This window comes from Erythrolamprus reginae, chromosome 9 (genome assembly GCF_031021105.1).
Source record: "Erythrolamprus reginae isolate rEryReg1 chromosome 9, rEryReg1.hap1, whole genome shotgun sequence".
In the NCBI taxonomy this organism is placed as follows: domain Eukaryota; kingdom Metazoa; phylum Chordata; class Lepidosauria; order Squamata; family Dipsadidae; genus Erythrolamprus; species Erythrolamprus reginae.
The window spans coordinates 43,307,606-43,379,096 of NC_091958.1; the positions used below are offsets into that span (position 1 = coordinate 43,307,606).

The 71,491-nt window shown below is 43.0% G+C and overlaps 2 protein-coding genes across 2 annotated transcripts in view; one reads left to right on the forward strand and one right to left on the reverse strand.

The window, feature by feature from the left end:
- The first annotated feature begins 1,594 nt into the window (after positions 1-1,594).
- On the forward strand, positions 1,595-42,365 carry LOC139172624 (glucagon receptor-like). The gene is made up of 13 exons (XM_070761825.1): positions 1,595-1,672; positions 7,230-7,326; positions 10,238-10,345; positions 12,805-12,926; positions 22,019-22,125; positions 25,984-26,140; positions 28,158-28,317; positions 30,886-30,946; positions 31,039-31,108; positions 32,638-32,726; positions 36,419-36,557; positions 39,965-40,006; positions 42,294-42,365. The coding sequence occupies exons 1-13, from the start codon at positions 1,595-1,597 to the stop codon at positions 42,363-42,365; spliced, it is 1,302 nt and encodes a 433-aa protein (XP_070617926.1).
- A 7,604-nt stretch (positions 42,366-49,969) lies between these two features.
- The window catches only part of ANKS3 (ankyrin repeat and sterile alpha motif domain containing 3), a 35,406-nt gene continuing 13,884 nt past the window's right edge, over positions 49,970-71,491 (reverse strand). The window contains exons 7-16 of the mRNA XM_070761002.1: positions 68,930-69,058; positions 65,817-65,929; positions 63,825-63,992; positions 62,653-62,777; positions 60,616-60,757; positions 58,058-58,230; positions 55,075-55,160; positions 53,540-53,623; positions 52,522-52,616; positions 49,970-50,052 (exon numbers count right to left, since the gene is read on the reverse strand). Of these exons, the coding sequence (XP_070617103.1) occupies positions 52,534-52,616; positions 53,540-53,623; positions 55,075-55,160; positions 58,058-58,230; positions 60,616-60,757; positions 62,653-62,777; positions 63,825-63,992; positions 65,817-65,929; positions 68,930-69,058 (1,103 nt within the window). The 3' untranslated portion in view covers positions 49,970-50,052; positions 52,522-52,533. The remainder of the gene's footprint in view (positions 50,053-52,521; positions 52,617-53,539; positions 53,624-55,074; positions 55,161-58,057; positions 58,231-60,615; positions 60,758-62,652; positions 62,778-63,824; positions 63,993-65,816; positions 65,930-68,929; positions 69,059-71,491) is intronic.

Sequence of the window (71,491 nt, forward strand, 5' to 3'; positions counted from 1 at the left end):
GTTTTACTTCAAACAGAAAAGCCTTTCCCCATTATGCTGGCAGCTTTATTGGTGGCTTCCAACATGCAAATCAGTCCTGGGCAACCTTTTCATAAAATGCTAATGTGATGTTTCCAGGAATCGGGAACAAAGTCGCTTTCTTTCGATGCCACTTTGGGTTTGTTCTCGGATTGCTGTTTGTTGGCAGGTCGGGGTGACTTTGAGTCACAAGGAAGCTGAGTTGTGGCTATGCGGAGCAGCAACAGTGGCAATTCCCTTGCTGTTGTGCCAGGCGCCTCGTGCAGGTTGACGTTATTTTTAAAAAGGTTTCTCTCCGTCCCCTATTTGTATCTATCATCAATTCCATCATCTATAATTGATCTCTCTATGTATCTGCTATCTGTATCTATCTACATCTAATTGCTATCTGCCCATCTGCCTGCTATCTCTATCATCTGTCATGTCTGTTTCTATCATCTATCTATATCATTTCTATCATCTAGTATCTTCTGTGTCTATCATTTATCCACCCATCCATTCATCTATCTACCTACCTACCATATGTTATACCGTCTGTCTGTCTGTCTGTCTATCTATCATCTATCTATCTATCCATCCATCCCTCCCTCTCTCCCTCCCTCCCTGCCTCTCTACATCCATCCATCTCACTCTCTATCATCTGTCTGTCTGTCTGTCTATTATCTGTCATCCATCTATCTATCCATCTATCACCTATCTACCTAGTGTACAGTCTATCATCTGTCTGTCTGTTTGTCTGTCTACTGTATGTTCTATCATAGTCTATCATCTAACTGTCTCTGTCTGTCCGTCTGACTCTGTCTGTGTACTTAATTTTCTACCGTCTGTTTCTCAACCTATCTATCCTATCTACTGTATGTCCTTCCTTCCTTCCCTCCTTCCTTCCTTCCTTCCTTCCTTTCTTTTTTTTCTCTCTCTCTCTATCTCTTTTTCTTCTGTCTGCTTGTCTGTCTGTCTGTCTGTCTGTCTATCTATCTATCTATCTATCATATGTTCTATTGTCTGTCTATCATCTGTCTGTCTGTCTCTACCTACCTACCTACCCCTTCCTTCCTACATACGTACCTACTATATGTTCTATCTACAGTATCTATCTATCTATCTATCTATCTATCTATCTATCTATCTATCTATCTATCTATCTATCTATCTATGCTTCTATCTATCTATCTATCTATCTATCTATCTATCTATCTATCTATGCATCTATCTATCTATCTAATCTATCTATCTATCTATCTATCTATCTATCTATCTATCTATCTATCTATCTATCTATCTATCTATCTATTCTATCACCAGCTGAGGAATTCTGGGAGTTGAAGTCCACAAGTCTTAAAGTTGCCAAGATTGGAGCCTGCTGTTCTAGGGGGAATTAAGCTGGCTGGAGAATTCTGGGAGTTAAGGTCCACAAGTCCCCAAACTTGGATACCCCAGCAGGTCCAGTGAGACACCTTTGAAACTTTTTAAAGCCAGCATGACCTTTTAAAAATGTTTTCCTTCTATTTGTTTTCATTTTAGAGAGCGCTCGGGAGCATTAGTTGGGCGAGTGATTCATGTGCCAAGACTGTGGCTCATGATGAAGGATGTGCTTTTCTGCCCTCGCATAGCCAAACGGATTGGTTTCCTTTTGATGAGCTCTATCTTTATGGAGGTAAGAAAGTCCGATTAGTAAATAGTAAGAATTTGCCTTGTTCCCTGTGAATGTGTCAAACACAAAGAATCAGGGTCCCCGGTTAGGTTGCAACCTAGAAGATTTATTCAAGCCTGCACACAAGAATCTGGTTGATTAAAGTTCAACACCAAATTGGCACCAGGTAAGACTCGAAGGAATAGCAATAGCATTTTGACTTATATGCTGCTTCATAGTGCTTTTATTTATTTATTTATTTATTTATTTATTTTTTATTTATTTATTTATTTTTTATTTATCTATTTATCTATCTATTTATTTTTTTAATTTTTTTATTTTTTTATTTATTTATTTATTTATTGATTGATTGATTGATTGATTGGATTTGTATGCCGCCCCTCTCCGAAGACTCGGGGTGGCTAACAGCAACAATAAAGCAGTGTACAATAATAGTCTGATGTTAGAAACAATTAAAAACCCATTAATATAAAAAACCAAACATACATACATACATACCATGCATAGAATTGTAAGGGCCTAGGGGGAAGAGGGTCTCAATTCCCCCATGCCTGATGGCAGAGGTGGGTTTTAAGCAGCTTACGAAAGGCAAGGAGGGTGGGGGCAATTCTAATCTTTGGGGGGGGAGTTGGTTCCAGAGGGCCGGGGCCGCCACAGAGAAGGCTCTTCCCCTGGGTCCCGCCAAGCGACATTCTTTAGTTGACGGGACCCGGAGAAGATCCACTCTGTGGGACCTAACTGGTTGCTGGGATTCGTGTAGCAGAAGGCGGTCCCTGAGATAATGATAATTACCGCCCTCTCTAAGCGATTTAAAGGATCAGTCTCTTTCCCCCAACAATCTGGGTCCTCATTTTACCCATCTTGGAAGGATGGAAGGCTGAGTCAACCTTTAGCCGGTGGTGAAATTTGAACTGCTGAACTACAACCAGCAGTTAGCTGAAGTAGCCTGCAGTGCTGCACTCTAACCACTGCGCCATCCTTGCTCTGCATCAAATCCAGGAAAGGTTGGACGACTCCAAACTGATGACACATTTCACTCTGCCCTCCCCACTCTGCGTGCTCTTCTCCTATAGAATTCTCCTGGATGTACCAGGACTTCCTGCCCATAACTGACCGAGCTCTTAAGCCTCCTGGAATATGAGCCTCAGTGGTACAATGGTTAGAGTACAGTCCTGCAAGCAACTTCTGCTGATCACCAGCTGCCAGCAGTTTGGCAGATCGAATCTCAGTAGGCTCAAGGTTGACTCAGCCTTCCATCCTTCCGAGGTGGGTAAAATGAGGGCCCAGATTGTTGGGGGCAAGAGGCTGATTCTGTAAACCACTTAGAGAGGGCTGTAAAAGCACTGTGAAGTGGTATATAAATCTAAATGCTATTGCTATGCTGTGAAACGAGGTAGAATTCAGTCCAAATTCAATCCTACTAACTCAACCTTAATCTCAACTCTTAAATACTTTACTGCTCTCATTTCCTACTTCTCACCGCCCAATAAGAACGACAAGTCACTAACTTCAAGGTCACTAACTTTCCCTACCCACTTCCTCTTTACATTTGTTAAGTTATATATGGTAAAGATGATAAATACGGTCAACGGAATATAAACTATGATTGAAATATGAATAGAAATATTGTAACAATATATATACTAAGGAGTACAACTGACCTCTTTAAATCTTTGTAAATTCACCTTAAACTTATTATATTTGTACTCTTCCCTCCCCTCCCCCCCCTTTTTCGATTTTGTACTCATTTCTCCCCCTTCCCCTTTTATAAAACTAATAAATTATATATATATATTTTTAAAAAAGAAATGTAATGGTATCTATTGTGCAGAAAATGTACTTGGTGGGTTGTGAGGAGCTTCTTGGATGACTTTTCCAGGTGAACTGTTTTCCACTGAAGACAAATAAGTTGCTCAATAGTAGGTCTTTAATAGAAGACAGTAAATGTCTAGACTTCATCAGGGCTAGCAGGATCTTAGTCAGTGGATTAGTCAGTTGGTCTGTGTGCACTGCCATCTTTTTATCCTAATTTTTGGCAGTTTTTCGGCTCTCTGAGCATGCGCAGAAGTAAAACCATCCCTCTGCGCATGCGTGGAAGCAAAATTGCGCTAGGGGACGTGCACGAAGCATCACGATGCTCACGTAGTGTACCAGAATGAAAAGGTAAGAGGAACCCGCCCTGATAGGTACGCTTGGCGGGACCCAGCCCTCTGGAACCGACTCCCCCCAAAGATTAGAATTGCCCCCAACCTCCTTGCCTTTCGTAAGCTACTTAAAACCCACCTCTGCCGCCAGGCATGGGGGAATTAAGATTCCTTTTCCCCCTAGGCCTTTACAATTTTATGCATGGTATGTTTGTATGTATGTTTGGTTTTTTATATTAAGGGTTTTTTAATTCGTTTGTAGTACAGTGGAACCCCGACATAAGAGCTGCTCTACTTAAGAGCAACTCGAGATAAGAGCTGGGAGGGGAGAGATATTTTTGTTCTACTTACAAGCCCAAATTCGAGATACAAGCGCCAAGGAGCTGTCTCCTGAAGCCAAACGCTAACTTCCGCGTTCGGCTTCAGGAGACAGCTGCGAAGCGGCGCACGTGTTTTAAAAGGTTGCAGCCGGCCTGGGGGGCTCGGGGGGGTGCTTGCAGCTTTCTTTCTTGCTCTTTTTCTTTCTCTCTTTTACCTTCCCTTCCTCTATTTCTTCTTTTCTTTCTCCTTCCCACCTTCTTCCCTCCCTCCCTCCCTTCACTCATTCCTCTCTTACTCTCCCCTTTCATAAGTTTCCTTCCTTCCTTCCTCTGTTCCTGTCCCTTCCCTCTTTCCTTCCTTCCTTCCCACCCTCCGTCCATTCATTCACCCATTCCTCTCTTGATCGCTTAAAGCCGGTCCCTGGTGCAAAAAGGGTTGGGGACCTCTGTCCTACAGGATTGGGTGGCAGAGAAGTTGAACATATGTAAATTTAAAAGTTTAAGAAAGTTTACAAGTTAAGTGAAAGAAACTTCATTATTCATTTATATGTACATGTACATTTCTTCATTAAAAACATGTCTTTCTGCATAATTTAGACTAACTTTGTGAGTTTTTTGAGGGCTGGAACCAATTAAAATTATTTACATTAATTCCTATGGGGAAAAGTCGTTCGAGATAAGAGCTGCTCGACTTAAGAGCCCAGGTCCGGAACGAATTAAACTCGTATCTCGAGGTACCACTGTATTGGATTACTATTGTACACTGTTTTATGATTGCTGTTAGCTGCCCCGAGTCTTCGGAGAGGGGCGGCATATAAATCCAATAAATAATAAATAAATAAATTTTTGGAAGCAAGTGGAGATCTTCCTCCTTAATTTCAAATCCCAGCTGAGGATTTTAGTCCTTCTCCAAAAAGGAGAAAAAAGTTGGTCTCCATTCACACATGGTCCAATTGGAGCGTTGAGTGGGCTTCTCCATCCCCTTGTCCAAGAAAGAAACTGTCTTATTTATCAGTACAGAACTCAGGCTGCTGGCAGATGGTCGGTTTGAATAGAATGAACACAGTACTGTACATTATTTAGTGTGACCTACTTTATAGAATAGATTTTGAGTGATGGGGGAATTCTGGCAGTTGAAGCCCACAGGTCTTAAAGTTGCCAAGAGTTGGACAACCCCGCTTTGGAGCAAAGAGGCCAGTTTCTAGACCTTACAATGTTCTTTTTAAAATAATAATAATAATAATTTCTCTCCACCTTAAAAGCATACAGTACATACCCTGTTTCCCCGAAAATAAGTCACCCCCAAAAGTAAGACATAGGAGAGGTTTCATAGCCCTCATCACCTTGAGGTTCGACTTCTGTAATGCTCTCTACATGGGGCTACCTTTGAAAAGTCTTCGGAAACTTCAGATCGTGCAGAATGCAGCTGCGAGAGCGATCATGGGCATTCCTAAATATGCCCATATAACACCAATACTCTGCAGTCTGCATTGGTTGCTGATCAGTTTCCGGTCACAATTCAAAGTGTTGATTATGACCTATAAAGCCCTTCATGGCACCAGACCAGATTATCTCAGGGACCACCTTCTGCTGCATGAATCCCAGCGACCAGTTAGGTCCCACAGAGTTGGCCTTCTCCGGGTCCCGTCAACTAAACAATGTCGTTTGGCGGGGCCCAGGGGAAGAGCCTTCTCTGTGGTGGCCCCGGCCCTCTGGAACCAACTCCCCCCGGAGATTAGAATTGCCCCCCCCCTCCTCACCTTTCGTAAGCTCCTTAAAACCCACCTCTGCCGTCAGGCATGGGGGAACTGAGATACTCTTTCCCCCTAGGCCTTTACAATTTATGCATGGTATGTTTGCTTGTATGTATGCTTAGTTTGACAATAAGGGTTTTTTAGTTGTTTTAGTATTGGATTTACATGCTGTTTTTTATTGTTGTTGTTAGCCGCCCCGAGTCTACGGAGAGGGACGGCATACAAATCCAATAAATAAATAAATAAATAAATAAATAAATAAATAAATAAATAAATAAATAAATAAATAAATAAATAAATAAATAAATAAATAAATAAATAAATAAATAAATAAATAAATAAATAAATAAACAAACAAACAAACAAACAAACAAATAACATACATACATACATACATACATACATACACCCCCCGAAAGTAAGATGTAGGAGACGTTTCATTTTGCATCGTAGCATTCCCGAAAAGAACATATATAACATATATTTGAAGAAAGTATAATTGTTGTGCATGGAAATAATGGTACGGTAGTAGTAAGAAATTCTTGATAGGATTCACAGTTTGTTTGGTTATGCTGTATTGTGATGACAACCACTGTACAGGACATAATAAATATTCATTTTTTTGTTCAGCAATAAATGTGAGTCCTTCTTCATTGAAAAAAAAGTAAGACGTAGCACATCTTTGGGAGCAAAAATTAATATAAGACACTGTCTTATTTTCGGGAAAATTGGGTACATAATAACACATATACCTTCAATGAATAAGAATATGCTTATAAAATCTCTTATATGAAAAAATAGTAAAGTATCCTAAATCACATTTCACAAATAATCACAAATTATTTCGTCTAAGAAAAAAGGAAGAAAAAACCTTAAAAAATGAAATATAATTTCAATGGCTAATTTTAATTTAATGAGCGACAAACTAAGCAATTTTTCTTCAGTTTTTGATGCAAATAATCATATTCTTAAATCTTAAATTCCATTTCCAAACGATTCTAGTTTAATTTTAAGTATATGTTACATATTTATTTGATGCTACCTCCTTTCCTCTTTTCATCAACCAGGTTCTCTCAATCATTTCTTTTATCTCTTTTACATTAAATTTGTATTAACTATTTTATCCGTTTTTATTTTCAATCCATTCACAAATTTCCCCCTGAATTTTTGTAAAACTCTGAATTGTCTTTGTCATACTCAGTAATACGATGTTCTTCTAGAACACCAGAACCACGTGGACTTCACACCAGGGAAACAGAGTGGATGAAATCCAGATAGTGATGTCGTATGCTCTAAATGTTGTGCTTCTGACAAGTCTAATAAAGGTTTTGCTTTTATGCAGAGTTGCAGTGCAAAGATTCTAGAGAAGACATTTGACCAGTGGTTGAGATATAAAGATGAATGTATGAAGAATATGACAAATGACCCTTATCCTTCAGGTGAGAGTCTGCGTCTTTGGTGAACTGTCAGTCATAGTAACAATGATGTCTTGGGAGTAAAAAGAATTACAGAATAACAGAGTTATAACGAGAAGACCTCCATGTTCTTCTAGTTCAACCTTCCACTCAAATAGGAGACCCTTTATGGTCAAAGCAATGGAAACTGCAGTTTAATGTTTCCAAATGTAAAATAATGCACTTGGGGAAAAGGGATCCTCAATCTGAGTATTGTATTGGCAGTTCTGTGTTAGCAAAAACTTCAGAAGAGAAGGATTTAGGGGTAGTGATTTCAGGCAGTCTCAAAATGGGTGAACAGTGCAGTCAGGCGGTAGGGAAAGCAAGTAGGATGCTTGGCTGCATAGCTAGAGGTATAACAAGCAGGAAGAAGGAGATTATGATCCCGCTATATAGAGTGCTGGTGAGACCACATTTGGAATACTGTGTTCAGTTCTGGAGACCTCACCTACAAAAAGATATTGACAAAATTGAACGGGTCCAAAGACGGGCTACAAGAATGGTGGAAGGTTTTAAGCATAAAACGTATCAAGAAAGACTTAATGAACTCAATCTGTATAGTCTGGAGGACAGAAGGAAAAGGGGGGACATGATCAAAACATTTAAATATGTTAAAGGGTTAAATAAGGTCCAGGAGGGAAGTGTTTTTAATAGGAAAGTGAACACAAGAACAAGGGGACACAATGTGAAGTTAGTTGGGGGAAAGATCAAAAGCAACATGAGAAAATATTATTTTACTGAAAGAGTAATAGATCCTTGGAACAAACTTCCAGCAGACGTGGTTGGTCAATCCACAGGAACTGAATTTAAACATGCCTGGGATAAACATATATCCATCCTAAGATAAAATACAGAAAATAGTATAAGGGCAGACAAGATGGATCATGAGGTCTTTTTCTGCCGTCAGTCTTCTATGTTTCTATGTTTATTTTAGAAAAATGGCTGTCCAATTACTTCCTGAAAACCTCCAGTGATGGACACCCATAGAGGCCCTTTGGAGGCTGGAAACGGCCTGTTTACCAACTTCTGGTGGGCCCAGTAGGCTCATGTTTCACCTTCCCCAGGCTCTAAAGGCTTCCTGTGGAAGGGTAAAAATGCCCTCTCAGAGCCTCTCTCCAAGCCAAAAATCAGCTGGCCAGCACACAATTGCATATTGGAGCTGAGTAGGGCAACAGCTCATGTGCCAGCAGGTATGGCTCCAAGTACCACCTGTGGCACCTGTGCCAGAGGTTCACCATCACTGCACTAGGGCTTATTTTCTGATTAGGTCTTATTTTCAGGGAAATAAGGTACCAAACGCATCCGTCTGGCTGATTTATTTTGGGGGTAGGGCTTATCCTGAAAAATCACATTAGGGCTTATTTTCTGTTAAGTCTTATTTTCAATGTGATGTGTCCGGTTTTATATAATTCAGCACTTGTTGGTTGGTTGCTCAGACTGGCCATGTTGTAACTTAATAGTTTATGCCAGTGCTTCTCAAATAGTGGGGCAGCCCCCCCACTAGGGGAGGCACGGAGCGATGCCAGGGGGGGCGCGTGACCCTGGAGAACTTGCTTTTTTTTGCCGCAGGGAACAGGGTTTTTTTGCACCGAACAATAGCACACACAGCACAGAATAGGAGATATGAACTGCAGATAACAAACCCTTAAGAGATCCCGTGGAAAAATATTTAACAGGGATGAAAAGAAAGGAGGAGAGAGATGGAGATAATGAGACAAATGTAAGTCTCCCGAAAGGTAAGACGAGGAAATAGGATGAAAAGAATGTAGCACTTGGCTTCCCTGTGACCCCGGTGGGAGACAAGGAAAGACCAGTATGTTTACGGACAGCGTGTGAAGCCAAATAAATTGAGGCATCATTTAAACACATTACACCCCAATCACACTAATAAGCCCCTTGAGCTTTTTCAGCAAAAACGGGCCAAATATTGCAAACAATCGTCCCAGTGGTGAGTTGGGGGGTGTTGTGGTTAGCTCTGGCCCAGCTCCTGCCCCAAGGACTGTGGATGTGGGGGAGACATCCACATGCCGCAAGCCTGTTTTGCTCCCGGTGGAATCTGCTGATGAAGGCTCCTCTGACCAAGAAGACAGGAGTGACAGGGAGGAGGAGAGTGTGGCAGACAGCTCAGAAGGAGATCAATTATCTAGCTCCTCCTTGGATTCGGAACAAGAGTTAATGATACAGCCGCGCATGCGGAGAGCGATGCATAGGCAGCAACAACTGAGAGATTATTATCAAAGAAAATGAGGCCACCTGTGGTTGGGTGGGGCTGTGGTAATTAGTGAGGCTGCTATAAATAGCAGCCTGTGGGTTTGGCCATTGTGGAGGATTATCTGATCCTTGTGTTTCGTGCCTGCATTGCTGACTTCGACCTTTACGGGCTGCTTTTTCCCCGCTTTGAAACTGAACCAGAGCCAAGTGTGTTTCACTTTGTGAAAGAAGAAGGACTGTGAATTGCCTCACAGCTGCAAGCTAAGTATCTCAGAACTGATAAGGGACTTGTACAAATTACCAGTTTGTTTGGAGACGAGTGCTCTTTCCTATACAAAAAGAGTGCTTAGTTTATTTGCATTTTCGGTATAAAGAACATTGTTTTGAATTTTCAAACGAGTGTGTGTCTGAAATTTGTATCTGAATTTTCGGGAGGATTCTGCCAGAGAGCTCGACAGAACAGGGGGCGTGTGAAATGTTTACTTCTTCCTAGGTGGGGCGTAACAGAAAATAATTGAGAAGCACTGGTTTGAGCCCAGAAAGAATGAATAGTTGAATGGATAAAGGTAGAAAGTTTCATGGCATCAGTACTGTTGATTGTGAATGCTTAGATGCTTGTGGGTATTCTACACCCAGTTAAATCAGAGTCATCCTACCCAGCCAGTCTTACCTTTGTGCCCTGCAGGTCTCGTTTGCAACCGGACATTTGATATGTATGCTTGCTGGCCAGATGGGAACCCAGGAGCTATTGTCAATGTATCTTGTCCTTCCTATCTACCCTGGTACGAGAAAGGTAAGCAAGGCTGGGATTTTGGAGTGCTTGGAAAGGGATCAGCGAAGCATCCCAAATAGATTGCTTCCTAGATACACCCCGAGTCTTCGGAGAGGGTCGGCATACAAATCTAATAAATGAAATAAATAAAATCTCATAAATAAATTACCATATTTTTCAGAGTATAAGACGCACTTCAGTTTTTGGGGAGGAAAATAGGGGAAAAAATTTGCCTACCAGGTATTCATCTGGCTAGCGTCATATCTCTCTCTCTCTCTCTCTCTCTCTCTCTCTCTCTCTCTCTCTCTCTGATTATTGATTGATTGATTGATTGATTTGATTTGTATGCCGCCCCTCTCCGGAGACTCGGGGTGGCTAACAGCAACAATAAAGCAGTGTACAATAGTAGTCTGATGCTAGAAACAATTAAAACCCCATTAATATAAAAAACCAAACATACATACATACATACCATGCATAGAATTGTAAAGGCCTAGGGGGAAGAAGGTCTCAATTCCCCCATGCCTGACAGCAGAGGTGGGTTTTAAGCAGCTTACGAAAGGCAAGGAGGGTGGGGGCAATTCTAATCTCTGGGGAGAGTTGGTTCCAGAGGGCCGCCACAGAGAAGGCTTTTTGCCTGGGTCCCGCCAAGCGACATTCTTTAATTGACAGGACCCAGAGAAGATCCACTCTGTGGGACCTAACTGGTTGCTGGGATTCGTGCAGCAGAAGGCGGTCCCTGAGATAATCTGGTCCGGTGCCATGAAGGGCTTTATAGGTCATAACCAACACTTTGAATTGTGATCAGAAACTGATCGGCAACCAATGCAGACTGCGGAGTGTTGGTGTAACATGGGCATATTTGGGAAAGCCCATGATTGCTCTCGCAGCTGCATTCTGCACGATCTGAAGTTTCCGAACACTTTTCAAAGGTAGCCCCATGTAGAGAGCGTTACAGTAGTCGAGTTTCGAGGTGATGAGGGTATGAGTGACTGTGAGCAGTGACTTCCGGTCCAAGTAGGGTCGCAACTGGTGCACTTACTGTTATGTCCTCTGTGACTCTGCTTTGTGGTAGATGCTGGCTGATGTATTTGTAAGCTGAACAAGTAAGATACAATATTGTCTGTGTATTGACTGATTTAACTATGTATGACTGGAATTGTTCTTGACTAATATATTCACTAAAGTACCAATATTTATGCACTTAATGTATTTGGATTGTCTTACTGAAACTTTACTCATATCTCTGAGCTACCAGCTGGATTTCTGCTAGGCCTCCATGTTTTCTCTGTGCATCCTTGGTAACTCAAGGGTCACTCTGCTCACTCCTTAGCAAGCAGGCAGGTGGGGGGCGGATGTTCTACTACCAGTTCGAACCAGCAGGAAACCCTCCTCTGATCCTAACCCATCTTCTTCCAACGTCTGCTTTATATCATCCTCTGGTGTCTTTGGATATTGGTTGGAGCTGGCCAGCACTCAAATTGAACTAAATAAATACCTAATAATTTTTTTTAAAAAAAATCTACTAGATATCAACTCCCAGAATCCCCCAGACATCCCAAAGAGAGAATGATGGATATTCCTCCAGGCTTTTTGGGCTACTCAGTAAGGCATTCTTTGATAACTGCTCCATCTGGTGGCTGTAAGAAGAAAAGCAGACGATTCTGGACTTAAAAAGAACACAATGTTTATGTTGTGTGAAAACCTTCTTGTGTATATTTATTTATTTATTTATTTTATTTGTCAAATATGTATATAGGATAGTAGGAGTTTGTATAAGTATAACATAAGTAAAAAAGTAATGATAAACGAGGACAATAGAATAGGAGAGGGGCGGCATACAAATCTAAATTATCTAAATTGGCGGGACCCAGGGAAAGAGCCTTCTCTGTGGCGGCCCCGACCCTCTGGAACCAACTCCCCCCAGATATCAGAGTTGCCCCCACCCTCCTTGCCTTTTGTAAGCTCCTCAAAATCCACCTCTGTCGTCAGGCATGGGGGAATTGAGATATTCCCTTCCCCCTAGGTTTATAAAAGTTATGCATGGTATGTCTGATTGGTATGATTGGTTTCTTAAATTGGGGTTTTTTTACATTACTTTTAATATTAGATTTGTTCATATTGTCTTTTTACTGTTGTTAGCCGCCCCGAGTCTATGGAGAGGGGCGGCATACAAATCTAATAAATAAATACATACATACATACATACATACATACATACATACATACATACATACTATTATTATTTATTTTATTATTGCTGTTGTTATTATTATTGTTGTTGTTGTTGTTGTTATTATTATTATTATTGTTGTTGTTATTATTATTATTATTATTATTATTATTATTATTATTATTATAGTAGGACAGGGACAGTAGTCACACTGTTGTGCTCCTCCTTTTCTGCCTATAGGACAAGGGGTGAAAATCAGACAGACAGGTGTAGAGTCCTTGCTGATTCTGCCTGTTTGTGCTTGCAGTTAAACATGGGGTCGTGAGCCGCCAATGTGGGCTTGACGGGAACTGGGTGCTGCTGAATGGGACGGCATTCTGGCGGGACCACGTCCAGTGTATCGAAGAGATGGAATCCACCACGAAAGAGGTGAGAAACAAAGTCACTTAGAACCAAGTGGCATGTCAGGGTAATGATTTATGAGGGTTGCTCTTCAGATATCGAGGGAGGAATAGCTTCAAGGTCACATGGAGTGATTGTACCACTCCAAACTGTGTTAGTGAGGCCACACTTGTTATACTCTATCTATCTATCTATCTATCTATCTATCTATCTATCTATCTATCTATCTATCTATCTATCATCATTACATGCTGTTTTTATCATTGTTGTTAGCCGCTCTGAGTCTGCGGAGAGGGGCGGCATACAAATCCAATAAATAATAATAATAATTATCTATCTATCTATCTATCTATCTATCTATCTATCTATCTTTCTTCTATCTATCATCTACCTACCTACCTACCTACCTATCTATCTACCTACGTACCTACCTATCTATCCATCCATTCATCCATTCATTCATTCATTTTGTCAAGCATGTATTAGTTAATATATATAAGTATAAACATGATTTGAACATATGACATGAATACAAATAAAAGGGGACATTAGGACAGAGACAGTAAGCATGCTGGTACACTTCTGCACGCCACTTACAGACCTCTTAGGAATGGGCCCCAATGGAATTTTAGTGTTAACATTTATTATTTTACTTATTATAAGCTGCAAGCAAACTATTGGCTGGGGAAGGCTGCTCTAACCACCTACCTGGGAGTAAGTCACACTGAACTCTGGGGAGCTTGTTTTTGCTTAGGCAGGCATAGGCTACTGTGATTAGGGCCCTCTTTTGACATGAGCAGGGGTGGCACAGCAGGTAGAGTGCTGTAGTGCAGGCCACTGAAGCTGACTGTAGATCTGTAGGTCAGCTGTTCAAATCTCATCACCGGCTCAAAGGTGCATTCAGCCTTCCCTCCTTCCGAGGTGGGTAAAATGGGGAGCCGGATTGTGGGGGCAATAGGCTGGCTCTGTTAAAGAGGGCGGCATAAAAATCGAATGAATAGATAGATAGATAGATAGATAGATAGATAGATAGATAGATAGATACATAGATACATAGATACATAGATACATAGATACATAGATACATAGATACATATGTAGATTGTTCTGAGTTCGGGTTTTGCCCCGTGTAATATTTTGAGTGTCTATGCGACGTTTCGGTGAAATCACATTCACCATCATCAGGCTGAAGTTTTAAGCTTCGTGCTGGTGTAAATATGGGATGTTTGCAACTGCCATTTGTTCCTTATATATAGTGTTGGGGGTGGAGATTTGGTTTGAATGTAGCAAATAGATTGGGTGACTATGTTTTAGTGATTTGATTGGTTGGTGGAATCACAATTACTTGAAGGATTGACATGGTGATGATTATGATATGTTTTTTTGTTTAAGGTTGGTTTCCAAATCTCTGGTAGGCAGGACTTGTCATCCCGTTTGTTCATGCTGAAGGGGTGCTTCTCTATCTCTATAGCTTCCATAGTAATTCTTCTGTATAAATTTTCTGTTTTGGAAAGTAATTTAGTTTTTTCAAAGTCAATTTCGTGCCCTGTTTTTTTAATGTGCTGGACAAGGGAGGAAGTCTTTTCTTCTTTTTTAACTGCATTCTTATATTCTGCAATGCGTGCGCTCACTCTTCGATTGGTTTGTCCAATGTATGTGGCTGCACATGTTTTGCAAGGGATTTCATAGATTCCTTGGTGTTCGAGTTGGATTTTATCTTTTGGGTTTCTTAGGATGTTTGATATTTTTTGGTTAGTGACAAATGAAGTTTTGATATTATGTTTGTGTAGAATTTTACTAATTTTGTCAGTGGTGCCCTTGATGTAAGGGAGGAGGGTGGTACCATTATCCTGTTCTTGGTCTTGATTTTTGGGGGGTGTCTCTTTTTTTATTAGATTTGTAATTGTTTTCCTTTCGAATCCATTAGAAATTAATACATCTTTGAGTTTGTTCAATTCAGTTTTTAAGTGCTCATGGTCAGCTAGGCGTTTGGTTCTGGTGATGAGAGTTTTGGCTACTGAGGTGATCTGTGCGGGGTGGTGGTGGGAGTGTGCATTTAAATAACGGTTGGTATGGGTTTTCTTTTGGTAGATGGTGTGTCCTAGGGTGCCATTGGGTTTTTTATAGATTAGTACATCCAGAAAGGGAAGTTGATCATTGGCTTCTGTTTCCATAGTAAATTGTATTTTGGGGTGTAGGCTATTGAGATGTGTGTGGAAATTGTCTAGTTTTTCTTTTCCATGTGGCCAAATTACAAAAGTGTCATCAACATATCTCAGCCAAAGTTTAGGTTTGTGTTTAGATTGCTCCAATGCATTATTTTCAAAATATTCCATATAGAGGTTGGCGATGACAGGTGAGAGGGGCGATCCCATGGGGGCTACCTCTATCTGTTTATATCTTTGTTCATTATAGATGAAGTATGTATTTGTCAGACAGTGGTTGGTTAGATCTAAGATATATTTGGGGGGCTTGTATTTGTTTTGGATAGCTGTTAAGGCTTCTTTAATCGGTACTTGGGTGAAAAGGGATACGACATCAAAACTCACAAGTAGGTCACCAGGTTGTAGGTTTTGTTTTTTAATTATTTGTATAAAGTGGAATGAATTTTGAACATATGAGGTGATAGTTTCTGTATAGGGCTGAAGATATTTGGCTAAAAATTTGGCAAGATTTTGTAGAGGGGAGCCTATAGAACTGACTATTGGCCTGAGAGGTATTCCTTCTTTGTGTATTTTTGGAAGGCCATAGAGTTTTGGACATATGGAAGATTTTTCTCTGGGGATGATTCTTTGTTGGATTTCTTCACTGATGGGAGAGGCTTTTATTTTGGATTTGGTGGTTTTTTCTAGGTAGGTGGTAGGATCTGTGCTTAGGAGTTTGTAGGCAGGGTTTTGTAGTAGGATGGAAAGTTTTTCTTTGTAGTCTGATGTGTTCATCACTACTGTGGAGTTTCCTTTGTCTGCTGGGAGAATGATTATATCGTTGTCTTTCTTCAAATTGATAAGTGCATCTCGTTCCTCCTTTTGTATGTTGCTTCTAGGTGGTTTGCTGGAGCAGAGAATATTGGTGACTTCAAGTCTGATTTTGTTGGCTTCATCTGGGTTGATTTTATTTAGAGTTGTTTCAATTCCACATATGATGTTTTCAGTTGGAATGCGTTTGGGGGCTATTGCAAAATTGAATCCTTTTGAAAGAATATTGGTTTCTGTAGTGGTGAGTATCCTGTCTGATATGTTATGTACTGTTTTTGTCATAAGTTGTTGTGGAGGGCTGGGTTTCTGCTGTTTTTCTAGTTTGTGGAGTTTTTTGTTATGTGTGTCTGTCTTGTATTGGGTTTCTGTTTCAGCTCTCCAGATTGATATTTGTTTGAATTTGTCCCAGAGTATACGGTGCATTTTGTTGCTGAGTTTAAGGTGAAGAGAGAGTAGACTTTTGTTGATTTCATCAAGTATGAATCTTTTCTTGTGGAGTTCATTTCTAATTAGGGCTAATTTTGTTCTTTTTAGGATCCTCTCAATGGCTGGGGTTTTTGGGTGGAATTTTAGTTGGAAGTACAGTGGTACCTTAAGATACGAACCCCTCGTCTTACGAACAACTCGTGATACGAACCCGGGGTTCAGAAAATTTTTGCCTCTTCTTACGAACTTTTTTCGAGTTACAAACCTGCGTTCGGAGACTGCTGGGAAGCCGCGCAGCTGTTTTAAAAGGTGACAGCCGGGCGGCGGGTCTTCCCAGAAGCCTCCAAATGCCGGTTCGTAACTCGAACAAAGTTCGTAAGAAGGGGCAAAATTTTTCTGGACCCCGGGTTCAGTTCGGGAGGTTGCTGGGAAGCCCCCCTGCCCGGCTGTCACCTTTTAAAACAGCCGCGCCGCTTCCCAGCTGTCTTCCGAAGCCGAACGCGGAAGTTCGGCTTTGGCGTTCGGCTTCAGGAGACAGCTGGGAAGCGGCGTGGCTGTTTTAAAAGGTCGCAGCCGGCCTGGGGGGCTTCCCAGCACCCCCCCAAACCCCGAACCCGGGTTCGGGGGGGGGTGCTGGGGAGCCCCCCAGGCCGGCTGTCACCTTTTAAAACAGCCGCGCGGCTTCCCAGCAGTCGCCGAAAGCCGGTTTTTTGTGGGGGTTTTTTGGGTTGCACGGATTAATTGACTTTACATTGTTTCCTATGGGAAACAATGTTTCATCTTATGAACCTTTCGTCATACGAACCTCCTCCTTGCACCAATTAAGTTCGTATCATGAGGTATTACTGTATTTGGGAATTATTCTTTTGTCCCTGCAGTTGCATAGGAAATAGATATATAGATAGATAGATAGAGATAGACATAGATAGATAGAAATAGACATAGCTAGATAGCTAGATAGATAGATAGATAGATAGATAGATAGATAGATAGATACCCTGTTTCCCCGATAGTAAGACACCCCCGATTGTAAGACGTATCGGGAGTTTCAGGGGGGTCGGCTAATATAAGCCGTACCCCGAAAGTAAGACATATGTCTTACTTTCAGGGAAACACGGGGGTATTGCCGCCTCCCTCTCATCTAGCTGCGCGCCGCCTCCTGCCCACATCCGCACCGTCCCCCTCTCCATACGTCGCCGCGTCTGCCACCTCCCTCTGATCTTAATGAGCGCCGCCTCCTGCCCACTTCCGCGCCGTCCGCCTCCTGCCCACTTCCGCGCCGCCCCCCCTCCATACGTCACTGCGTCTAAATGTTAATTTTATGGTTAAAACAAAAAATTCGACAATTTTTTCCAATATAAGACATACCCCGAAAGTAAGACATAATGGGGCTTTTGGGGATAAAAAGAAAGTAAGACACTGTCTTACTTTCGGGAAAACACGGTAGATAGATAGATAGCAATAGACATAGATAGATAGATAGATAGATAGATAGATAGATAGATAGATAGATAGATAGATAGATAGATAGAAATAGACATAGACATAGACATAGACATAGACAGATAGATAGATAGATAGATAGATAGATAGATAGATAGATAGGGCCAGGCCAGCTTCATCAAGCCGATGTTTTGGGGTCGTCGGCCTGGCCCATACGCCTCCGCCAGGCACCCACAGCGAGTGATATGGAAGGAGGCTTTAGGATGCCGTTCGAAGCTTTTGCCCAGCTGCAGAGGATGCTCCTCCTTGTCCAGCAGCAGGTTCACAACGCCGTTCATGGCTACTGTGACACCCGCCAAAACCAACAAGAACCCACGTAGCCACCTCGCCCCGCCTGGCTGCCTTCTCTTCCGGGCTCGGAGTAGCGTGCAACTGGGAAAACGCTCCCCGTCTGGAAGAGAGGGGGGGAGAGAAAGAGAGAGAAAGAGATAGCAAGAGAGGGAGAGAGAGAGGGAGAGAGGGGGGAGAGAAAGAGATAGCAAGAGAGGGAGAGAGAGAGAGGGAGAGAGGGGGGGAGAGAGAAAGAGATAGCAAGAGAGGGAGGAGAGAAAGAAGGAGAGAGAGGGGGTAGAGAAAGAGAGAAAGCAAGAGAGAGAGAGAAAGAGAGATAGCAAGAAAGAGGGAGAGAGAGGGGGAGAGAAAGAGAGAAAGCAAAAGAGAGAGAGAGAAAGAGAGAGAAAGAGAGAGGGAGAGAGAGGGGGAAGAGAGAAAGAGAGAAAGACAGCAAGAGAGAGAAAGCAAGAGAGAGAGAGAAAGAGGGGGGAAGGAGGGTGAGGGAAAGACAGAGAGAGGGAAGGAGGGAGAGAGAAGGAGGGCAGAAAAGAGAGGAAGGAAGGGAGAAACAAAGAGAGATGGAGAGAGAGGGGAAAGAAAGAGGAGGGAAGGGAGAGAGAGAGATAAAGAGGGAGAGAGAAAAATAGAGCGAAAGGGAGGAAGAGACATATTTTGTGTCCAAACTTTTTTTTACAACCCCCCCCCCCCCCCCGCTCAATGTTCCCCAGGATTTTGTAAATGTGAATAATGTGCCGCGGCTCAAAAAAGGTTGGGAAACACTGGACTAGAAGACCTCCAAGGTCCCATCCAGTTCTATGATTCTGTATCCATCGGCTACAATCCCATTAACCTGCTCGGTCTGGGGCAGAGGTAGGCAAAGTTGGCTCTTCTATGACATGTGGACTTCAACTCCCAGAATTCCTGAGCTAGCATGATTGACTCAGGAATTCTGGGAGTTGAAGTCCACAAGTCGTAGAAGAACTGCCCCATAGAAGAACTCCCCCAGATCAGGGGTAGAACTCTGCCTACCCCTGATCTGGGGGAACGATGGGCATCATAGCCCAATTTTGGTTAACCGAAGGTTGAGAATCCCTACCTGTTTGGGGGGGGGGGGGTTGTCAGATTTCCTGTGAAGGTTTGGGATGGTTACATAATCGGCTTTGTTGTGCTCTAGTATTTCTGAGGTTAAAAGAACAACCTGTCATCTCTTTTTCAGTTGAAAGTTTATTTTTATGTCTCTTTGTCGACGAGTGCAGCAAGCACAAAGACGTCGTGATGAGATTTCTAGCATTTCCTATTTTACTTGAATTCGTATTCCAAGTGCGTTTCCCTGCTGTAAAATCATTTTTTTTTTAAAAAAAAAGGTCTTTAAACTAATTTACTAAATTGTGTTCACCCCTCCCACCTCTTGAACATGACTTTGAAGCACTGGCTTGAAAATAATTTTTATTTCTTGCTCTGCAGCGTAGTCTGATCTGCATGAAAACGATTTTTTGCTGGCTTGCTGAAGGGTTAGGATTGGGGAAGGTGTATATATGTATATATATATGTATGTATGTATGTATGTATGCATGTATATGTATATGTATATGTGTATATCTATCTATCTATCTATCTATATATATATGTGTGTCACATGTTTTTTTTGCTGAATTTGAAAATTAAGGGAGACTAGGATAGATCTATTTTGGCCTTATTTTGGCCTCATCAGCTAGCCATACCCACTGGGACTTGAACCTGCAACCTTTGCCTTGTAAGGCAGAGAATTATCCTCTAGGTTACAGTATCCAATCCCTTCAGCTCTGCACCAGGGAAGGGTTACATATTTTTGTGTCGAATCACCCTGGTGTATTGAAGGAACATCACAGCTCCTTATTTGCCTCTCGGCCCATACATATACATACATACATACATACATACATGCATACATACATACATACATACATACATATATATATATATATATATTTTCGTAGATTTTCACGGGTACAGGTATGACGGTCTTAGCATATTCAGGTTTCTTCCCATGTAGGATTTGGAAATTTCTGGTGACGTTTCGACAAGGTCCCACTCATCATCTTCAGGCTGGTGCTTCTGTCCTTGTTCTAGGGTGAACACAGCGAGACCTGAGCTGCCTTCCTTCTATAAATACTGGTGGCTGGGTGTGGTTTGATGTCTCAGCAATTGCCTGCTATGTAGAAACTTCCTGGGGGTAACACCTGGGGTCGTTGATTTAACCGAGGTATGCTGATTAGTTAATGATTGTGGATTAGGGGTGATATGCTGAGTAGTTGGAGCTTGCAGGCTACTTGGTTGTTTTGCAATGTGTGTTCTGAGTCTGGTTTCAGTTTCTATGACTGGGATACGTTTGTTAATGAGGGCTGGTTTCCAGATGTCTGGTAGGCGGGAGGTATCATCCCGCTTGATCAGGTTTTGGTCATTAACAAACAATTAATTAAATTGCTGAGCCATCAAACCACACCCAGCCACCAGTATTTATAGAAGGAAGGCAGCTCAGGTCTCGCTGTGTTCACCCTAGAACAAGGACAGAAGCACCAGCCTGAAGATGACGAGTGGGATCTCGTTGAAATGTCACCAGAAATTTCCAAATCCTACATGGGAAGAAACCTGAATATGCCAAGACCGTCATATATATATATGGTTTTTGAATTACAATTAAAACTGGAGATTGGCTGGAATTTCCATCATGAATGACTTGGCCATTAAGTGAATCACACCTGATTTTAAATCCCCCTCCTTTTTTTTTTGGTCGCAGTTCTTAGGCGAATCATTAATTCCATTACGTGAATTTGGCTTCCCTCACTGACTTGGCTTGTTGGGAGCTTTCCCGAGATGGCTATAAATACGATCCTGGGTGCTGCAGCCATTGTAGATGTTTGTATCATGTGGCCATTGGGAACTGCAATGGTCATAAGTGCAAAGACTTTTAAATCACTGTTTTTGGCTCCATGGGACTATACTTATAATTCAAGGATTACCTGCAGACTTGGATGGGGAGGGAGGGAGGTAAAGAAAAAAGGGAAGGAAGGAAGGAGAGAAGGAGGTAGGGCAGAAAGAAGGGGAAAGAAACAAAGAAAGAAAAGGAAGGAAGAGAAGTAGGGAGGGAGGGAGGGAATGAAAGAAGGGAAGGAGGGAGGGAAGGAAGAAAAAAGAGAAAGAAAGAAAGAAGAGAAAGAGGGAGGGAGCGGAAGGAAGAAAACAAAGAAAGAAAAGGAAGGGAAGGGAAGAAGGAAAGAAGAAAGGAAGGAAGGGAACAAAGAAAGAAAAGGAAGGAAGGAAGGAGTGAAGGAGGGAGGGCAGAAGGAAGGGGAATGAAACAAAGAAAGAAAAGGAAGGAAGGGAGGAAGAGAAGGAGGGAGGGAAGGGAGGGAGGGAATGAAAGGAAGGAAGGAAGGAACAAAGAAAGAAAAAAGAGAAGGAAAGAAAGAAGAGAAAGAGGGAGGGAGGAAGGGGAAGGAAGAAAACAAAGAAATAAAAGGAAGGAGGGAGGGAATGAAAGAAAGAAGAGAAGGAGGGAGGGAGGAGGGAAGGGGAAAGAAGGAAACAAAGAGAAGGAAGGAAAAGAAGGATGGAGGGAGGGAAGGAAGGAAGAAAGGAAGGAAGGAAGGAAGGAAGGAAAACTGCTTTGGATAACACAACGTATAATAGATGAAAAATGCATGGCATTGGATTTCAGGTTAGCAGTTTCAATTTTACATTGGAAAAGTTTATATAGGCCATAGATTCTTTTTTCTCCCCTACAATCAGTGGTCTGGTTTGTTGTATTTCATGGTGAAGACAGTCAAGTTTATTTGCTCTACATTAAAAGGATCCTCTTCCAAACCCATGCCACTAACCATCCAATTCCTCCACCTCTCCTCCACACCCAAATATTATCGGTGGCTCCAGCTGCTTTTCACCTGCTTCACCTTTCTTATGTAGGAAGCTGCTCATCGCCTGATGGTCAGCTTCAAAGTCCTCTACACCGTGGGCTACTCCCTGTCGCTGCTGGCCCTCATCTTGGCCCTACTCATCTTGACTGTCTTCAGGTAAGGCTTCCCGTGACAGGTGAAGAAGCATCCAAGCCAGTGATGAGCTGCCAAAACTTTTACTGCCACACCGAGGGCGTGGCTTATTTTGTGGGTGTGGCTTAATGGTCATGTGACCAGGCAGGAGTTTGCCGGCCATGTAATCAGGTGAGAGTGGCTTGACAATCATATGACCGGGGGTGGCGGCTTAAAGATCATGTGACTGGGTGGGAGTGGCTTATCGACCAAATTAAGTTTTCAAATAGATGCTTGGACTCTTTTTCAGTGGATTAAGTCACATTATTTGAGTAGCCACAAAAAGGACGAATGATAGACAGCATCATTTGTTGAGAAGCACAGTCACATTTTAAGGTTTCGCCCTGAACCCACAAGGTTCAGGATGATAACAGATTAGGCAAGTAGCTCAACTTTCTTTAACTGCTACAAAAGTTCCGTTCTAGATAATGATGAAAATGATGAAAGTGTTTATGGGCAAAAACGTACTAATTATTTCCTATTTTAAAAGTAATTAAGGATCGTACGAAGGCACTAGAGAAGGAAGGACAATGCCGCACGAATCCCAGCGACCGATTAGGTCCCACAGAGTTGGCCTTCTCCAGGTCCCGTCAACTAAACAATGTCGTTTGGCGGGTCCCAGGGGAAGAGCCTTCTCTGTGGCGGCCCCGACTCTCTGGAACCAGCTCCCCCGGGAGATTAGAACTGCCCCCACCCTCCTTGCCTTTCGTAAACTCCTTAAAACCCACCTTTGCCGCCAGGCATGGGGGAACTGAGATATCTCCCCCGGGCCTATACAATTTATGTATGGTATGTTTGTATGTATGTCTGCTTAATAATGGGGTTTTTTTAATGTTTTTTAAATTATTAGATTTGTTACAAATTGTTTTATTGTGTTGTGAGCCGCCCCAAGTCTACGGAAAAGGGCGGCATACAAATCTAATAAATAATAATAATAATAATAATAATAATAATAATAATAATAATAATTATTATTATTATTATTATTATTATTATTATTATTTTAAAAAAACTATTAAGGATTCAGTAAATAGTGTATAAACTTACTACCTCCACTGTGTTTCCCCTCCTCCCCTTTGTGGGGGCAACAACCCATTACTGATCCAAGCACCAAATTGGGAGAAGGTTGTGACCACAATGCTATAGAGCAACCTTAGCAACTCTAAAATGTATGGATTTCAGCTCCCAGAATTCCCTAGCCAGCATAGAACTGTCTGGAAATGTCTGGGAGTTGAAATCTGCAACCTCTTAAAATTTGCCCGGGTTGTGAAACACTGATATAGAGTGGAGTCCTTCCTTCACTGTGCATTGATGATGTTACCTAGTTTGGTAATGAAGGGTCTACAAGACACAACCAAGCTCAGAGAGCGTCAAGGACCCTCGGCTGCAAATATTCTATCAGTACTTAATCCAGGGATTATTTCAACCGTTTTCCTAAAATTAAACTGGAGTTTGCCTTTCTGTATCTTAAATCCATTATTCAGTTTCCTACACTCTGAAATAATGAAGACCAAATCTTGACCTTCCTCTTTATGATATCTTTTCAGGAGTTGAAAAAGATTTAGCCGGCCTATTTTCTTTGAGCCATTTTTCTCGGGGCTAAATATATCCACCCTTTTCTGCCTTTCTTTGTAGCGTTTAGTTTTTTGACCTCCCTTCATTCTTGTTGCTGATGTCTGAAGTTGCTCCAGCAAATTATAAGTTCTCCTTTAAAATATGGGGCACCAGGACTACATACTAACACACAATAAAATGGAAGAGTTCCCTCTCTTGTTTTAGATGTTGACAAAATCAACCTTTGGGTTTCTGCTGAGACTTTTTTCATAGAAATATAAGGTTCTTCCAGACCAGGAGTCACCAAACTTGGCAACTTTAAGACTTGTGAACTATGGATAAGATAACAATAACTATCCATGTCTATACATGGATAGATAAGAATAAAGTTGAATATAAGGTTATGAAAACTGTATGAATATAATCAAATATTACTGATATTTTTACTTGTTGCTATTGTTGGTTTTTCTTTTTTTTAAAAATCAATTTAACTCTAAGTATATTAGAATATGTTCTGTCTGGGTTCCCCCAGACATCAACACCAACTAAAAAGAGTATCCAGACACGCTGGTAAAAAGCAAAGTCATTTTATATCTTTGAAAACAAACACAGATAACAAAAACTGTTCTTACAAACTGGAATGCTATGAAGCTTCACAGAAGAGTCACAACGGCCAGACAATACAACAGGCTTCTTGCTGGCACACACACCACTGTAGATAATAAAACCCACGCCTCCCCCAAGTTTTCAGCCTTTGAGGCCACAAGCCAGAATCAGAGACGCCAAGGATCGAAGCAAGGTCACAGGACTCCCAAAAGATAACTCTCCACAATACAGGAAGGGCGGGCCTGCCTTTTCAACCTTTCTGAGGAGAACCACACCCAAACCCAGCTGTTGCCTATTAGGGATGGAAATACCTGGCTAATTGTCCCCTTCGTTGTGCTGCCCTTCTCTGCCTCATATCTATGATGGCTTGTGCGTTCTCATCTAATGACTCCAGGCTACTCGCTGGGGAGAGCTCCCCCCCGGGGGTCTCAGGCTGTTCTCCCTCCTCCTCGTCCTGACATTCCTCTTCCCCGTCTGCCTGGTCCTCCTCCTCCTCCTGTTCCTCATCCTCCCCCTCTGAGCATGGAGCCGGCAGAGTTCCAGCCGTTCCCTGAGGAGCCTCAGACAGAATCACAACAAGAATATGAAAACAAAATTCTTCTTTTCAATTAGAATATGATTTTGACTTAAAGACTTAAGATTTCATCCTTTTTTCTGTATTAAAAATTGACTTTAAGAAAAGAGGGGTAACTGTAACCCCTACTATGTGTTTAAATGTTTGTATGTTTGTATGTCTTTTTATTGAAAATTAATAATGTTTTTTGGGGGGGAAAAGATAACAATAACCAAGACAAGTAAAGGGACACCAAATACTCAAGCCAGAAAATGAAAATATTTTATATAAATTTCGTTGTATAGGTATTGATAATTGTAGTAGAGAATGGTTTATTTTAACTCCTTTTACATATTCTTTTGATTTGTTTGCTGTTGTTGTTTTTGTATTTTTGTATTGTATTGTCTTGTTTTCTTTTGATATATGTTTTTTTTAAAAAGAAATTTAATAAAAACTACTTTTTAAAAAAAGACTTGTGAACTTCAAGTCCCAGAATTCCCTAGCCAGCTTTGCTTTGCTGGCTGGTGAATTCTGGGAGTTGAAATCCACAAGTCTTTATTATTATTATTATTATTATTATTATTATTATTATTATTATTATTATTAATTTTTATTATTTATTAGATTTGTATGCCGCCCCTCTCCATAAACTCAGGGCGGCTCACAACAATAACAAGAACAATGTAAGAACAAATCTAATAATTTAAAAAACGCTAAAAAACCCATTATTAAAAGCAAACATACACACAAACATACCATGTATAAACTGTATAGGCCCAGGGGAGATGTCTCAGTCCCCCCATGCCTGACGGCAGAGATGGGTCTTAAGAGCTTTACGAAAGGCAAGGAAGGTGGGGGCAGTTCTAATCTCCGGGGGGAGCTGGTTCCAAAGGGTCGGGGCCGCCACAGAAAAGGCTCTTCTCCTGGGTCCCGCCAAATGACATTGTTTAGTCGACGGGACCCGAGAAGGCCAACTCTATGGGAAGCCCCCAATAAGAGGAAACTCTTCCTCCAATTGATTATACCATATGATGGAGTTTCTCACAATGAAAAAAAAAATAATTTCTATTAGCTGATTTTAATGATGACGACTTTGCGTATTGATGGTTCATGTTCCCTTGGTCTTCCAGGAGGCTTCGCTGCACTCGGAATTACATTCATGCTAATCTTTTTGCTTCCTTCGGGCTACGGGCCATATCGGTGATTGTGAAGGACGCGTTGCTGGAGAAGATGTGGGGACGGGAGACCTTCCAGATGTCTGATTGGGAAGACTTATTGAGTCACGAGGTCAGTACACTGTCTTCCGAAGGGTACTTATAAGTCTTCGGAGAGGGGCGGCATACAAATCTAATAAATTGAATTGAATTGAATAAACAGTGGAGGTCAAAGACTCTAGAATAGTAGTTCTCAACCTTTCTAATGCCGCCACCCCTTAATACAGTTCCTTGTGTTGTGGTGACCCCCAACCATAAGTCTAGCGTCAATTCTCCCAACAGAGCGTTATTTATTTATTTTTTTTAAATAAGTTTTTATTCACAAATAGAAAAATAATACAATTCAAAAAGAATAGCAAACGACTATTGCAAACATGTAACGATGGACACAGAGAAAAAAAGATAGAATAAAAAAGAAATTAGAAAAAGAAAGGAAAATGGTTACATTGTACGTCATTTCCATTTTGTTTATATTCCTGATGAATCAAAAAGCAAACTCTATATATCTCCTTGTTGCTTTATCTAATCCATGTATCAATTGTTTACATTTTTATTGTGTTATTTATAGTTATCAATTATATCCATATATTATTTTCTTGTTGATTAGTTATTTCTTCTGGTTTCAAGCCATTCATACAGATTTTCCCAAATTGTGTAAAAGTCTTTCTCTTGTTTATTTTGTAGTTCAAAAGTGAGTCTGGACATTTCAGCACAATCCACGAATTTCTTTATCATCACATTATCTGTCCCCAACAGAGCTTTAAGCTGATTGGCAGGAAGGTCAGACGGACACCCCCACTGTAAATGCCTGATTGGTCGGATTGTAAAAGTACGTTCCAAGGCGATAGAATAGAAGCTTTAGTTCCTAACATCATGGGGGGAATTTGTCTTTTCCCCTGGTCTTAGGCTAAGGTGACCATATTTTAACATTGGCAAAGCAGGACACCATTGACGGGGGTGGTGGTTCTTGATTCTTGAGCCATCCAGACCGAATAAAGCGTTTCCTTTCACTCAGTGATGGGAGAAGTTTATTCCCTCTCCTCCCAGCACCCAGAGAAAGGAAGTGCTTTATTCGCACTGGACTTTCCGGAGCAAATAAAGTGCTTCCTTTCTCTTGGCAGTGGGAGAAGTTCCCTAGCTTGTCGTGCATTCTTTCTAAAAATCGGACTTTTAAAAAACATCGCGGGACACGGGACAAATTGTTAAAAATTGGGAGTGTCCTGCCAAAAGTGGGACATCTGGTCACTTATCTTCAGCAACCCCTGTGAAATGATCATTCGACCCCCAAAGGGGGAGGAGGAGGAGGAGGAAGAAGAAGAAGAGGAAGAGGAAGAAGAAGAACAAGGACAAGGACAAGGAGAAGAAGGAGGAAGAAGAAGGAGGAGGAGGAAGAAGAAGAAGAGGAAGAAGAAGAAGGACAAGGAGAAGAAGGAGGAAGAAGAAGGAGGAGGAGGAGGAGGAGGAAGAAAGAAGAAGAAGAACAAGAACAAGGAGAAGAAGGAGGAGGAGGAGGAAGAAGAAGAACAACAACAACAAGAAAAACAAGAAGAAAAAGCAGAACAAGAAGAAGGAAAACAAGGAGGAGGAGGAACAAGAACAAGGAGAAGAAGGAGGAGGAAGAGGAAGAAACAAGAACAAGAAGAACAAGAACAAGGAGAAGAAGGAGGAGGAGGAGGAGGAAGAAGTAGAAGTAGAAGAAGAAGGAGAAGAACAAGTAGAACAAGAAAAACAACAAGAAAAAGAAGAACAAGAAGGAGAACAAGGAGGGGGAGGAAGAAGAACAAGAACAAGGAGAAGAAGAAGGAAGAAGAGGACGAAGAAGGAGGAGGAGGAGTAGGAAGAAAGAAGAAGAACAAGGAGAAGAAGAACCACCACAACAACTGAGCCCTTGGTGCTCTCTTTGCTTGGGGGTTTTCTTGCAGACATTTCATGACCCAACCAGTGTTAGAAGGCAGTAGGGTTTGCAAAGAGAAGTAGGACGAACTTGGGTTCCTTGGTATTCTCTGAGCTTGGTGGTTTCCTGACCACACCAGGTGGCCCCCTTGGTGCCACTCTTTCAATGTCTCTTTTCTCTGCTTCCCTCCTCTTAGGTTGCCATTGGTTGCCGGGTGGCTCAGGTCTTGATGCAATACTGCATTCTAGCCAATCACTATTGGTTTCTGGTGGAGGCCGTCTACCTATACAAGCTGCTGATCGGCGCCGTCTTTTCAGAGAAGAATTACTACACGCTGTACCTCTACCTTGGCTGGGGTGAGATGAAAGGAATGATGGGGGGCCAGGAATGATTTCAATCTTCCCCCATTACATACAATGTATTTGGAGGATATCATGGTAGAGAAGCCCCCATTACATTCAGGATACCCCTGAGGGGGCAGATGGAGAGGAGCTGTTATCGTCCTACCAACCTTTGGCTTTAAGCAAAGGAATGTGGTGTTTGCAGCTAATAGCTTGACTCTGTATGTAAATAGGGATGCTGCAACTGGTTGTAAGTCAAACATTCTGTATCATTCTCTGTCTTTCCTTATTTTTTTCTTCCTTTCCTTCCTTCCTTCCCTCCTTCCTTCCTCCCTTCCTTCCCTCCTTCCTTCCCTCCTTCCCTCCCTCCCTCCTACCTTCCTTCCCTCCTTCCTTCCTTCCCTCCTTCCTTCCTTCCTTTCCTCCTTCCTTCCCTCCTTCCTTGCTTCCTTCCTTCCCTCCTTCCCTCCTTTCTTCCTTCCTTCCCTCCTTCCTTCCTTCCCTCCTTCCTTCCCTCCTTCCTTCCTTCCCTCCTTCCTTTCTTCCTTCCCTCCTTCCTTTCTTCCTTCCCTCCCTCCTTCCTTCCCTCCTTCCTTCCCTCCTTCCTTCCCTCCTTCCTTCCTTCCCTCCTTCCCTCCTTCCTTACTTCCTTTCTTCCTTCCTTCCCTCCTTCCTTCCCTCCTTTCCTCCTTCCTTCCTTCCCTCCTTCCTTCCCTCCTTCCTGCCTTCCTTCCCTCCTTCCTTCCCTCCTTCCTTCCTTTCTTCCTTCCTTCCCTCCTTCTTCCTTCCTTCCTTCCTGCCTTCCTCTCGAAATAATAGAAAGCATTTTATTGCACCATTTAAAAAATCGGCAAAACTCCAGTCGCAAAATTTGAAATCCCCTGAGTAATTTCCCCTCTTAAATTGGACCAATCCAACGGTTTACGGAATCTGAGACTTATTTCTTGGGTGCAGTGTTTTCTTTTGGGGGGAGGGGTATAAAATTTTCTTTATTTTTCTCCAACATACAGTAAAAACCACATAAGCCATAAAAATCACATAATCAGTGCCTAAAATAATAAAAAAATGATATTTCCTCGGAGTCCTCGGAGAGGGGTGGCATACAAACAAACAAACAAACAAACAAGCAAATAAATAAATAAATTTCTTTGTTACATTAAACATTCAGAAAGAAATCCTAACAATGCCTTTAATATACACTTTTTTGATGAAGTGATTTCCTCTTCTTTGCTAAATTAATTACACATAAAACATATTTCATCTACAAATAGCAATATTTTAAAATCTATTCCCCTATGTTCCCTTTATCTATCAATACATAAACATCTTAACTCAATATCTAATTTAATCCTTTCACCTATTTATTAAATCCTTATCCATTGCTGCCCCCAATCCTTATTTCGTCATCTGGGTCTTTAGTACATTAAATTAAATCATCATGTATTCCTTCAAGTTGTCGATCAATTTCCGGTCACAATTCAAAGTGTTGGTTATGACCTATAAAGCCCTTCATGGCATCGGACCAGAATATCTCCGAGACCGCCTTCTGCTGCACGAATCCCAGCGACCAGTTAGGTCCCACAGAGTTGGCCTTCTCCAGGTCCCGTCAAATAAACAATGTTGGTTGGCAAGCCCCAGGGGAAGAGCCTTCTCTGTGGCGGCCCCGACTCTCTGGAACCAACTCCCCCAGAGATTAGAACTGACCCCACCCCCCTTGCCTTTCATAAACTCCTCAAAACCCACCTCTGCCGTCAGGCATGGGGGAACGGAGATATCTCCCCCGGGCCTATACAATTTATGTATGGTATGTTTGTACGTATGTCTGCTTAATAATGGGTTTTTAAAAATATTTTAAATTGTAAATTATTAGATTTGTTATGAACTGTTTTATTCTGTTGTGAGCCGCCCCGAGTCTACGGAGAGGGGCGGCATACAAATCTAATAAATAAATAAATAAATAAATGAATGAATGAATGAATGAATGAATGTGATGAAAATGATTATTTTTCAGCTAATTTTAATTTCCAGCCATTCATAAAACTTTCCCCAGATCTTATAGTAATCACACTCTTCTTTACGGAATATTTATTTATTATTTAGATTTGTATGCTGCCCCTCTCTGCAGACTCGGGGCGGCTCACAGTAAGATACAACAGTTCGTAACAAATCCAAATAAATTTAAAATATTTAAAAAGAGCCCCATTTTTCTAACAAATATGAGACTTCTTTCTTTGATGCAATGTTTTCAGGCACCTAAGAAAAACCAGAATGATTAAACAGGAGGCAAGACTCAACATGTTGGAGGGAGACTGGCCAAGCTAGAGGGGAGGAGTCAAGTGGGGAATTAGCCTGGAATCTGTACATAGGCACAAAAGGGAAAGACCTGGCTCCCTTTGAATGCCATTGAATTTTATCCTGCCTAGCCGTAAGGCAAACTGCGGGTCTGGGAAGGTGCCTGTGAAATAGTCATAAGCAACAGAAGTAGCTAGTTGAAGTCCTTCACACGTGCATCTGGTTGTTCATGCCTGACACAACTTGCCAGCTTGAGTCCCTTTTTGTTTGTTTGTTTGTTTGTTTAAATAGGGACCCCTGTGGCCTTCGTGGTACCCTGGATGGCTGCCAAATACTTGAAGGAAAACACAGAGTGAGTCTTTGGAATGCTGGGTTGGAATCAATTTTAAAGATTTCTTTTTGTTTGGCTAATGTCTAATGGCTGCCTTATTCTGTATACTGCAGGTGCTGGGGCGTTAATGAGAACATGGCTTACTGGTGGATTATTCGGATCCCTATTCTGCTGGCATCTATGGTAAGCACTACTCCGGTTGGAATGGGAGGGAGATGACAGGATCTGGTGCAATCTTATATATATATAAGCAAAGTCAATGGGGAAGCCAGATTCACTTAACGGCCGTATTCGTAACTTAGAAACATAGAAACATAGAAGTCTGACGGCAGAAAAAGACCTCATGGTCCATCTAGTCTGCCCTTATACTATTTTCTGTATTTTATCTTAGGATGGATATATGTTTATCCCAGGCATGTTTAAATTCAGTTACTGTGGATTTATCTACCACGTCTGCTGGAAGATTGTTCCAAGGATCTACTACTCTTTCAGTAAAATAATATTTTCTCATGTTGCTTTTGATCTTTACCCCAACTAACTTCAGATTATGTCCCCTTGTTCTTGTGTTCACTTTCCTATTAAAAACACTTCCCTCCTGGACCTTATTTAACCTTTTAATATATTTAAATGTTTCGATCATGTCCCCCCTTTTCCTTCTGTCCTCCAGACTATACAGATTGAGTTCATTAAGTCTTTCCTGATACGTTTTATGCTTAAGACCTTCCACCATTCTTGTAGCCCGTCTTTGGACCCGTTCAATTTTGTCAATATCTTTTTGTAGGTGAGGTCTCCAGAACTGAACACAGTATTCCAAATGTGGTCTCACCAGCACTCTATATAAGGGGATCACAATCTCCCTCTTCCTGCTTGTTATACCTCTAGCTATGCAGCCAAGCATCCTACTTGCTTTCCCTACCGCCTGACTGCACTGTTCACCCATTTTGAGACTGTCAGAAATCACTACCCCTAAATCCTTTTCTTTTGAAGTATTTGCCAACACTGAACTGCCAATACAATACTCAGATTGAGGATTCCTTTTCCCCAAGTGCATTATTTTACATTTGGAAACATTAAACTGCAGTTTCCATTGCTTAGACCATTTATCTAGTAAAGCTAAATCATTTACCATATTACAGACGCCTCCAGGAATATCAACCCTATTGCACACTTTAGAGTCATCGGCAAATAGGCAAACCTTCCCTACCAAACCTTCCCCTATGTCACTCACAAATATATTAAACTTTATATTTGCAGTGATTCATTTAGTAACTAGGGCAAGAAAGGTCATAAAATGTGACAAAATTCACCAATTTAACACGTTTCACTTAGCAACAGAAATTTTGGGCTCAGTTATGGCTGTACGTTGAGGACTACCTGTACAAATAAATATTTTATTGTAGAAAGATGCTTCTTTTTCCACTTTCAATTAACCTATTTCAATTAACCTATTTAATCAATGGAGTTATATAAATTTTATTTACGGTCAAAGACCATCAATATAATATTAATAATAATTAAAAGGAAAAAAGAACAGGGTTAAGGAACTGCTTCAATGCCCAGAGTAGGTTTTGAAAATGGCTTTTTCAAAAGTTCGGCAAATAACGAATACGAAAATATGAAATGATTATTGATTTCATCTTTTTCACCTGATTGTAGGATGAAAATATTGTTTCGGAAGTCTCAGTCAACAATGCTCCTTTTTTTCTTCCCAGATTAATCTGTTGATTTTCATTCAAATTCTCAAAGTGATCTTGGCTAAGTTGCGGGCCAGTCAAAAGGACTACGCGGATTATAAACTGCGGTGAGTTAACATCTTCAGGCCTCCAATGTTGGCTGATTGTGGCCAGAGGTGATATTCACTTACTTTCCTTACTGGTTTGCAAATGTGAGCGTGTGCATCTTCTGTGCATGCATGCAACCTTTTGCACATGTGGTTTGCTCTCACATGTGGCTTGCACACGTGTGTGGCTTCAAAACATGCCTAAATAGGATGGTACAGCGCCAGGGCAGGTGGGCGGGTTAAGGGGCCCATCCGCACGTCCCTACTACCGGTTCGCAAGAACCGGCTGAATACCACCTCTGATTGTGGCTTCCTAACGGAAGTGACAGGCTTCCAAATAGCATTAAAAATTAAATCAGAGTCCGAGGCAAAGCATTCTTCAAAGTTCCAATTTATTAACATAGCCTTGTTGGCATATCTGGGAGAAACCGGAGTCTAAACCGGTGGGGGGTTTGTCCACCCAGTTCACTCCCTTGTTCCCACACCCACAAATTCATCACATTGACCAGTCTCCTTCTGCCAAGGTGTCTGCTACTCCCACCAGCTTCCAGGCAGGTGTTGAACCAAGGATGACCTTGAGAATCTAGAAGGGATTTGTTATGGCTACATCTTTTATGTCCCTCATGCAGCAGCCCCTCCCAAATCCCTATAGCAAAAAAAAACATTCTAGAGAATTCGCCTGGTGCACCAGTTGTGGCCCTATCTGGACAGGGAGTCCCTACTCAAAGTCGCTCATGCCCTTATCACATCAAGGTTCGATTACTGCAATGCCCTCTACATGGGGCTACCTTTGAAGAGTGTTTGGAAACTACAGATCGTGCAAAATGCAGGGCATTTCTAGGCACGCCCATGTTTCTCCAGCACTCCACAGACTGCATTGGCTGCCAATTGGTTTCTGGATGCAATTTAAAGTGTTGATGATTGATTCATTCATTCATTCATTCATTCAATTTTTATGCCGCCCTTCTCCTTAGACTCAGGGCGGCTTACAACATGTTAGCAACAGCACTTTTTAACAGAGCCAGCATATTGCCCCCATTATTTTATTTTATTTTATTTTATTTTATTTTATTTTATTTTATTTTATTTTATTTTATTTATTTTATTTATTTTATTTATTTTATTTATTTTATTTATTTTATTTATTTTATTTATTTTATTTATTTTATTTATTTTATTTATTTTATTTATTTTATTTATTTTATTTATTTTATTTATTTTATTTATTTTATTTATTTTATTTATTTTATTTATTTTATTTATTTTATTTATTTTATTTATTTTATTTATTTTATTTATTTTATTTATTTTATTTATTTTATTTATTTTATTTATTTTATTTATTTTATTTATTTTATTTATTTTATTTATTTTATTTATTTTATTTATTTTATTTATTTTATTTATTTTATTTATTTTATTTATTTTATTTATTTTATTTATTTTATTTATTTTATTTATTTTATTTATTTTATTTATTTTATTTTATTTTATTTTATTTTATTTTGTTAGTTAGTTAGTCCAATACACAATGAGGATTTTAGTGGGTATATATCTATATACACATAGTAAAATACATGATGAAGGTTATAGAGGAGATACTCATAGTAAAATATATCTAAGAAATAATAGAAAAGAAGATATAGTAATAGAACATATCAATGAAAGAATAGAAGAAGAGATATAGGAATAGAAGAAAAGTATAGGAGATATAGGAGAGCAATAGGCCAGGGGATGGAAGGCACTCTAGTGCACTTGTACTCCGGGTCCTCATTTTACCCACCTTGGAAGGATGGAGGGCTGAGTCAACCTTGAGCCGGTGATGAGATTTGAACCGCTGACCTACAGATCTACAGTCAGCTTCAGTGGCCTGCAGTACAGCACTCTACCTGCTGCGCCACCCCGGCTCCTATAAAGCCCTACATGGCATTGGACAAGATTACTTGAGGGACCACCTCCTGTTGCCTGAGTCCCAGACCAATTAGGTTCCACAGAGTTGGCCTTCTCCAGTCCCGTCAACCAGACAGTGTCGCTTGGTGAGGCCTAGGGGAAGAGCCTTCTCTGTGGGGGCCCCGGCCCTCTGGAATTATCTCGAATTATATCGAAACATTTAAATATATTAAAGGGTTAAATAAGGTCCAGGAGGGAAGTGTTTTTAATAGGAAAGTGAACACAAGAACAAGGGGACACAATCTGAAGTTAGTTGGGGGAAAGATCAAAAGCAACATGAGAAAATATTATTTTACTGAAAGAGTAGTAGATGCTTGGAACAAACCTCCAGCAGACGTGGTAGATAAATCCACAGTAACTGAATTAAAACATGCCTGGGATAAACATATATCCATCCTAAGATAAAATACAGAAAATAGTATAAGGGCAGACTAGATGGACCATGAGGTCTTTTTCTGCCGTCAGACTTCTATGTTTCTATGTTTCTATCTCCCTCCCTTCTCAGCACCAGGCTTTCCCCCCCCCCCCCAGCCACCATCCTCCCCCCCCCCCTCCCGGATTCTTGGCTCTGGTTGCCGCCTGCTCCCTGCAGTTTCTTTGGGGAAGGAATCTGGCTGTGGCATTAACCAGCGAAGACCATTCGTTCTTATCCAAAAGTCTCACTTGTGCCCCCCGGCTTGCGGCCATTAGACTCTAGCCCCACGGCCGATGAATGAAATATATGTTGTTTGTTTCAACAGGGAATTATTGGTTTTTAATGAAATTTGGGTTTTTAGATTAACTAATTTTTTAAATTTAATTGGATTCAGGACACTTGTATTGTTTTTTTAAAAATATGTTATAAGCCACCCCGAGTCCTTGGAGAGGGGCGGCATATAAATACAATAAATAAATAATATGTGGCAGGCCAAAGTCTCCAACTCAAATGATGGCTTCGGCCTGACAAGAAGATTGTATCTAGGGGGGCGTTTGCCCAGGTTCGCCTGGTGCACCAATTGCGGCCCTATTTGGACCGGGACTCACTGCTCACAGTCACTCATGCCCTCATCACCTCGAGGTTCGACTACTGTAATGCTCTCTACATGGGGTTACCTTTGAAAAGTGTTCGGAAACTTCAGATCGTGCTGAATGCAGCTGCAAGAGCAATCATGGGCTTACCTAGGTATGCCCATGTTTCACCAACACTCTGCAGTCTGCATTGGTTGCCGATCAATTTCCGGTCACAATTCAAAGTGTTGGTTATGACCTTTAAAGCCCTTCATGGCACTGGACCAGAATATCTCCGAGACCGCCTGCTGCCGCACGAATCCCAGCGACCGATTAGGTCCCACAGAGTTGGCCTTCTCCGGGTCCCGTCAACTAAGCAATGTCGGTTGGCGGGCCCCAGGGGAAGAGCCTTCTCTGTGGCGGCCCCGACCCTCTGGAACCAACTCCCCCTGGAGATTAGAACTGCCCCTACTCTCCTTGCCTTTCGTAAGCTCCTTAAGACCCACCTTTGTTGTCAGGCATGGGGGAACTGAGACATCTCCCCCGGGCATATACAATTTATGAATTGTATGTCTGTCTGTATGTTTGTTTAGAAAATGGGGTTTTATAAATATTTTTAAACTGTAATTTAGATTTGTTGTAAATTGTTTCACTTTGTTGTGAGCCGCCCCGAGTCTACGGAGAGGGGCGGCATACAAATCTAAATAATAAATAATAAATAAATCTAGGCGTGATTCTGCCCTGTTAATTCTGACGTCCCTACGCTCTTTTTCCAGGTTAGCCAAGGCCACCCTCACCCTCATCCCTCTCTTTGGGATCCATGAAGTGGTCTTCATTTTTGCCACAGATGAACAAACCACGGGAATCTTGCGCTACGTCAAGGTTTTCTTCACACTTTTCCTCAACTCCTTCCAGGTAACTTTCACCTCAGTGCCACTCCGATTCATCTTTCAGATATTTACAGTTGGATCCTAGTCACTGTTGTGTGTGCTCCCTCTCAGCCTTTGGGATGCTCGAATTCGGAGGGAGATGATGAATTGGAACCTGTCAATTTATCTGATTTAGAAGCAGAAGAGAATTTTAGCAAGGAAGAACTTGAAATAGAGGAATTAGTTTCATCTTATAAGTATGCAGACAGATGATTCAGATAATAGTTGTCAGGACTCGAGATGGATTAATCCAAGGTTCAGAAGGCAGCAAAAAAGACCAGAAGAGATGAGTGGTGTTGTGATTCAGTCTGAGGCTCCTCAGGGAACGGCTGGAACTCTGCCGGCTCCATGCTCAGAGGGGGAGGACGAGGAACAGGAGGAGGAGGAGGACCAGGCAGACGGGGAAGAGGAATGTCAGGACGAGGAGGAGGGAGAACAGCCTGAGACCCCCGGGGGGGAGCTCTCCCCAGCGAGTAGCCTGGAGTCATTAGATGAGAACGCACAAGCCATCATAGATATGAGGCAGAGAAGGGCAGCACAATGAAGGGGACAATTAGCCAGGTATTTCCATCCCTAATAGGCAACAGCTGGGTTTGGGTGTGGTTGTCCTCAGAAAGGTTGAAAAGGCAGGCCCGCCCTTCCTGTATTGTGGAGAGTTATCTTTTGGGAGTCCTGTGACCTTGCTTCGATCCTTGGCATCTGTGATTCTGGCTTGTGGCCTCGAAGGCTGAAAACATGGGAGAGGCGTGGGTTTTATTATCTACAGTGGTGTGTGTGCCAGCAAGAAGCCTGTTGTATTGTCTGGCCGTCGTGACTTTTCTGTGAAGCTTCATAGCATTCCAGTTTGTAAGAACAGTTTTTGTTATCTGTGTTTGCTTTCAAAGATATAAAATGACTTTGCTTTTTACCAGCGTGTCTGGCTACTCTTTTTAGTTGGTGTTGTCGTCTGGGGGAACCCAGACAGAACAAGTGGGAGGAGGTTTTGAGATGCATTTCAGAGCGTGAGTAATTAATGAATTAATTACCTCACATCCGGGATTGGACGGAAGCAGTTTCTGCTTGCGTCAATTCTGACACCAGCCAAGATGGATTTCTTTCACTTAAGCTCCCGCACGTAAGCTACGATCGTGTGATGTATGACCTGTTTTATTACTTGTTTACTCAGCACAGGTTAGCCCATTAATTTCGGAATGACTCCTGGAACCCAGTGAAGTAATTATTTAGATAAACTGCCTAACTTATCAAGGGGGAAAATGAAAATAATTTCTACTGATTGTACTGAGAAGTAGAGGAAATAAATAGAAGTGTTACTGTTTGAAATTAAGCGTCTGGGAAGCAATTTATTTCAATTAATATCTGGACTAGCCTGAATCAGAACAGTCATTACATTCACTTACCATATTTTTGGAGTATAAGACGCACCTTACCCTGAAAATTTGCATGCATGTAGCTTTTTCAAAGCTTTTTTCCCCCCAGCCCTAACAAGGCGCTTACAATCTTCCCAGTTTGCAGGCTTTTTCATTGCTACTGTCTCCATAAAAGGTTTTTTCCAGTCCTAACTAGGGTATAAAATAATATGCTGAAGCTGACCAGACTAAGAATGCTAGCCAGATAAATACCCGGTGTTCTGCCAGGCTCTCTGGTAGGAGCCTCCCGAAAATTCAAGGGTACAAATTGCAGACACACACACACGTTTGAAAATTCAAAACAATGTTCTTTATCACAACATTCAAAATAAACTAAGCACTCTTTTTATATTGCAAAGAGCACTCGTCCCAAAACAACCGGGTAGTCTCTACAATTTCCCTTAAGCAGTCATTAAGTACTTAGCTAGCAGCTGTGAAGAAACTTCACACCCCTTCTTCTTCCAGCGAAGTGAGACACACACACACACGTTGCTCTGTTTTGGTTTCAAAGGAGTGAAAAATCAACAAAGTCCAGAAAACAGCAACACGTGATTCCTGAAGAACTACGATCAGATACTCTTCCACAACGGCCAAACCCACACGCTGCTTTTTATAGCAGCAGCCCTAATTACAGCAGCCCCACCCAACCACAGGTGGCCTCATTTTCTCTTGTAATAATCCTTCAGTTGTTGTCTCTCTATGCATGCGTGGATGTGTCATTAATTCTTGTTCAGAATCCAAGGATGATACAGATGATTGATCTCCTTCTGGGCTGCTGTCTGCCAAACTCCCCTCTTCCCTGTCACTCATGCTTCCTTGGTCAGAGGAGGCTTCGTCCGCAGATTCCATCGGGAGCAAAACAGGCCTGAGGCATGTGGATGTCTCCCCCACATCCACCTGCACATTCCTTGGGGCAAGAGCTGGGCCAGAGCTAACCACAACACCCGGTAGACAGATTTCCCCCCTCTTATTATCTTCCCGAAAAACTAGTCTTATGCTCTGGTGTGTCTTATACTCTGAAAAGTATGGTATATTCTGATATGGAAGTTTTTCACTGTACCCACTTTGCAGAAGGAACCTTTCTGTGTTTCTTGATAGTCAAATGGTCAAGGCTGATTCCATGCCCGACGTGTCCAAGAGTAACCTCTTTGAAAGATAAATCAGGTAGCTCTTTTCATTTTGAAGATCTGAAACGTTTCTCTTGCACATTGTGAGTTACATACAGCATCGTACCAAGGCATTCTGGGAGGTAGCACTAAATATGGGTAACTAACCATTTTGTGTGTTTCGGTGGTTACGTCAAATTCGGCGTTCAAATCAAGTAAGGACGTGCGGATGGGCCCCCTAACCCGCCCACCTGCCCTGGCGCTATGCCATCCTATTTGGGCATGTTTGGAAGCTACAAGCGTGTGCAAGCCGCATGTGAGAGCAAAGCACATGCGCAGAAGGTTGCACGCATGCGCAGAAGATGCATGTGTGACCAAAGTGAGCCTGCACACGCTCCCTTTTGCAAACCAGTAAGGAAAGTAAGTGAATATCACATCTGGCCACCTCATTCTAGTACAAGGACAGCTGTGCACGTTTGAGATTGAAACATACCCCACATTGAAAGTAGTTGATGGGAGAAACCCAAACTGGGAAAGAATGAGAAATTTTTAAAAACAAAACAAAACAGAAGAACTCCATCTGAACACATTTAGCTCTGAAAATATTTCAGAATTTAAATCTAAGAGACAAATTGCGATGTTTTTGCTAGAGCTGTATGGATAGATTTAAAAATCATAATTGTAGAATTGGAAGGGACCATAATCTTTACAACTGACCCCCAAAATGTAATTTCCATAATGCAAGGTTTGGGTTATATAACAAGATACCAGCTTATACTCAATTCTGATAACTATCTTAGGCCTGATCCAATGCCCAATCATCACAATTTTAAGTATCGCAACTGATGTGTCTAACAGATGACGTGTTCTATCTCCTACAGGGATTCTTGGTAGCTGTTCTCTACTGCTTTGCGAATAAGGAAGTGAGTATCCATCCCTCTCTCGACCCATCCCTAATTCTGAACAGTTTCAGAGGGTCCCTTCAAGCTATTTTTATTTATTTATTTATTAGTTTGTCAAACATGTACAAGATATAAGTCCAATTAATAAATAAAATAAATAAAAGATAGCAGGTATGAATATGAACATGGACAGGAGCAAAGGAAATGAATGCAAATAAACAGGGACAGTAGGACAGGGATGGACCTCTTAGGAATGGGGTGAGGTCCACTGTAGACCGTTTGAGGTTGAAGCTGTGAGGATTTGAGGATGTAACAACGGAGTTGGGTTAGAGCATTCCAGGCGTTGACCACTCTGTTTGCTGAAGTCGTATTTTCTGCAGTCGAGTTTGGAGTGGTTGACCTTGAGTTTGTATCGATTGTTTGCCTGTGGATTATTGAGGTTTATTATTTATTTATTAATTGGACTTTTATGCCGCTCCTCTCCGAGGACTTGGGGCGGCTTGCAACTTATAACAGAACAATATAAAACGTCCTAAATCCAAATAATAATAATAATAATAATTATAATAATAATAATAACAACAACAACAACAACAATAACAACAATAATAATTTAGATTTGTATGCTGCCCCTCTCCGAAGACTCGGGGTGGCTTAATTTTAATTAAATAATTAATTCATTAATTAATTAATTCATTAAAATTTACAATCTAAAAAGCCCAGAAAACCATAAAAAGACAGTCATTCCCATTCGGTCAACTTACTGTCAATACATTCATTGGCCAGGGGGCTAGTGGCCCCAAGCCTGGTGGCAGAAGGTGAGGAGGTGGGAGCAGTATGAATCTCTGGTGGGAGCTGATTCCAGAGGGCTGGAGCCCCCACAAAGAAGGCTCTTCCCTTGGGCCCCGCCAAACGACATTGTCTAGTTGAAAGGATCTGGAGAAGGCTGACTCTGTGGGACCTAATCGGTCGCTGGGACTTATGCAGTTGAAGCTGAAGATGTTGAAGCTGAAAAAGTCATTGACAGGTAATGTTGTGGTTAGCTCTGGCCCAGCTCCTGCCCTAAGGACTGTGGATGTGGGGGAGACATCCACATGCCGCAGGCCTGTTTTGCTCCCAGTGGAATCTGCTGATGAAGGCTCCTCTGACCAAGAAGACATGAGTGACAGGGAGGAGGAGAGTGTGGCAGACAGCTCAGAAGGAGATCAATTATCTAGCTCCTCCTTGGATTCGGAACAAGAGTTAATGATACAGCCACGCATGCGGAGAGCGATGCATAGGCAGCAACAACTGAGAGATTATTATCAAAGAAAATGAGGCGACCTGTGGTTGGGTGGGGCTGTGGTCATTAGTGAGGCTGCTATAAAGAGCAGCCTGTGGGTTTGGCCATTGTGGAGGATTATCTGATCCTTGTGTTTCCTGCCTGCCTTGCTGACTTCGACCTTTATGTGCTGATTTTTCCCCGCTTTGAAACTAAACCAGAGCAAAGTGTGTTTCACTTTGTGAAAGAAGGACTGTGAATTGCCTCACAGCTGCAAGCTAAGTATCTCAGAACTGATAAGGGACTTGTACAAATTACCAGTTTGTTTGGAGACAAGTGCTCTTTGCTATACAAAAAGAGGGCTTGGTTTATTTGAATTTTCGGTATAAAGAACATTGCTTTGAATTTTCAAACGTGTGTGCGTCTGAAATTTGTATCTGTGAATTTTCGGGAGGATTCTACCAGAGAGCTCGACAGAACAGGGTAAGGGACATTGTAGCAGGCAATCTTGTGTACTACGCTTAGATCAGACCGCAGACGAGCAGTTCGAGGTTGTCCAAGCCCAACATTTTAAGCCTGGTCATAAAGGATTCTACTGTGAGCAGCAGAGTGGTATGCGGAGTCTGCGGAGAGGGGCGGCATACAAATCTAAATAATAAATAAATAATAATAAATATTCTTCTTGTGAAATACCTCGATTAAAATGGCAATTGAAATTTTAACACCTTGCCTACCCAATGAATGAATGCGGGATGGATGATGGATGAATCTGTTTTTAACTTCTAACTGTGGGGATTTTAATCTGTAATTTTTTGTCAGATTTCTACAAGTTTTAAGCTGCCCTGAGTCTCAGGAGAAGGGTGGCATAGAAATCAATCAATCAATCAAATAAATAAATAAATCCTACTATCTTGTACATGTCTGAGAAACAAACACAACCAAACAAGGTTTAGTCTCCAGGAATTCCAATATTCCTGGATAGGCAGAGCTAAATGTTGTGAGGTCCAGGAAGAGAAATGAGCTCTCGAAATATTCTTATTGTTCCAGGTGAAATCTGAAATGAAGAAGAAATGGCAGCTGTGGAAACTGGACCATCCAGCGGTCAGCTGCAGTCAGTGAAGGAGATAATATGGGATATGGTCGATCGTCCCCAAAAATATGCAGAAGCTGTTCAGAGAGGCCTTGCAACTGCTCTGAATGGATTGCTGCTGCTCTTTAAGGCAATTTATGACCTACCCTGGAATGATGCTCTTGATAGACAAAACGTGAGGCTAGATGCTTGACCCAGTCTTGGCAGGAGGACGAGGTGGATGTTCTGAAGAACCTGTTGGGAGAACTGTCTGGAACCCAAAGCAAAAGGGATCTTGGGAGCTTTTCAAACAGCGTTGCATGCATATATCATGGGCCTTAATTAGCTCAGGATTCAATTTTTTATTGGTCAGACTTGACTTTCATGACAGGTGAAGGCCTTAATGCTCTCCAGGCATGAATGCGTTGAGCTCTGCTTTTGTGCCTTTCATACAGCAAGATGTGGCAGCCCTAAGAGGTGAAAGGATCGGTCTTCATTTTCGCTTCTAACGTCCTGGATGAATGTTGAGGAATTCAAACACGCTTTTCATCAGCTGATGTAGGACTCCCCACTCAAGCAAATGGCCAACTTTACTACTTATCTAGTTCTATCCTGGGGTTCTCTGCTCAGAGATTCAATGCACATATCATGTAACTGGGAGGTGGTTTGAAAAATATTAAGGACTTTTTTTTTGTGATTCACAGGCTCAACATTTATCTTTTATTTTTTTTATATACCGTGTTCCCGCAATTTTAACGGGGGATGCGTTCCAAGACCGCCCGCGAAAGTCGAATTTCCGCGAAGTAGAGATGCGGAACTAAATACACCATTTTTGGCTATGAACAGTATCCCAAGCCTTCCCTTAACACTTTCAACCCCTAAATTACCATTTCCCATTCCCTTAACAACCATTTACTCACCATTATTACGGATACTCACCATTGAATAAGACACTTAGTGATCCTGATATAAACATAGTTATTTATTAACAATACATATTTTTTTGTTATTTATTTGCAAAACTTATTAGTTTGGCGATGACGTATGATGTCATTGGGCAGGAAAAACCGTGGTATAGAAAAAAAAAACCGTGAAGTATTTTTTAATTAATATTTTTTGAAAAACCGTGGTATAGGCTATTCGCGAAGTTCGAACCCGCGAAAATTGAGGGAACACTGTATACCATATTTTTGGGAGTATAAGACTCAGTTCTCCCACCCCCTACAAGAGGGTGAAAATTTAGGTGCATCTTATACACTGAATGTTGCTCCGCCCACCTCCACCCTTTGGCCTCTCCCTCCCAGCAATGTGCTTCCTTACAGCAAACAGCCTGTTTTATTTATTTATTTATTTATTCAATTTTTATACCGCCCTTCTCCTTAGACTCAGGGCGGCTTACAGCATGTTAGCAATAGCACTTTTTTAAACAGAGCTAGGCTATTGCCCCCACAATCCGGGTCCTCATTTTACCCACCTCGGAAGGATGGAAGGCTGAGTCAACCTTGAGCCGGTGATGAGATTTGAATCGCTGACCTTCAGATCTACAAGTCAGCTTCAGTGGCCTGCAGTACAGCACTCTACCTGCTGCGCCACCCCGGCTCGTTTTAGCTTCAGCACAGCCTAATTAACACAAACAGCTGATTTGGATGGCCTCCCAACCATCAGCTGTTTCAGGCTGCAGGGATTGCCATTGCCTTTTGCCACCTCCCCACATGCAGAGGCAGATCCCCCCCCCCCCTTGTGCTAATCAGGCTGTGCTGAAGCTCAAACCGGCTGTTTGCTGCAAGGAGGAAAATTGCTGGGAGGCAGATTGATTTTTTTTTTTGCCCCCTTGTACTGTGTTGAAACCAAAAGTGAAACCGAAACAGGCTGTTTGCTGCAAGGAGGTAAATTGCTGGGAGGCAGATTTCCCCTGCCTCCTTGTTTTCCTCCACAAAAAAGGTAGGTGCGTCTTATATATATATTTATTATATTTATTAGATTTGTATGCCGCCCCTCTCCGAAGACGTCTTACACTCCAGAGTGTCTTACACTCCAAAAAAATACGATACATGTTGAATCATGATTGCTGAAAGAAGCAGCCTTGGATAAATTGCAGAAAGGATGCTTGATGAAGGAATGGGGTACAGAAGGGTTTAAACTTTAAACTTAAAAATTCCGTCTCTTATTTAAAAAGGATACGGGCATTGGGCAACCATGGTGCACAGCTGTCCAAAAGAGGATGAAGTTGTAGTGTTTTAAGCCAGCATAGCAAGAAAGACCCATGCTCACTGTTCCGTATTTAAAAAAAAGAAAGGCAAAACATAAATATTTTATTATTATTTGCAGTGCATAACTGCCCCCCAAAACAGCCCCAATCTAGGTTCTGGGAAAAGAGGATGGCCAATATGAATGAAAACTATTTTAGAATTTAAAAAAAAAGAAGTATCCCTGCCTATATTGAATCCTGGCAAATGTTAGGATAATAGCACTTCATTTGAGCTTAGCCTGGCCTGGCACGTTCCTTTGAATTTAAAAGATGTTGGTGCTTATAAACATTTGTACATCTATTAAAAAGAGTGTAAATAAAATATTTTTTTCCAGCAGAAGAGATGCGTCGTGAAAAATACAATTGGACTTAAAGCCAGAACTTTAAGTCCAATTGCATTTCTAGTATTTCTTCCAACTAATGTTTTACTGTTGTCCAAAATTTTTGTGACTTGTGCCACTCCCACCACATGTGGTAGTATGTACCAGGTGACATCCCACGCTTCCAGCAAGCCGGTGATAACTTTTGAATCCATCTTAGCTGGTCTTGCTGGTGGGAGATGCCATCTGTAAAACATCTTGTATAGATTTTCTTTATACGAGGCAGCTAAGGTCAAATTCAAATTTCTATGCCAAAGATCTCCCCATTTGTTTAAATCAATGTTATATCCAAAATCTTTCTTGTTGTTTCTTTGATCCGCTCCTCATATAAAGCTTGTTCTAATAGGTATTGATAGATTTTTTTAAAAAAATTACCTTATCCTGTGGTCCTAAAAATAATTTATCTAGTTCAGTTGGTTCCATTTTAATGCCTGGATTTTTCTTAACCGTACTATATTTTTACTGCAATTGTAAGTAGGCTCGCCATTCTAGATCTATCCTCTTTTTCTTTAAACCTAACCTCGATTTTAACTCTCCTTTCTCATCTATTGTCTGTTTGTAGGTTATTACTTTGTCTAGGTACATAACGTTTGGGTGGATAAACAGCAACTGTTCTTTATATCTTTTAGCCTCCAATCCCCTAATCCTATTTGTTGCTCTTCTCTGCAATCTTTCTAGTCTCAACATTTCTTTTACATCAAGGTGACTAAACCTGGATACAGTATCCCCAGTGTAGCCTTACCAAGGCCTTATCAAATGGTATTAACACTACACGTGAACATGATTCTACCCCTCTGTTAATGCAGCCTAGTACTGTGTTGGCTTCTTTGGCAGCTGCCGCACACTGCTGGCTCATATTTAAATGATTGTCTACTAGGGCTCCAAGATCCCTCTCACAGTTACCACTTACAGTGGTACCTCTACTTAAGAACGCCTCTACTTAAGAACTTTTCTAGATAAGAACTGGGTGTTCAAGATATTTTTGCCTCTTCTTAAGAACCATTTTCTACTTAAGAACCCGAGTCGGGAAAAATTTCCCAGGAAATTTGAGAGTGGCACGAAGGCCCGGCCAGTTTCCTGCCATTCTCCCTGGGTTTCTCTCTCTGGCGCAGTGTATGGGAGGCAGCCTCGCGCCAGGTATATGGGAGGCGCATGCTCCTCGCTGCCTCAGAGTCCCTCTTTTTTTTAAGCCTTAAAGTTTTGGATTTTTTTGATTCCCCTCAACTTCTTTCTTCAGCAGCAACTGTCCTCCTCCTCCTCTTCCTCCTCCTCCTCCCACCCAAATTCCGAGCTTTTATTTCTTTCCTAATGGGTTTGCATGCATTATTTGCTTTTCCATTGATTCCTATGGGAAAAATTGCTTCTACTTACAAACTTTTCTACTTAAGAACCTGGTCAGGGAACGAATTAAGTTCTTAAGTAGAGGTACCACTGTATTATGTACATGTGCATTTTGTTTTTCTCACCTAAATGTAGAAGAACCTTAGATTAGAACTGCCCCCACCCTCCTTGCCTTTCGTAAACTCCTTAAAGCCCACCTCTGCCGTCAAGCGTGGGGCAACTGAAGCATCTCCCCCTGCCTATGTAGTTATTTGTGTATGATATGACTGTATGTATGTTTTTATATATTGGGGTTTCTTCTTTTTTAGACTTTTAAAATGTATTATTGTTATTTTAGATTCTAACTATTAGATTTGTTATTATATATGGTTTTTATCATTGCTGTAAGCCGCCCCGAGTCTACGGAGACTCGGGGCGGTTGGAGACCCTTGTTCTAGCTAGAAAATTTTAAATTTTAAATTTAAAATGTATTATTGTTATTTTAGATTCTAACTATTAGATTTGTTATTATATATGGTTTTTATCATTGCTGTAAGCCGCCCCGAGTCTACGGAGACTCGGGGCGGTTGGAGACCCTTGTTCTAGCTAGAAAATCTGCCTCCACCTTTCTCCGACTTGGTGCCACGTACATCCTGATTACCATGGGCTCCAAGGTCATTTTGAAACCTCCAGAAGATACCAGGTGGAGAAGGAAGAGTAAGCACGTAAAACCATGTCATCCTTTGAGTCCCTTTGAGGAAGTAGTACCACCATACCCGAGGTTTAAAATGGTTTCTGTTTCACAAAGATCTATCTCGCCGATTTTTTTTTAAAAAATCACAATCTTTAATATAAAAGACAAAAGTTGTACAGTACACAATTTGAAGAGAAACCAGACTATAACAATTATTTTTTTTTAAAAAAAATCACAATCTTTAATATAAAAGACAAAAGTTGTACAGTACATAATTTGAAGAGAAACCAGACTATAACAATTATTTTTTAAAAAAAAAATCAAAGTACATTCTTTAAAATATTGTACCGCTTTTGAAGAGCAGGCATATGATGTGCACTGGAAAATAATACATAATACGTTATACATCCAAATCCCTTTGACTACGAGCGTTAGTAGCCATGGATCCTGGAGTGGTCTCTCAAGCTTCAGACAATAATGGGGTAAAATAGAAAAGGAAGTCCAATCAATGAACAAAGGCACTCTTTGGCAGCATTAATCTTCTGATCAAACAGAGAATCTTTCTAAAAGTCATGCTAATCTTCCTGCATTGCTTGAACATGTCTAGGAACACAAAAACCTGCTACTTATGGCAGCTAAGGCAGTTCTGGGCGATCCATCTTGTAGGATAAGGGTGTCAAACTCAAGGCCCATGTGGTGCTTAGATCGGGCCCGTGGGGCAAAGGACTGACCCACAGTTTTTACTGTCAGTGGGTTGCAGGGGGCTGTCATGGCAGAAAGCGGGGTGTGAGTTGCGTTTTCACTGGCAGAGGGATATCAAAACAAACTAAAACCAAAACAAAAGGAGAAATGTTTCCCCCTTTGCATTTGGGGATGCAGGAAGGGACAGGAAAAGAGAAAGGGAAAGAAAAAGAAGGGAAGATGGGAAGAGAGCAAGGAAGGAAAAAGAAGGAAAGAGGGGAAGGAAGAAGAAATTAAAATGAAGAGGGAAGGAAAAATAATAATAATAGCAACAACAACAACAGAGTTGGAAGGGACCTTGGAGTTCTAGTCCAGCCCTCTGCTTAAGCAGGAAACCCTACACTACTTCAGACAAATGGTTATCCAACATCTTCTTAAAAACTCCCAGTGTTGGAGCATTTACAACTTCTGGAGGCAAGCTGTTCCACTGATTAATTGTTCTAAATGTCAGGAAATTTCTCCTTAGTTCTAAGTTGCTTCTCTCCTTGTTTAGCTTCTACCCTCAAGTGCTTTGGAAAATAGCTTGGCTATCTCTTCTTTGTGGCAACCCCTGAGATATTGGAAGACTGCTATCATGTCTCCTCTGGTCCTTCTTTTCGTTAAACTACCCATGCCCAGTTCCTGCAAGTGCTCTCCATATGTTTTAGCCTCCAGTCCCCTAATAGTCTTTATTGCTCTTCTCTGCACTCTTTCTAGAGTCTCAACATCCTTTTTACATCGTGGCAACCAAAACCGAATGCAGTATTCCAAATATGGCATTATCAAATGGTATTAACCCTTCATGTGATCTTGATTCTATCCCTCTGTTAATGCAGCCTAGAACTGTGTTGGCTTTTTTGGCAGCTGCTGCACACGGCTGGCACACATTTAAATGGTTGTCTACTAGGACTCCAAGATCCCTCTCAAGTTATTGTTGAGCAAGGCATCACATATTATGTACCTGTGCACTTTGTTTTTCTTGCCTAAATGTAGAACCTTACTTTCTTCACCACTGAATTTTATTTTGTTAGATAGCACCCAATGTTCAAGTTCGTCAAGATCCTTCTGTATCTTGAGCCTATCTTCTGGAGAGTTGGCTATTCTGCCCCCATCCCCTCAATTTCCATGTCGCTCCTACCCCAGCAACACCCACCTGACTCTCTTAAGATCAAACACAACCCCAATGCAGCCCACAATGAAATTGAGTTTGACACCCCTGCCTTACATACACTAGGTTTACTATTCCTTCCGACCGGTGTTGGAAAGGCTCTTCAGAACAAATCCAGAGTACCTTGTTCTAGCTGAAGATTTGACAACTCCAGTTTTAGAAACATAGAAACATAGAAGACTGATGGCAGAAAAAGACCTCACGGTCCATCTAGTCTGCCCTTATACTATTTCCTGTATTTTATCTTACAATGGATATATGTTTATCCCAGGCATGTTTAAATTCAGTTACTGTGGATTTACCAACCACGTCTGCTGGAAGTTTGTTCCAAGGATCTACTACTCTTTCAGTAAAATAATATTTTCTCATGTTGCCTTTGATCTTTCCCCCAACTAACTTCAGATTGTGTCCCCTTGTTCTTGTGTTCACTTTCCTATTAAAAACACTTCCCTCCTGAACCTTATTTAACCCTTTAAGATATTTAAATGTTTCGATCATGTCCCCCCTTTTCCTTCCGTCCTCCAGACTATACAGATTGAGTTCATTAAGTCTTTCCTGATACGTTTTATACTTAAGACCTTTGCTAAGGAGAACTGCCTTATATTGTCAAGCAAGACACTACAATCTCAAATTGTGTGCTAAAAGGACCCCACAAAAGGTACCTTTTTGTTCCTGTGAAATATAAGCATTTCCACTCCTTTTAAAAAAAAAATCACATTTAAACGGAAGAGAAGAAAGAATAAAATTGAGGGCGGGGAAAATTGCAAAATATTTCGTCCTCTAGATCAAAGGAGGATGAGGTCCTTAGGCTGAGAGTTTTATTGCCGTGATGTTTCCTGTTGAGGACCCAGAGATGGAGGAGGAAGAACCTTAGATTATTGGCATCAATGATGCTTGCTCGCTTATTGAGAGACAGCCAAGCCCATCGTCCACAACTAGGCACCTGTGAACCTGCTTGCTTGGCACTCCCAAGCTTCTGTGCTCACCACTCTTCTGGCTTTGCAGAATCAGACCCGCATCCCTCCTTCAGCACCGCAGGTGTGCCGCCATCCAGCCGATCTGCCCTCATTCGCCACCGATGGCAACCGCGTATTCCAAGTATCGTTCACTGGAGGCGGCCTGAGCAGCCGATCCGTCACTCGCACTCGCTTCATTTTTGCAGGCAAACACAACTTCAGGGTGGAACGGTCACCCAACGTCATCTTGTCTGCAATACAATAGAATAGAATAGATAGAATAGAATATAATTTTTATTGGCTAAGTGTGATTGGACACACAAGGAATTTGTCTTGGTGCATATGCTCTCAACGTACATAAAATAAAATATACATTTGTCAAGAATCATGTGGTACAACACTTAATGATTGTCATAGGGGTCAAATAAGCAATGAAGAAGCAATATTAATAAAAATCTTAGGATATAAGCATACAAGTTACAGTCATACAGTCAACATGGGAGGAAATGGGTGATAGGAATGATGAGAAAAACTAGTAGAATAGAAGTGCAGATTTAGTAGAAAGTCTGACAGTGTTGAGGGAATTATTTGTTTAGTAGAGTGATGGCATTCGGGAAAAAACTGTTCTTGTGTCTAGTTGTCTTGGTGTGCAGTGCTCTGTAGCGACGTTTTGAGGGTAGGAGTTGAAACAATTTGTGTCCAGGATGTGAGGGGTCAGTAAATATTTTACCCGCCCTCTTTTTGACTCGTGCAGTATACAGGTCCTCAATGGAAGGCAGGTTGGCAGCAATTGTTTTTTCTGCAGTTCTGATTCTCCTCTGAAGTCTGTGTCGGTCCTGTTGGGTTGCAGCACCAAACCAGACAGTTATAGAGGTGCAGATGACAGACTCAATGATTCCTCTGTAGAACTGAATCAGCAGCTCCTTGGGCAGTTTGAGCTTCCCGAGCTGGCGCAGAAAGAACATTCTTTGTTGTGCTTTTTTGATGATGTTTTTGATGTTAGGTGACCATTTTAGGTCTTGAGATATGATAGAACCTAGAAATTTGAAGCTCTCTACTGTTGATACTGTGTTGTCTAGTATTGTGAGAGGTGGAAGGGTGGAAGGGTTTCTCTTAAAGTCTACCACCATTTCTATCACCATTACAAGGCATGGTTTCAGCCAGCTTTAAGGACAGGAGCCAACAGGGGTTCTTGGGGAAGATGCTTTACAACACTGAACAGCCTTTGGGGCTGGCTGTCAACTTCCAAAGCTTTCAAGTTGCCATCAGCAGGAGTTGGGGGGGAGAAGGAATTGACGGAGTTGCAGACTGTACTAACTGAATCTACGTTCCACAAATGTTTCTTTTACTGATTGTGTCCTAGGTTACCGGAGGGGCGTGGGGTTCATTGGAGAATGTGATTTATGACATGTCCAGTGAGGGCACATTACCTACATGAGCTCAGTTCTGACTGCGTTGGAATATTGCCAACATGTCGTTCCTAATAAATGGCTATATATTTTTTGAGGTTTGGCTCGTGGCTCATGAATTAATTAGGGCAGGGGTAGGCAAAGTTGGCTCTTCTATGACATGTGGACTTCAACTCCCAGAATTCCTGAGCTGGCATGATTGGCTCAGGGATTCTGGGAGTTGTTATAGAAGAGCCAGCTTTGCCTAGCCCTGAATTAGGGCATCTTTCGGAAACTTCACACTTCTCACATAGAAACATAGAAGATTGACGGCAGAAAAAGACCTCCTGGTCCATCTAGTCTGCCCTTATACTATTTCATATATTTTATCTTAGGATGGATCTATGTTTATCCCAGGCATGTTTAAATTCAGTTACTGTGGATTTACCAACCACGTCCAAGTTTGTTCCAAGCATCTACTACTCTTTCAGTGAAATAATATTTTCTCATGTTGCTTTTGATCTTTCCCCCAACTAACTTCAGATTGTGTCCCCTTGTTCTTGTGTTCACTTTCCTATTAAAAACACTTCCCTCCTGAACCTTATTTAACACTTTAACATATTTAAATGTTTCTATCATGTCCCCCCTTTCCGTTCTGTCCTCCAGACTATACAGATTGAGTTCATTAAGTATTTCCTGATAGGTTTTATGCTTAAGATCTTCCACCATTCTTGTAGCCTGTCTTTGGACCTGGACTACCTGTAATACCTGGGAAATGGTCTAGCTCAGTGATGGTGAACCTATGGCATGGGTGCCGCAAGTTGCATGCGGAGCCATATCTATTGGCACGCGAGCTGTTGACTTAGTTCAGCTCCAACGTGCATGTGTGTGCCGGCCAGCTGATTTTTGGCTCACACAGAGGCTCTGGGATGGTGTTTTTGGCTTCCAGAGAGCCTCCAGGGGGGTGAGGAGGGCGTTTTACCCTCCCCAGGTTCCAGGGAAGCCTTTGGATCCTGGGCGGGCGAAATACGAGCCTATTGGGCCCACCAGAAGTTGGGAAAGAGGCCGTTTCCGACCTCCAGAGGGCCTCCAGGGGAGTGAGGGAAGCTGTTTTAGCATTCCCCAAGCATTGAATTATGGGTGTGGGCATTCTTGTATGCGTGATAGCATGTGCGCACACTCTTTTGGCACCTAATGAACACCGTCACTGGTCCAGCTTCTTGTTTCCCAGATTCGTCAACCAAATGACCCAGAGGCGTTCTTTGATCTTGAAGACCACAGGTTTTTTACACATCATTTCTGAATCTTGGGAGCTATTTCCTCCTCACTTACCTTCCTCTACTGTTAGGGCTGTTTGCGGACAGCCTTGCCTTTCTCTGGACGTTGTAGCCTCTCCAGATTATGGTTGACAGAACAGAGAGTTGTCCCTAGAGACAGAACGGCTCAGTTATCACAAGTGTTGGGAAAACCTCCCCTACTGACAGGCAAGCAAGCAAGCTAGTTGTCCTTTATTCCATTATTGTCAGGCACAAAGGATCAGCACCATATTTTAAGTGGCAAATTGCAAGGATTTATTGCTCAAGTCTATATATGAGAATTATTATTTATTATTATTATTATTTATTGGATTTGTATGCCGCCCCTCTCCGCAGACTCGGGGCGGCTAACAACAACGATAAAAACAGCATGTACAATCCAATTAATAAAACAACTAAAAACCCTTATTTTAAAAACCAAACATACACACAAACATACCATGCATAACTTGTAATGGCCTAGGGGGAAGGAATATCTTAACTCCCCCATGCCTGGCGATAAAGGTGGGTCTTGAGTAATTTGCGAAAGACAAGGAGGGTGGGGGCCGTTCTAATCTCTGGGGAGAGTTGATTCCAGAGGGCCGGGGCCGCCACAGAGAAGGCTCTTCCCCTGGAGCCCGCCTAATGACATTGTTTGGTCGACGGGACCCGGAGAAGGCCAACTCTGTGGGACCTTATCGGCCGCTGGGATTTGTGCGGTAGAAGGCGGTTCCGGATGTATTCTGGCCCAATGCCATGTAGGGCTTTAAAGGTCATTACCAACACTTTGAATTGTGACCGGAAACCAATCGGCAGCCAGTGCAGGCTAAACTAAAATTCAAATCTGAACTGGTGGCAGGTAAAGATCCACAGGATTCAAGCAGGACGGAGCTTGGATTGTTTGTGGGAATGTAATGATGCTAAGCTGATGACACCTTTAGCTCCTCCCCCTCCTTAGCTCCGCCTGCTTTTCTTCTACATCTATTTCCCTTGCATGTGTCAGGGGGATCGGATCAATGAGAAGACAAGTTGTCAACAGTCAGTATTAACCTTACCCATTTCCACCACACATTCTTCCAGAAGAGCTGACAGCTCAGGCAGGCTAAGGGCCTTCAAGGTAGATGTCCATCCTCCAGGGCCTAAGACCGACAAAGAAATCAGCAGCATTATTTCAAGACAGCATTGTTCTAAAATGAGATGGACATGAAAGAAGCCCCTTTCCCAATTTCAGACAAAGCAGAGCCATGTCTTTATTTGGGGGGAGTGGGGGGCAATCCAGCTGGTTTGCCCTAAGAAAGGTAGGAAAATATTAGTACAGTATAGCAGTGGTAGTAGCAAGAGTACAAGACTTATATACCGCTTCACAATGCTCTGCAGCCCTCTCTAGACGGTTTACAAAGTCAGTCTCTTGCCCCCAACAATCTGGGTCCTCATTTTTCTCCACCTTGGAAGGATGGAAGGCTGAGTCAACCTTGAGACGGTCAGAATTGAACTGCCGGTAAAGTTAGTATGCAATAGGAAGGAAGGAAGGAAGGAAGGAAGGAAGGAAGGAAGGAAGGAAAGAGGGAGGGAGGGAAGGAAGGAGGAAGGAAGGAAGGAAGGAAGGAAGGAAGGAAGGAAGGAAGGAAGGAAGGAAGGAAGGAAGGAAGGAAGGGCAGTAGCACTTAAGACTTCTATACAAGCCTATTGGGAATAAGTGTTTTTAATAGGAAAGTGAACACAAGAACAAGGGGACACAATCTGAAGTTAGTTGGGGGAAAGATCAAAAGCAACATGAGAAAATATTATTTTACTGAAAGAGTAGTAGATACTTGAAACAAACTTCCAGCAGACATGGTTGGTAAATCCACAGTAACTGAATTTAAACATGCCTGGAATAAACATATATCCATTGTAAGATAAAATACAGGAAATAGTATAAGGGCAGACTAGATGGATGAGGTCTTTTTCTGCCGTCAGTCTTCTATGTTTCTATGTTTCCATACTGCTTCACAGTGCTTTTACAGCCCTCTCTAAGTGGTTTACGAAGTCAGCCTTATTGCCCCCAACATTCTGGGTCCTCATTTTACCCACCCTGGAAGGCTGAGTCAACCTTGAGACTGATGAGAGTCGAACTGCCAAATTGAAGGCAATTGGCATTTAGCCTACAATTCTGCATTCTAACTACTGCACACTATGGATGGATGGATGGATGGAAGGAAGGAAGGAAGGCACTTACACTTATATGCTGCTTCACAGTGCTTTTAAAGCCACCTCTAAGCAGTTTACAGAGTCAGCCTCTTGCCCCTAACAATCTAGAACCTCATTTTACCCACCTTGGAATTATGGAAGGCTGAGTCAACCTTAAGTCAGTGAGAACGGAACTGCGATCTGCAGCCAGCAGAATTAGCCTGCAATACTGCACCACCATGTCACCAAGGAAAAAAAGGAGAGTTGGTTCCAAGATGTGACAGAATGACAGTATGAAGTGCATTCTCAAGAGAAAAGGGGTAGATTCCACAGGAGTAAGAGGAAAGTTCGCTCAGAGACTCTGTGCGAGAGAAAGCAGGTGAAGACAGCCTCTTAGCCATGAACGGCACATCCCACTTACTGGCTCCTAGCTGTGCTCTGATCTCCGTCCTCGGGCCGCCTGCCTGCTCCTGGTTGATCCGAGAAGCCAGCTCTGCCTGACAGGCCCTTAAAGAGAAACCAGAAAGACACCAAGAGGTTTCTATGAATGAAAATCGCACACAGAGGCATAGAAGCACAAGAAATCGTATTGTTCTCATGGAAGGATTACAGGCAGTCCTCGATGTACCATTCATTTTGTTAGCACAGGGTACATGGTTGTTAGGGATTGCCATTGTAAACTGCATACTGTATACTTGTACCAAACTTGTACTTAAAGAGTTAATGTGCACTTAAAGGGTTAACTTCTACTTGAAGAGTTAATATTCAAGGCTGTTTCGTCACTTCCTCATTGAACCTATAAAAGCTCATTATTCTGCTCGGTCATTTCCTTTACTTTTGCCTGAGAGAGGGGGAGTCGTGTTTAAGCTACGTTCTTGTATAAGCTTCGTGCTTATTTCCTATACAGTGTTCCCTCGATTTTCGCGGGTTCGAACTTCACGGAACGTCTATACCACGGGTTTTCAAAAATATTAATTAAAAAATACTTTACAGTTTTTTCCCCCTATACCACAGTTTTTCCCGCTCGATGATGTCATATGTCATTGCCAAACTGTCATCTGCCTTTAAAAACATTTTTTTTTAATAAACTTTAATAAATAAACATGGTAATAATCTAAATGGTTGCTAAGGGAATGGGGAATTGTAAATTTAGGAGTTTAAAGTGTTGAGGGAAGGCTTGGGATACTGTTCATAGCCAAAAATAGTGTATTTACTTCCGCATCTCTACTTCGCGGAAATTCGACTTTCGCGGGTGGTCTCGGAACGCATCTCCTGTGAAAATCGAGGGAGCACTGTATTGTATTTTGCTTTGTGCTAATCTTATAATTGCTCAGTGCGTATTATTCTGTATTTGCTTCGTGCTTATTCTGGATTGTTTATATTTTGTTTATATGTAAATAATACTTATTTAACTAAGTCTGTGTCTTGGCTTTGTCACACATCCACGCTCTGTTAAAATTCTCTGCTCGGTACAGTAGTACCTCTAGGTACGAGTTTAATTCGTTCCAGAAGGGAGCTTGTATGTCGAACAACTCGTATCTGGAACAAATGGCTTTAGACTTTGTTTTTCCCCTCTTGAGATAACCAGAAGCAAGGATTCTTGCGCTCGGCTCGTATCCCGAATTTGAGCTCGGGTCTGGAACAGAAATTTCTCTCCCCCCATGGCTCGTAACTTGGAATACTCGCATGTGGAGCAGCTGGTATCTAGAGGTACTACTGTATTGTCGAAGGTTTCATAGCCTAGCTAACCGAGACAAGCCAACACATTTAACAACCGTTTGGTGTGAAAAGGGCACTGAAAAGAGCGGCTTAGGACTGTTCCTCGCATTTAGGACCATCGCAGTATTCCCCACGATCGTGTGATCAAAATTCAAGGCAATCAACATGTGTTTACAACAGTTGCAAAATCCTGGGATTATGTGATCATCATTTACGACCTTCCCAGCCAGCTTCGGACAAGTAAAGTCAATCGGGGGAAGATGGATTTGCTCAACAACGGCAGCCTTAACACCCATTGCAAAAAAGGACGTAAAATCTGGCGTAAAATTCACTTAGCAATGGTATTGCTTGGCAATGGAAATTCGGGTCCCAATTGTGGTCATAAGTCCAGGAGTGCTCTGTCTCCCTAATCCATACAGCAGGAGTCTTCAAACTCAGCAACTGTTAAGACTTGTGGACTTCAACCACTAGTGAGGAATTTTGGAAACTGAACTCCCACAAGCTTCAACACTCTGCGGACTGCATTGGTTGTCAATTGGTTTTCAGACACAATTCAAAGTGTTGGTAATGACCTATAAAGCCCTAAATGGCAACAGGCTAGATTACTTGCGTGACCGCCTTGTGCTGCATGAGTCCCAGTGACCGGTTAGGTCCCACAAAGTCGGCCTTCTCCAGGTCCCGTCAACTAGATGTTGCTTGATGGGGCCTAAGGGAAGAGCCTTCTCTGTGGGGGCCCCAGCCTTCTGGAATCATCTCCCTTCAGAGATTCGCACTGCCCCCACCTTCCTCGCCTTCCACGAGAATCTCAAGACTCATCTATGCCGCCAGGTGTGGGACCACTAGACTCTAGTCCCTTGGCTGACAAATTTATTTATTTATTAGATTTGTATGCCGCCCCTCTCCGTAGACTCAGAGAGTTAGTTGTTTCAATGGGAATGAAACCAGCGACTGATAAGGTCCCACAGCGTTGGCCTTCATCGGGTCCCGTCAACTAAACAATGTTGTTTGGCAGGCCCCAGGGGAAGAGCCTTCTCTGTGGCGGCCCCGGCCCTCTGGAACCAACTCCACCCACCCTCCCTGTCTTTTGTAAACTACTCAAGACTCATTTATACCGCCAGGCATGGGGGAGTTGAGATAGCTCTTCCCCCTAGGCCATTACAAGTTATGCATGGTATGTTTGTGTGTATGTTTGGTTTTATAATAGGGGTTTTAGTTCTTTTTTATTATTGGATTGTACATGTTGTTTTTATTATTGTTGTTAGCCAGCCGAGTCTACAGAGAGGGGTGGCATACAAATCCAATAAATAATAATAATAATGATGATGATGATGATGATGATGATGATTATTATTATTATTTAGACTATTAATTTAAATTAATTGGATTTGGGATGTTATATTGTTCCTATATATATTGTAAGCCGCCCCGAGTGCTAGGAGAGGGGCGGCATGAAAGTCCAATTAATAAATAAATAATAAATAAATAACCTGCCAAGTTTGGAGGCGTTGCTTGTTGACTCGGGCAACTTCCCAAGTGAAGCCCTGGAACAGAGGACCCCTCTAATAAAAGCCCACCTGAGCATTCTACTTTTCTAATTCTTGCCCTGACACCATGGGCCCCAGTGCTCGGAAGAAGGGGAGAGCAAGGAAGGAGAGTAAGTGGCGTCCCCTTGAAGGCTCACTCACCGCATCTGCTCCAGGAGGATCCCAGCACTTCGGGCGACGCCTTGGACTTCTTGGAGGTGAGCCTGGGTTTCGCTCCAGGCCACATCCTGCTCCATGAGGCAGCTCTCAACCACCGCTCGCAGCTCCTGCTCTTGGCTCACCTGTCCCTTCAGCCCTTTGGCTTCTTCACACCTCTGCATGGAAAAAGAGAGAGGGGGAAATGCTTTTTGGGGCCAACCAGAACAGGTCCCTTGCCATTGGTTGCCGATCAGTTTCCGGTCACAATTCAAAGGGTTGGTTATGACCTATAAAGCCCTTCGTGGCATCGGACCAGAATATCTCGGGGACCGCCTTCTGCCGCACGAATCCCAGCGACCGGTTAGGTCCCACAGAGTTGGCCTTCTCCGGGTCCCGTCGACGAAACAATGTCATCTGGTGGGACCCAGGGGAAGAGCCTTCTCTGTGGCAGCCCCACAGAGTCAACTCCCCCCGGAGATCAGGACTGCCCCCACCCTCCTCGCAAACTACTTAAAACCCACCTCTGCCGTCAGGCATGGGGAAATTGATTCCCCCGGACCGTTCCGTTTTATGTATGGTTTGTTTGGGATGTATGACTGCTTTTTATATTAAGGGTTTTAAACTGTTGGTTTTTATCATTGGATTTGTGCTGTGTCCTGCTGTTGTGAGCCGCTCCAAGTCTCCGGAGAGGGGCGGCATACAAATCTAATAATAATAATAATAATAATAATAATAATAATAATAATAATAATAATAATAATAATACAGTAGTACCTCATCTTACGAACGCCTCTTCTAACGAACCTTTCAAGATACGAACCCGGTGTTTAAGATTTTTTTGCCTCTACTTCCGAACTATTTTCACTTTACGAACCCAAGCAGCTGCTCCTGGGATGAAGGGGTTTCTTTTTTTCCCCTTTTTTGAAGAAAGAAAAGGGAGGGGCAGCTTGGAGGAGTAAAGATTTTGCATGCTTGCAAAGGCAATGAAACTGTGTCTTAAGAAAGAAAAGGGAGGGGCAGCTTGGAGGAGTAAAGATTTTGCATGCTTGCAAAGGCACTGAAACAGTGTCTTTTGAAGAAAGAAAAGGGAGGGGCAGCTTGGAGGAGTAAAGATTTTGCATGCTTGCAAAGGCAATGAAACTGTGTCTTAAGAAAGAAAAGGGAGGGGCAGCTTGGAGGAGTAAAGATTTTGCATGCTTGCAAAGGCACTGAAACGGTGTCTTTTGAAGAAAGAAAAGGGAGGGGCAGCTTGGAGGAGTAAAGATTTTGCATGCTTGCAAAGGCAATGAAACTGTGTCTTAAGAAAGAAAAGGGAGGGGCAGCTTGGAGGAGTAAAGATTTTGCATGCTTGCAAAGGCACTGAAATGGTGTCTTTTTACGAAAGAAAAGGGAGGGGCAGCTTGGAGGAGTAAAGATTTTGCATGCTTGCAAAGGCACTGAAACGGTGTCTTTTGAAGAAAGAAAAGGGAGGGGCGCCCCCCTTGCCTTTCTTCCTTCCCACTCACCCTTTAGCTTAGCCTTGCTTCTTCCACCCGCCCCCTTTAGCTGCTCCTCCCTGCCCTCTGTTCGCCTCCCTTCTAAAGTTTGGGATTTTCCTGAAGGATTTGCACGCATTATTTGCTTTTACATTGATTCCTATGGGAAACATTGTTTCGTCTTACGAACTTTTCACCTTACGAACCTCCTCCTGGAACCAATTAAGTTTGTATGATGAGGTACCACTGTACAACTCTGACGATGTTGTACATCAGGGGGGTCAAACTCGATTTCATTGAGGGCTGCATCAGGGTTGTGTTTGACCTTGGGGGGGTGTGGGGCCAGGGAGAGCATGGTCCCATTGACATCATTCACGTTGGGGGTGCCTGTGGCTCGAGAGTTCTGCTAGTGAAAATGGGCTCCCGAGATCTATTTACGGCTTCTGCAGCCCTCTGCCAGTGAAAACGGAACTCAAGGAGGGCGCACGCTGTCCTGCCAAGATCCGTTTCGGATCAAAACAGCCTCCTGCAGCTCTCTGCCACTGAAAATGAAGCTTTGGGGGGGAGGCGTTCATGCAGCCCTCCCAAAATATGTTTTTGGCCTCCTGCAGCCCTCTACCAGCAAAAATGAAGCGCCCTGAGCTGTTCTTCCTGGTAGAGGGCTGCAGGAGGCTGTTGTGGCCAAAAAGGGATATTGGGGGGGGGCTATGCCCCCAGTTCCCCAAGCTCCGTTTTCACTGACTGAGGCACCGCGGGCCAGATTTTCGTTGTTTCCTGGGCAGTCCTGCAGGTCAATTCTAAGCGCCCCACAGGCCGGATTCGGCCCCTGGGCCTTGAGTTTGACACCCCCGTTATATGTCGGTCAAGATCTGATGAAGCTTTTAACACTAAATCCACTAAATCCGCCGGACTTCCTCTGAGTTGAAGAGAAAAAGAACTAAAGGCTGGTATTTCCACCTGACTCTCTTGGTACTTCAGGGACTTAAACCAAGGAGGCAGCCAAGTGACATGCACGCATCACAACTGGGGTGCAAAGGAGCATCCTTCATCTCCTTCCGAAGCCGCTAGAGGAGTTGGGTGCTTCACCTTGTGAAGCTGGATGGCCAATTCTTGCATTTCGGCTTCCAGACGGTCAGCATAGGCCAGCTCAAGGGCATCACCCAGTGGTCGGGCACTACTGTGCCATCTGGCAATGGCGGAGGTCATCTTCCTTTTCGGTCCGAAGAGCCTACAGGGGAAAGGAAGCAGGAATCATAAGGAAAGATCCCACCAGAGATACTTGCAGGCACAACAAAGCAGTGGACCAGTCTGTTCTCCCACAATAGCAAGAGTAAGGGCACTTAAGACTTATATACCACTTCACAGTGCTTTCCAGCAGTGTTCCCTCTAATTTTTTTCCGGTGTGGGCGGAAAGGTATAGTGTCTGAGCGGTAGTCCCTTTGGGACTGGGCAGCATAGAAGTCTAGATAGATAGATAGATAGATAGATAGATAGATAGATAGATAGATAGATAGATAGATAGATAGATAGATAGATAGATAGATAGATAGATAGATAGATAGATAGATGATAGAGGGCGCACACTATCACGTGTATGCGAGTTCTGACATCCATAATTCGCTCCCCGTCCTTTCTCTCTTCTCATCTCTTTCCTTCCTCTCCCTCCCTTTCTCTTTCCTTTCTCTCCCTTTCTCTCTATCCTTTCTATCTCTCACTCTTTCTTTCTCCCTCCGTCATTCCCTTTCTCTCTATCCTTTCTATCTTTCACTCTTTCTTTCTATCCCTCCTTCATTCCCTCTTTCTCTCCCTCCTTTTCTCTCTCTTTACTTTCTCTCCCTCCCTCTTTCTCTCTATCCTTTATATCTCTTTCTTTATCTCCCTCCTTCATTCCCTCTTTCTCTTTCCCTCCCTCCCTCTCCCTCCCTCTTTCTCTATCCTTTATATCTCTCACTCTTTCTTTGTTTCTCTTCTTCATTCCTTCTTTCTCTCCCTCCTTTTCTCTTTCCTCTCTCCCTCCCTTTCTCTCTATCCTTTATATCTCTCACTCTTTCTGTTTCTCTTCTTCATTCCCTCTTTCTCTCCCTCCTTTTCTCTCTTTCCTTTCTTTCCCTCCCTCTTTCTCTCTATCCTTTATATCTCTCTCTTTCTTTCTCTCCCTCCTTCATTCCCTCTTTCTCTTTCCCTCCCTTTCTCTCCCTCCCTCTTTCTCTCTATCCTTTATATCTCTCACTCTTTCTTTCTTTCTCTTCCTCCTTCATTCCCTCTTTCTCAGAATTATGAGTCAACCTTGAGTCGGGAACTGTCAAATTGCAGGCAGCCGACAGGCAGCAGAAGTAACCGGCAGTGCTGCACTCTAACCACTGCGCCACCCCGTCTCACAAAGACCCACCTGGCACCAAGCGTGGCCAGAAGGTTGCTGCATACCATGATATCTTTACTCAAATGAAATAACCTTCCCTTTTTTTAAATGAATACAATCAAACGCTCTATCGGTAAAGACCAAAACAAAAGATGTAAAGCATTGAGGGACAGGCTACTGTATTTTTCTTCGTATAAGACGTACTTCCACCCCCCAAAAGAGGGTGGAAATGTTGGTCCGTCTTATACACCAAATACAGCCATTTTTGGTCTCCCGAAGCCCCACTGTGCGTGAAAACGGGTGCGCAGAGGGTTTGGGAGGTCTGCAGAATGCTCCTGGGGGAGGAGGGAGGGCAAAAACCTTTTTTTTTCTTACTTACCTCTTCGAAATCTCGGTGCATCTTATACTCCGGTATGTCTTATAGCCTGAAAAATAGGGTACAGTGGTACCTCGACATACGAGTCTAATTCGTTCCAGACTCGAGCTCGTATGTCGATCAACTCGCATCTCGAACGAATGCCTTTAGACTTTGTTTTTCGGGCCGAGATAACTAGAAGCAAGGAATTCTTGCGCCACCTAGTGGAAGCTGGGCTCGTATCCCGAATTTGAGCTCGGGTGTCGAACAGAAATTTTGCTTGCGTCTCGGCTCGTAACTTGGAATACTCGCATGTGGAGCAACTCTATCTATCTATCTAGAGGTACTACTGTATTTAGCAGGAAAGCTGCATGGTTCTAGGTCTAATCCTAAGCAGAGATCTACTCACGTGATGCCGATCTCTTTTAGGTCACTCTCCGTTAAGGTCAGGAAGATGCGGAGGTCAATATCTTGCTCCTCAAAGATTTGCAAGTACTTCAGGCAGCCAATCTGGTCTAGGAAGTTGGCCAGATCCTACAGCCCAGGTGAAGCAAAGCAGAAGAGATCGTCAGGAAACTGGGTTAAAACTCAAGGAAAAAGGACTTGCACTTTCTGTTCCAGCTCTGACAAAGACTTTACCATTTCCATCAGCACAAAGTCAACATCCCCTAAAGTTGAAAATCATGTGAAGCATCAGTACCACTTTTAAAGCCCTGGTAAGACCACGCCTGGAATACTGCATCCAGTTTTGTTTTATTTTATTTTATTATTTATTTTATTATTTTATTAATCTATCTATCTATCTATCTATCTATCTATCTATCTATCTATCTATCTATCTATCTATCTATCTATCTATCTATCTATCTATCTATCTATCGACCTACCTATCTATCTATTGGATTTGTATGCCGTTTGTCTCCATGGACTCAGGGCGGCTAACAACAGTGATAAAAACAGCATGTAACAATCCAATACTAAAACAACTAAATCACCCTTATTTATAAAACCAAACATACATACAAACATACCATGCATAACTTGTAGAGGCCTAGGGGGAAAGAATATCTCAGTTCCCCCATGCCTGACGGCAGAGGTGGGTTTTAAGGAGTTTATGAAAGGTGAGGAGGGTGGGGGCAATTCTAATCTCCGGGGAGAGTTGATTCCAGAGGGCCGGGGCTGCCACAGAGAAGGCTCTTCCCCTGGGGCCCGCCAAACGACATTGTTTGGTCGACGGGACCCGGAGAAGGCCAATTCTGTGGGACCTTATCGGCTGCTGGGATTCGTGCGGTAGAAGGCGGTTCCGGAGGTATTCTGGTCCAATGCCATGAAGGGCTTTAAAGGTCATTACCAACACTTTGAATTGTGACCGGAAACCGATCGGCAGCCAGTGCAGGCCACGGAGTGTTGTAGAAACGTGGGCGAATCTAGGAAGCCCCACGATAGCTCGCGTGGCCACATTCTGCATGATCTGAAGTTTCCGAACACTTTTCAAAGGTAGCCCCATGTAGAGAGCATTGCAGTAGTCCAAAATGGTTCTTCTTTCCTGTGTTTGCTAGCCTTGCCAGGTTAGAGAGTTACCTGTGGTCCAGCACAGGAGGATGTTTCATGATTAGATGGGATGTAGTGTTGAGCAGAAGGCTTGGCTTTCCAAGGCCAGTGAGTGTCACTGTTGCCATAGCGATTCTTGGCTTTCATGGAAGTCTTGGCATGTTTTCGGTTGGAGGATTTGGCTGCCGAGTCCGAATCCTGCAGACACATTGAGAAAGGACAGGGGATGACCTCAGTGAAACCCATGTTAGATAAATGTTCTGTCAGGCTCGCTGGTAGAATCCTCCCGAAAATGCACAGATACAATTTCAGACACACACACGTTTGAAAATTCAAAACAATGTTCTTTATACCGAAAAATGCAAATAAACGAAGCCCTCTTTTTGTATAGCAAAGAGCACTTGTCTCCAAACAAACTGGTAATTTGTACAAGTCCCTTATCAGTTCTGTGAGACTTAGCTTGCAGCTGTGAGGCAATTCACAGTCCTTCTTCTTTCACAAAGTGAAACACACTTTGCTCTGGTTTAGTTTCAAAGCGGGGGGAAATCAGCACACAAAAGGTCAAAGTCAGCAATGCAGGCACGAAACACAACGATCAGATAATCTTCCACAATGGCCAAACTCACAGGCTGCTATTTATAGCAGCCTCACTAATGACCACAGCCCCACCCAACCACAGGTGGCCTCATTTTCTTTGATAATAATCTCTCAGTTGTTGCTGCCTATGCATCGCTCTCCGCATGCGTGGCTGTATCATTAACTCTTGTTCCGGATCCAAGGAAGAGATAGATAATTGATCTCCTTCTGAGCTGTCTGTCACACTCTCCTCCTCCCTGTCACTCATGTCTTCTTGGTCAGAAGAGCCTTCATCAGCAGATTCCACGGGGGGGGGGGGGGGGGGGGCAAAACAGGCCTGCAGCATGTGGATGTCTCCCGCACATCCACAGTCCTTGGGGCAGGAGCAGGGCCAGAGTTAACCACAACAATAAAAATGACAGGACCTCCTCCACTATCAATTGTTAACAAATTCAGAAACTTCACACTGTCACTTTTTTTTTATTATCACAAGTAGAAGAATAATTAATTTTTTTTAAAGGAGCAATTTCAACCTCAGCGTACTTTAAAGCCTTCTAGTTTAATGAAAAGGGCTAGGGCAGTGATGGCAAACCTATGGCACAGGTGCCACAGGTGGCACGTGAAGCCATATCTGCTGGCATGTGAGCCGTTGCCCTAGCTCAGCTCCAATGTGCATGTGTGTGCCGGCCAGCTGATTTTTGGCTCACGCAGAGGCTCTAGGAGGGCAGAGAGCCTCCAGGGGGATGGGGGAGGGCGTTTCTACCCTCCAGGGAAGCCTTTGGAGCCTGGGGAGGGTGAAACACGAGTCTAATAGGCCCACCAGAAGTTGAGAAACAGGCCATTTCCGGCCTCCATGGTTCGCCACCATGGTTTTTCTCTTCTGCACCAAGAATATGTATTTGTTTTCCACTTAAAGACACCTTTAAGTCAAGTTGAATTCCAAGTAACTACATGGAGACATGTGCCGTTTCCTTGGCAACTAAGATAAAACCGGCCTTCTCAATCTGGTGCTGTTCTGTTCTGGGGGTACCACACCCGAGGCCAGGGGAGGGCTGCTGAGGGTTCGGGAGAACCTCTAGCCAAGATCCTGTGAAGTTCGGAGAATCCCCAAATCCCACTCCTGTCAGGCCACCCTGCCCCTCCCCTTCCAGGAGTCTCCACGTGGCCCATTTTGGATGCAGGTAAGTGCAGGAGGTGCGTGGAGGCTCAGGGAGGGCGCAAAACAAGCCTACCAGAAGTTTGGGAAGGCCAAAAACGGGCCTGTTCCCAGCTCTCAGAGGGCCTCCGTAACCCAAGAAGGCCGTTTTCGCCCTCCCAGAGGCTCAAGGAAAGCAGGAGGCTGACTAGGTCACATCCACCCATCAACTGGGCAAAGAACCCCTGAGCCCCAATTCTGCTTGGCTCCTGAGTCCACCGAATATCGCTCAGGGGTCGCAAATTCTCTACCTCATTGCTCTCTAAGGAGCCCTCGCTGCTGATCCCCACAGTTCTGGCCAGGCCTTCGCTGCTGCTACTGGTCCGGGTGACACCCACATCATTTGTGAAGAAGGAATTCTCTTCTGAAATGGTGAGAAAGTGAGAGAAGAGAGAGTTTCAGACCCAATGGAGCGGCAACCTTTAAATATATTCAGATACTGACAAAACAAAGAGAAGAATAATTCAACTTAAGGTCAACATTATATATTTCACTGAGAAGTGGTGTAGTGGCCCAGAAGTGGAGCTCTTGCCCTACAATCAGGAGGTTGTGAGTTCGATCCTGTGAGATACTATAAAACAGTGAATAAGAGAAACAAAAGAAATGTCCAAAGCTATGCGGTTACTGTCAACCCTAAGATTGAAAACAAAACTGCACCAATCTGGCCTATTGCTTAAGCTGCTGGCCTAGAAACCAGAAGACAGTGAGTTCTACTCCCACTTTAGGCATGAAAACCAGTTGGGTAGCTTTCTTTCTTTCTTTCTTTCTTTCTTTCTTTCTTTCTTTCTTTCTTTCTTTCTTTCTTTCTTTCTTTCTTAATTAATTAATCAGATTTGTATGCCGCCCCTCTCTGCAGACTCGGGGCGGCTCACAGCAATAATAATACAATGTAAACAAATCTAATATTTAAGTTAATTTAAAACCCCAATTTAAAAACCAATCATATATACAGTGATCCCTCCATTATCGCGAGGGTTCCGTTCCAGGACCCCTCGCGATAATCGATTTTTCGCGATGTAGGGTTCCGGAAGTAAAAACACCATCTGCGTATGCGCACCCTTTTTTTCATGGCCGCGCATGCGCAGATGGTGGGGTTTGCGTGTGGGCGGCGGGGAAGACCCAGGGAAGGTTCCTTCGGCCGCCTAGCAGCTGATCTGCTCAGTAGCGCAGCAGCAGCGAGGAGCCGAAGACCGGGTTTCCCAGCCGCCCACGCAAAGGGGAAACCCCATCTTCGGCTCCTCGCTGCTGCTGCGCTACCGAGCAGATCAGCTGCTGGGCGGCCGAAGGAACCTTCCCTGGGTCTTCCCCGCCGCCTCGGATCCTCGCTGATGTCCACCCGCCGTTTGCCGCTCGCCCGTTCACCCGCCCGCCTGCCGTTTGCCGCTCGTCCGTTCACCCGCCCGCCTGCCGTTTGCCGCTCGCCCGTTCACCCGCCCACCCGCTGTTTGCCGCTCGCCCGTGCACCCGCCCGCCTGCCGTTTGCCGCTCGCCCGTTCACCCGCCCGTCTGCCCTTTGCCGCTCGCCCATTCACCCGCCCACCCGCTGTTTGCCGCTCGCCCGTTCACCCGCCCGCCTGCCGTTTGCCGCTCGCCCGTTCACCCGCCCACCCGCTGTTTGCCGCTCGCCCGTTCACCCGCCCGCCTGCCGTTTGCCGCTCGCCCGTTCACCCGCCCGCCTGCCGTTTGCCGCTCGAGAGCAAGAGGAAGGAAGAGAGTGACATCATCGTGGGAAAAATCGCGATATAGCGTTTCGCGAAGATCGAGATCGCGAAACTCGAGGGATCACTGTACTAGCATACCATGCATAAATTTTATAAGCCTAGGGGGAGAGAAAGTATCAATTCCCCCATGCCTGACGACAGAGGTGGGTTTTAAGGAGCTTGCGAAAGGCTAGGAGGGTGGGGGCAACTCTGATATCCGGGGAGCTGGTTCCAAAGGGTCGGGGCCGCCACAGAGAAGGCTCTTCCCCTGGGTCCCGCCAAACGACATTGTCTTTATAGGTCATAACCAACACTTTGAATTGTGACCGGAAACTGATCGGCAACCAATGCAGACTGCGGAGTGTTGGTGTGACATGGGCGTATTTAGGAAAGCCCATGATAGCTCTCGCAGCTGCATTCTGCACAATCTAAAGTTTCCGAACACTTTTCAAGGGTAGCCCCATGTAGAGAGCGTTACAGCTTTGGGCCAATCACCAGGAGACTGGGAGTTCTAGACCTGCCTTAGGCATGAAAACCAGCTGGGTGGCTTTGGGTCAGTCCCTCTTTCTCAGCCCAACTTACTCCCAATGTTGTTGTTTTGGGGAAAATAGGAAGAGCAAGGTATATTATGTATGTTCACCGTTTTGAGTTATTTACAGAGATGGAGGGAGGAATGGAGAGTAGATAGAGGTTGAGGATTGAACAAATCACAATCTAATTCCAGGAGCAGAGAAATGATTATTTTCCTTCAACTCAGAGAACACAAACATCTTATAATCCTATTCTAACATCTGGCAGTAGCATCATAAAATGTAAAAGTTTCCCTGGCACACGCATGCTAGTCATTCCTGACTCTAGGGAACGATGCTCACCTCCGTTTGTAAACCAAAGAGCCAATGCTGTCCAAAAACATCTCTATGTTCATGTGGCCAGCATGACTAAATGACAAAGGCACACAAGCATTGCTTCCTTCCCACCAAAGGACCTTTTATTATTATTATTATTATTGTTGTTGTTGTTGTTGTTGTTATGTCATCTGGTGGGACCCAGGGGAAGAGCCTTCTCTGTGGCGGCCCCGACCCTCTGGAACCAACTCCCCCTGGATATCAGAGTTGCCCCCACCCTCCTTGCCTTTCGTAAGCTCCTCAAAACCCACCTCTGTCATCAGGCATGAGGGAATTGAAATTTTCCCTTCCCCCTAGGCTTATAGAATTTATACATGGTATCTTTGTATGTATGATTGGTTCTTTAAATTGGGGTTTTTCAGATTATTTTTAATATTAGATTTGTTTACATTGTCTTTTTATTGTTGTTAGCCACCTCGAGTCTGCAGAGAGGGGCGGCAAAGAAATCTGATTAATAAATAAATATTATTATTATTATTATTATTATTATTATTATTATTATTATTAGATTTGTATGCCACCCCTCTCTGCAGACTCGGGGTGGCTCACAACAGTGATAAAACAATATACAATTTAATTAACAAGCTCAGCTGCCGTGTCCCCTAATAGCAGAGAACAGAAACGAAGAACATTATTTATTCTGGAGCAAAATAAACCTCACTGGAACTCAACAGCCCGTGTATTTCACAAAGAGCCCAGAAGAGGAATCTCAGATTGTCTACAAGATCAGTCTATCCGGCCCAAGAAAACCCAGGGTACCTCGGCTGCTACTGCTTTCCACGTCACGGTCGTTGATGGGGGAGATGACGTCTCGGTACCGAAGGCCTCCTCCCTCCAACCCGCTTCCATCGTCTTTAAAGGTGACGTAGCCTTCCGGTGGGACCTGCTCTGTGTGTAAAAGGAAGGGACGGTAAAAGGAAGGGAGGTGAAAAAAAGGAACGGGAAACCTTGAAAGTTTAGCTATTTGCATTATGTAAATGTCCCCTGGGGAGCTGTGGAAACAAAAAAAAGGGGGTGTAGGAGGGGACGTAACTCATTGACAGAATCGTTTTTTATTCTACCTACCGTATTTTTTTGGAGTATAAGATGCACCAGAGTGTAAAACACATCTTAGTTTTCGGGGAGGAAAATAGGGGAAAAAATCTGCCTACCAGGTGTTCATCTGGCTAGCAATCTGGGCAGCTTCAACACATTATTTTATCCCAAGATTAGGGCTTTAAAAAAAACTTATTTGGAGAGAGTAACAATGAAAGAGCTTGCAAGCAGGTTACAGCTGGAAACATAGTTAGCACCTGGTTAGGGCTGGAAAGAAACATTCGGAGCAAGTAGAGCAATGAAAAAAAGCCTGAAAAGACTTAGGGCTTGGAAAACATTATTTGCAGAGAGAAATAATGAAAGAGCCTGCCAGGTAAGAGATGAGAAGACTGTTAACAGCTAATTAGGGCTGAAAAAAGTCTGAAAAAAGTTACATTCAGAGTATAAGATGCACCCAAATTTTTAGCCTATTTTAGGGAGGAAAAAGGTGAGTCTTATACTCCGAAAAATACAGTAATCAGTGAATTGGAACAGAGCTGGAAGGGACCTTGGAGGTCTTCTAGCCCAACTCCCTTCTCAAGCAAAACGCCCTATATCAGGGCTGTCAAACTCAAGTATGCTGCTTGCGGGATGCTTAGATCTGGCCTGTGGGGCCACCCTGGAAACAGCAAAGGACTAGCCCGCGCTGCTTCGGTCAGCAATAGCAGGCTCCCAATCTCTAGTCTCGCTGGCAGAAGGTTGCAGGAGGCTGTCCCAGACGAAAAAGGAGATTGGGAGCCTGTTTTCAGTGGCAGAGCACTCGCTCATGATAGGCGCCCCTGACATGAGTGATGTCAAGCTGGCCACGCCCTCTCCACCCCCCAAGGTCAAACACAACCTGATGCAGCCCTCAATGAAATCAAGTTTGACACCCCTGCCTTATATCATTTTAAAGTGACTGTCCGATCTTTTCTTTAAAACTTCCAGTGTTGGAGCAGACACAACTTCTGGTGGCAAGATGTTCCCCTGGTTAATTGTTCTGACTGTTAGGGAGTTTCTCTTTAATTCCAGGCTGCTTCTCTCCTTGATTAGTATCCATCCATTGTTTCATGTCTTGCTTTCAGGTGTTTTGAAAAATATCGACACCCCCCTTCTTTACAGCAGCCCCTCAAATACTGGAACACTGCTATCACATTAGTCCTTAGTCCTTCTTTTCTCTATATTGGCCGTACCCAATTCCTGCACAGGTTGATACAGAAGGAAAGTGAACACAAGAACAAGGGGACACAATCTGAAGTTAGTTGGGGGAAAGATCAAAAGCAACGTGAGAAAATATTATTTTACTAAAAGAGTAGTAGATCCTTGGAACAAACTTCCAGCAGACGTGGTTGGTAAATCCACAGTAACTGAATTTAAACATGCCTGGGATAAACATAGATCCATCCTAAGATAAAATACAGAAAATAGTATAAGGGCAGACTAGATGGACCATAAGGTCTTTTTCTGCCGTCAGACTTCTATGTTTCTATGTTTGCTGTCTTGTTTTTCTCTTTGGGTGCTCGCAACAGGATAGCCCTCCCTCCTTCCCTGTGTCCCTCAATATTAACTTAGGATAGCAACAGCACTTATATTCCATTTCATAGTGATTTTATAGCCTGCTCTAAGCGTTTTACAGAGCCAGCCTATTTGCCCCTGATAATCTAACTCCTCATTTTGCGGACTGTTATATCTGTGGGTCTTCACTCAGGTCCGCTCTCTATAGAGGGTGCACGCTGCCTCCTGATTGGCCACCTGCTTGACAGCTCACGATATAAGATGCTGTCAAACAGGACTTGTTCGTTGCCATCAGCTGAGAGCGCCCATGTGTTAACTGCCGCGCGTTGGCAACCTGTTCGCTATTTGTATGAAATAAAGAGAGCTGTTAGCACAGAAGCCTGGCTCGCCTCAGTCACTGACCCACCGTTCCAGGATTGGAACGCCAACGTCAGAAGGATGGAAGGATGAATCAACCTTGAGCTGGGTATGTATGTTTGTCGGGTGGTGGGCACTTTTCACTATACACTTGTTTTATGTTGTGTGTATCTAAACATTGTTAAAAATCAATTAAAAATGGTAAGGTTAAATTAAAAAAACAAACAAACCCTTGAGCTGGTCAGTGTTGTGGTTGGCTCTGGCCCAGCTCCTGCCCCAGGGAATGGGGAGGTGGATGCAGGGGAAAATTCAACATGTCACAGGCCTGTGTTATTGCCGACAGAATCAGTTCAGAGTTTAGTTTCCTCGGACGAAGAAGAAGGTGGAAGTGACTCG

What these genes read in the sequence shown, in the direction of transcription:
- LOC139172624 (XM_070761825.1), top strand. Translation starts at nt 1,595, where the DNA reads ATGATGAAGGATGTGCTTTTCTGCCCTCGCATAGCCAAACGGATTGGT. An exon ending in TACTTGAAGGAAAACACAGA is followed by an intron (nt 30,947 to 31,038) that starts GTGAGTCTTTGG and finishes TGTATACTGCAG; the next exon opens with GTGCTGGGGCGTTAATGAGA. An exon ending in TACGCGGATTATAAACTGCG is followed by an intron (nt 32,727 to 36,418) that starts GTGAGTTAACAT and finishes CTCTTTTTCCAG; the next exon opens with GTTAGCCAAGGCCACCCTCA.